The 72089-nt window shown below is 39.1% G+C and overlaps 1 protein-coding gene and 2 long non-coding RNA genes across 3 annotated transcripts; 1 reads left to right on the top strand and 2 right to left on the bottom strand.

The window, feature by feature from the left end:
* Window positions 1-37220: 37220 nt before the first annotated feature.
* On the top strand, window positions 37221-43607 carry LOC106891572. Its single transcript, XR_001412723.1, has 5 exons — window positions 37221-37875; window positions 38709-38887; window positions 38996-39118; window positions 40748-40814; window positions 43555-43607. It is a non-coding gene; the product is annotated as an uncharacterized LOC106891572 (long non-coding RNA).
* A 3330-nt stretch (window positions 43608-46937) lies between these two features.
* On the bottom strand, window positions 46938-47859 carry LOC106890803 (Down syndrome cell adhesion molecule-like protein 1 homolog). The gene is made up of 3 exons (XM_014946843.1): window positions 47612-47859; window positions 47260-47444; window positions 46938-47176 (listed from the first exon to the last, which is right to left on the bottom strand). The coding sequence occupies exons 1-3, from the start codon at window positions 47857-47859 to the stop codon at window positions 46938-46940; spliced, it is 672 nt and encodes a 223-aa protein (XP_014802329.1).
* Window positions 47860-48733: 874 nt separating this feature from the next.
* Window positions 48734-56444, bottom strand: LOC106891497. The gene is made up of 3 exons (XR_001412695.1): window positions 56336-56444; window positions 50107-50298; window positions 48734-48815 (listed from the first exon to the last, which is right to left on the bottom strand). It is a non-coding gene; the product is annotated as an uncharacterized LOC106891497 (long non-coding RNA).
* Between the last annotated feature and the right edge of the window lie 15645 nt (window positions 56445-72089).

Raw genomic sequence — 72089 nt, 5'->3', positions numbered from 1 at the left:
AACCCATACAGAATGTAGTTTTTGTGAGTTTCACCATGAAAAATTTCTGCCATCATTTTTTTAGACTGATGCTGGATGCCACTTCTTTAAATTCTGCAAGACTGTTTCATCAATGTGGCAATCACATTCACACCTATTGGTGCCTCTGTGTTTGTGTGTGTGTGTGTGTGTGTGTGTACTATCTCCAAGTGGTATTTTGTAAACAAAAATAGCTTCCTTTGTAAAAGGAGCAATTTGGCATGGACAAAAGCTACATTTCCCCATACTGTTATCAACAATAAATAGTTATCGCTACCAAGGCTTTCACATTGTCAGCTGTTACACCACCAGTGTACGTATCCAGTACAAGCATTCTGTCAGATTTTTTTATTATATGTATTGTGCTTGGGTGGATCTCAACCATATCTCTCAGTACTCCCTTATTTCCGATATAGATTTATCTTTATCCCCTCAGAACTGTTGTTTTCTCCCTTTTATTACTGTGAATTATTTGTAGGGTGATAACTGAACCATAAAACACAGGTCAGAGAACAGTACCCTGTGTTCACAACATGCAAATCCAGTTCCCCCTCACCCCTCCTTTCCCATCCTTTTCAGCTTTGTGGATTTACAATGTCTCGTTTTCCTTTTTCTGAGTCCTTGTGATATGTGGTGTTTTTCATATTTAGAGCCTGGCAGGCTGAGAAATGGGATCTTGGTTCTAGCAACAGACTATAGTGCCTTCGCATGTTGCCTACAAAGATGCAAATATACTGAAAGTGCTCATTATCTGAGAAACCCTTAGCTCTTCAAAAGCAAACAAACCTCTTTTTTTTCTCCCCTTCTTTCCATCGCATTACACTTTCATTTGAAAACAAGGCAAGAATATAATTTTAGAAATACCTTCCATGCTTTAGAAAAACACAGCAAGCTTACAGTCTTTAATTCCTCTTCTACACATCCCATAAATGTTATGTAATCCCAAAATGCTCTCCCCCACATCCTTTAATGCATCCCATGTCCCCATGCAGTGATGGCCCTCCACCTGTGAGATGACCTGGGGAGCGGTGGCTCTCAGCAGTGGGTACCATCCAGCCCACAGGGCAGGTGGTCTTTCAGTACAGCCAGGTCAGGGACTGGGCTACAGGGGTTCATGCCATCTCACCCTCCCCCACCTTGTGCCCCTGTTCTCCTTAGTGTGTATGGAGACCAGCCTTTTATCATATAACTTAACAATGGTTGAAAGCAATACATAGTTTTGGTGGGTGTTTTTTGTATGTTGTCCTGAAAACGTTACTGAAGGTATTTGTCAGAGTCAACTCTCCATTTCAGAAGAATGCAGAATCCCACTTGGAATAGAAGAGCTGAAAAAAAAAAATTCATTCACTAACCAGAATATAAACAATATCAAGGCTGTCTAGGGGTGAAAGGACTGATGAGATGAGAGATGGCTTATGCTCTTTTCATGGCACTGTGCTCCACTAAACAGAGAAAAGAAGCCACAAACCAAAGAATAGACAGAGCAGGAGCAGAGAACTTAGGAGAGCAAACCAAAACTGCTGTAGATCTTATTTTTACAGTGTAATGAAGACAGGAAACTGAGGCTAAAACGCTCTTAATGTTTCTAGGGCATGATTAAAATCTTTGAATCTACTGTGATTTTTCAAGTGCAAGTTGAACTGAGCTGGAAGGATGAAGCTCAGAACCGGGACCATACATAAAATTTGGTCTGTTGGCAACCTTTGTCATAACTGCTAACACAACCTAAGTCACATCAGCATCTTAGTGATACTAGGGGAAATAGGACATAACGTGAATGTTCTTCTTGTCCTATTTTCTTATTTTGTTCTCCATACAAGATGATCAAAGATGAAAAGGAAACAGCAATTAGGAACTAAAATTAGCATCAGCAACACTAGACTTTCTGCCAGAATATAGCTCTTTGGGAGTAAGACTTCAGGTCTTTAGCCAAACATTTCATTTCAAAGTATCTGAGACATGGAACAAACTCAAAAACAACAACAAAAAAAAATTCTTTGAGAAAAAGTCGTCAACGTGACAGCAGACAGCACCATTGTGCATCCTGGTTCCCAAACAATTTGAGTCTGGGGATGATTCTCCTAACCCTTGGCATGCACAGAAATAAGTGTTTCTTTTGAGAATAAAAGCTGACAGCTGTTTATGATGAAGCAGAAGGCTCTTTCCTTCAAGCTTACCAGGACACTTCCTTGAGTCACATAACTTTTCTACTGGCTCAAGAGTAGATTTATATGCACCAGATGCAGAAAAATGGTAAGCAACCATGTCTTCCCTGCGAGAGTTCTTGCAGAGCTAAACAATCAAGACCAAACAGGGACTCAACACGTGTAGATGCAGTGCTGGTGAAGCTTGACATAATTTTTAAAATTAAATGCATCCAGGCACATACAGGGACTCATTCATAGAAGTGACACTGTGCATGCTGTCATCTGCATGAGTGTAGCTTAACAAATAAGTTGCCACAGGGCCAGGGGAGCAGAGGTCAGTTTATTTTCTAGGTTTTCTTACCCATATCCAAACTCCTGAGGGAACTTCAAAGCCAATAATGGAGTGGAAACTCACGCAGGAGGGACTCCTGAGAAGGTGGCATATTAAAGCTGCTGCAGAGGTGTCTTCTAACACTAATTTTCTAACTACTCTTTTCTTTACTATTTGCAAAACCAGGTAGTATGTTCTAGTACTGACTAGAGGGTAAAAAGCAGAAAGAAGCTGATGAGATCGGGAGACCATAACTAGAATTGTAATGACCCACAGGAGGAGACTGGAAAAGATCAAAGTAGGAGGAGTCTGTCAGACAAAATTCCTGAATGACCTACAAAAAAGTTACCTACAAAAGCCTGCCATGCACCACATAATGCAATCAAGCCAAAAATAAGAATAATAGAAAAAAAATCCCAGCCCAGCAGTCTGACAGAGGCTCAGGGGCAAACTCCTTTTCTTCTCAAGCTTGTTTGATGATTCCAGCATGAGGGCTATCTACATACCACAAGCTTTGTTTTGTTTTCCTTGATTCTGTTATATACTCTTCCACAAAATTTTCAAACTGAGGAGATTTTTTAAAATGATTTCATTAACAAAAAGAAAAGGAAAGGAATAGTATGTAATTAAAAAATAGTAGTTGTTGAACATTGTCAAAACTCAATTGAACTCCCTGGAACAGTGGAGAATTAGCATCATTTTAGGGACTCACCAACTTTAACTTGAAACTCCCATTGTCCACCTGAACATTTGCTTTCAAGAAGATCCATGAAGTCTGTTTAAAGTATCTGTGCAATAGGAATCATTAGTCTTCCCTGCCAAAATTATGAGTACTTCAATTTGTTAGGCAGGATTAGAGGGATTTTTTTTTAGAGATGAGATCACTTTTGGAAATACATCTGGTCACATGTGTTTTGATAGAAATGACTGATCAAAGGGTAACTCTTCCAGAAATTACTACAGTGAATTTCAAAAGGACTTAAGTTCCTGTGTCAATTTTGAAATAAGGACAGTATTTGCAAAGTTGTTCGGGTACTTTCGAGTTTTAACAAGACCTTATTTTATACCTCATTCAAAAGCTAAGAGTCCTAAGTGCAGTCTTCTTGGCAAACAGTTGAAGGGATGCAATCCTGTGAAGTCAGAGCCAATCCTAACAACTTCATTCACTTTGATGGACTTTGCTACTGAATCCGATGATCACTCACAGAATGACAGAATGACAGAATCACAGAATAGTAGAGGTTGGAAGGGACCTTCAGAGATCGTCTAGTCCAACCTCCCTGCCAAAGCAGGGTCACCCAGAGCAGGCTGGACAGGAACACATCCAGGGGAGTTTTGAGCATCTCCAGACAAGGAAATTCCACAACCTCTCCAGGCAGCTTGTTCCAGGGCTCTGCCACCCTCAAAGTAAAGAAGTTTTTTCTTATGTTCAGACGACATTTCCTGTGTTCCAGCTTGTCCAGTCACTGGGCACCACTGAAAAGGGTCTGGCCCCATCCATTTGACACCCACACTTTAGATATTTATAAGCATTGATAAGATTCCCTCTCAGTCCTCTCCAGGCTAAACAAACCCAGGTCTCTCAGGCTTTCCTGAGCGGTGCTCTACTCCTTTGATCATCTTCCTAGCCCTCTGCTGGACTCTCTGCAATAGTTCCCTGTCTATCTTGAACTGGGGCCCCCAGAACTGGACACAAGGGAGAATGACCTCCCTCAGCCGTGTTCTTTTTAATGTATCACAGGATACCAATGACCTTCTTGGCCCCTTTAGAGGAAGGGGTATCTTGGGAAGAAAATCTATGTTTAATTTCCAGAATTTTTACTTTCCTTCTTCAGGAAGAGGATCAGGAGAGCCCAAGGACAAAATCAGAATTTATTCTTCCCTGTTTACTGCAATTAACTGTTAGCTTTGCACTGAATTTGGTGAATATCTGGGTGTCTGCATGATGATGTAGTCATAGGTAATCCCAAAGGGACATTTTCATTGCTGAAAGCTTTTAGTCCTCTTTTTCCCCAGGCTAATGCAGCTTTCTCTGAAGTATAGCTACACTAGTGCATTATGCTGGCATTTCTGCTTAAATGTGTTCCTCTTCCAGCTGTGCTTACTTAGAGAAAGGAGAGTTCTCTCAGCAGAGCATGCCCTCATGAGTCTGTGTGCAGTTTAAGATTAAACCAAGTCATGGTTAATTTTCACCATAGAATGACTGTTTACTGCAATTAAGTCAACTTTTTTTTCCACGTACATTTATTTTCCTTTTAGCCTATATATTGTTCCCATAGCTCAGAAGCAGATGGAAATGCCTCTAGAGATCCCCCTTACCTCCAAATAGGGACAATAACTTTCTGTTTTCCAGTTCTGAAAAAGAAATGTTTAAAATAGTGCATATGTACATGCTTTTGCTGAGGTTGTCACTATGGTAATTTTTGTTACTCCTAAATCATGACTTTTACACTCTAGACAAGGTCATGAAATACAGAATGATCTCCTTTAACCATATAAATCCCACTAACATCATTGTTGCCTTTTCTGCATGACTGGTTCTTTAAAACACACAATTTATATTTCATGCAGAATACTGTATTTCAATAAAATAATGCAAATAGCACAGAAGAATTAAAGCTTGCAGTGGCAAGAACCAGCAGAGGGAAGAGACTTTGAGGAAAGTCTCAGGTGCCCCTGCAGAACTGCTTCACAGCTCTGCAGCGTGAAGAGGAAAGAGGAGTCACAGGAGGAGAGGCAACCTAATCTGGTCCCCATATAACAACCAGTCCAATTAAGAAAAAACAATGATTGGTAGTAGGAGGTGACTGTCTTCTGAGAGGTGCGGGAGCAGCCATTTGCCAACCTGATGCACCCTCTCGAGAGGTGTGCAGCCTACCTGGGGCTCGTATCAGGGATGTCACCGAGAGACTAGCAATCCTCACGCAGTCTGCTGTTATCCACTGCTCTGGTTTCACATGGGCATCAGTGATACAGCCAGGAGCAGTCTGAGGAGTGCCAAGAAGGAATACAGAGCTTTGGGAGCAGCTTGGTAAAAGACTCAGGGACATAGGGAGTTTTTCCATCAGTCTTTCTGGTCAAAGGGAAGGGGTTTGAAAGGGCCACTCAAATCTGTCAGGTCAACAAATGGTTACAGGCCTGGTGCTAGGGGTTTGACTATGGGACTTGCTTTGAGAAACTAGGTCTACTGCAGGCTGATGGGGTCAACATGTCAGAGGAGAAGAACATCTCAGGTCATAGGCTTGCAAAGCTCATGGAGAGAGCTTTAAACTATAATTGCTGGGGGAAGGGAACCTCAATCTATCCCACTCTTACTAGTATGATGCCAATGCCAGCAACAGATGCCCAGAGTCTGGAGAGGGATCACAGGTCAACAGGAGAACACCTGGAGTGCAACACAAATGTATTCCAGCCACTCAAGCCAGTGACTCAGCTTCATCGGGAGCCCAAATTAAATGCCTCTATGCAAACACATATAGAATGCAGAATAAACGAGAAGAGTTAGAGAGGTGTGCATACCTGCATGCTGTGATCTCATTGGCATCACAGAGCCATGGTGAAATGGCTCCTATGACTGGAAGGTTACAATGGAAGGATACAGGTTCTTCAGGAGGGACAGGTAGGGGAGAAAAGGTGGGGGTGTTGCCCTCCATGTTAAAGGATCAGCTGGAGTGTGTGGAGCTCCACCTGGGGATGGATGAGGACCAGGAGGTTATGGCTCAGGATTAAAGGGAGGGCAGGGACAGGTGATGTTACAGTGGAGGTCTGCTACAGGCCACCCAACCAGGATGACAGAGTGGATGAAGTCCTCTATTGACAGATAGGAGAAGCCTCATGTTCACAGATTTAAATCTTCAGAAAGTATGTAATTAATATTATTCCTTTTGCATCACCACATTTCTTGGAGTTAGCTTCTAGAGATTTAGCCAAAAGAAAGTGTTTTGACATTAGATTCTTGAAACCTTAAGACTCAGACTAGAATTTGACATGTGAAAAGCAATTAGAGTGTGATTCATTAATCTTGCACTGAACAGTGGACGGCTCACAGCTGGGTGGAATTAAAAATAGAAAGAAGAAATTAACATGCTTTATGGGTTATCATCATACACAATGTTGCTACTGCTATCATACTTTTCTAGATGAGTTTAATATTTATGTTAAAAAAACTGGAAAGATCCTACAGCAGCATTGGAAAAATTCAATTCATGAAAATTTTCTGATTACAAAATGTTCTTTTTCTTGCTGTTATGGATTTTAGATTTATTTTTTTTAATATTATTCTGCTCTATGGAATATCAAAAGAAAATGAAAAAATTTGTGAAAGAAACAAAATTCCTTCAGAAACTTAGGTTAGCTAGAGTATTTATTTGCTTTCTATCCCTATTTCTAGAGGGTATGTGTCAGAAGAAATCACTAGCTACAAGAAAGCAATGAAAAATTTAGCAAGGTGGAGTAATATTTCACTAATCACAGATGTAGAAAAATTATACTTTGGTTCTAGGAATAGAAGTATTCTTGTTGGGTTTTTTGTTTGTTTTGCTGGTGCTCTTTGAGTATTCTAATGATGTTTATTTTGCTTTGTTAACAAATACTATGGTACATTCTACATTTTATCAGATAAACCTAAACTTCAGATTGATGTCATCATGCTTTGTCATAGCATCATCAAAATATTCTGTCAGCTGGAAAATAAATACACACTGGTAGCTAACATTCATAACAAGAACGGTTCAAAGCATCAAAATTCTCTGCCAGTGTGAATTCTCTGATAAATTTTTTCACCATTTCTCTCTGACTGAGCCCAACTGGGTTAAGTGTGAGCAATGTTTATTCTAAGTAGACTAAGGAGTTACACAACTGAAGTTTTTTTTCAGGCTTGCAATGATACCCTGGATTCAACCTGAGTGCAGTTTATTTTGTTGTTATTACACTAAATGCTTTCCGTGTGGGAGAACTCTTTCTAAGGCTACATAACATACAAAGCAAGATTGCACAAAAGAGCTAAAGTGGGCAAACAAACTGACCAGTAATCATTAATCTTGTAGCAAATTTCTCAAACATAAACAGAGAATAACCTGTGGTCACTGTGATCACTGATTTATTTTGTATGCTAATGAGATCAAAGGGACACTACTTGCAGCCCAGAGAACCAAATTAATGGGTGAAATTCTTCATGTCTCAAATTGCATGAAGCTGTGCAAATTTAAAAAATTACTGTTTAGCTGGAGTAAAGTCAAGAATTAAAGAAAATAAGAGCAGAGAGATGAACAGCACACATTCTTTAAGGATGCACTTGTGAAGGCAACATGCCTTCAGAAAAGTGGCAATATTTTTGGTGTATATTTGCACATTGCAGTAACGCTGCAGCCAAGGTCATAAGAAAGTTCTTAGGAAAACCAGCTCAGAATAATAGCAATAACACTAGCAGAACCAATATTGTTCAGGGCATTCATAATGTATTTTGAAAAATAACCCCCCCCAAAAAAAACAAAACAGGATTCTAAACCACCAAGAAACCCTGAGGGTTAATTGGATTAGAGATTGGAGTGATAGGATTAGTGACTATGCCTTCTGAACAGTGTCACTCTCTATCAACATGGATCATGTTCTGAAACAGAGAATCAAATACAGCTTATTACTAAGTACCAATTCTGAGTCAAAATCTACTATGATTGCAGTCAGTGGGAATTCTCATGCAGCAAGAGAGCCAAAATGAATAAAAGAATTATAATCCAGATGTAATGTACCGGAAAAAATAGCTATTTATTAGACAGCTTTTTGGAAGCATCATAATAATGTTATTGATAACAGACAGATAAATGTCTTTTTCTCTTGCTAGGCTTCAGCAGGATTTCACTTTCATTTCAGACTATACACAGTTCTTTTGTGGTTAGCCATTGTTGCTCAAAAATACATCCCAGTAAACTGCGCGTTGCCTTCACAAGGAATATCACTTGCAAGGAATATGTAAACCTGTAAACCAGAGGAGGTGTGAAACTGCTGTTATTATACAGACTTGAGTTGGAAGAGACATGTTTCTGCTGCAAGATGTCTTGTGTCAGTATAAAATATGGATAAAGAAAGAAAAACCTGTTCTGACTTGGCAGAAATGAGGGGCTTATAGTAGTCCATATTGAATAACAGTATTAAAGTCTTCAGTCTAATCAATAGTCCATTATCAGTTCTAAGTGTACAAAAAGAAATATCTACATCTAATCAAGAAAACTTTAAGGACATCCCACTTATCAGTAAATCTATAAGAAATTACAAGATTTACTACAAAATAAAAAAATTCACTTCCATTTCTGAAAAAAAAGTCATCTTCATTTCACTACAGGTTTCAGTATCTAGACTTTTGCTATCATCATAGGTCCATGATATTATTTGTACAAAGGAAAAAAAAATCTCTTCCCACACCCCAAAAAAATGCCTACAGTTAAAAAAGGGTAGCTCTCATTTTAATATAGATATAATTTTTTTCAGTCACAATCTTGACTGTTATTAAAACAGGAAAAGTTTTTCTTATCTATAGTAGGGTTAGTAAATACTTACAAGATTGTCACATGGCCACAGCATTTACAACAGCATTTACAACATCTCTGTCAGAAATACAGGTACATTCCTTGATTGCTGTGGAAAAATGGAAGAATTTCTAAGTTTTCATATACTTCAGGTCTCAGGAAAAATATTTCTCTGATCATTCATAAACTGCTGACATTTCAACCGAGATACTTACACACCTCTCCCAACATTTCAGTACAATTCTGAAAGGAAGATGATATTTTTCTTTTCTAGATAATTTTGGTTTATCTTTAATATGAAGCTCTCAACATCACAGAAAAAAATGTCTAAATGAAAGACATACTTAACATTTGTTACCATGGTCAGATAAGTGCCCTAATCATATTTTTAGCTATATTTGTTCATAACTCAGAAGTAACCCCCTCTGATTCAATGACTGCATTGAGTTTTCTGGGTTATAAGATGCTATGTCAAAAAGGGTTCTAGTTTGCCTTTCAGCATTTTTTATTCTAGCAGGGCAAGAAATCTGTGTTTCTACACCCCTGGCCACTGCAGTATGATTTTAAATCAGAATTTACTAACATGCCCATTGAATAAGTCATATCAACAAAACTGAAATCCTTCAGTCTATCCGAATTACAGATTTCTAGACATATTTCATCTTCCTGAAGCTGATTCAAAACATGGAAGTTGTAACAACGTCTGCATTAGTAATGGGTATGTTGATGTGATGTGGTTTTGCTTTGTTCACTTCTGATGATACTATATATTTCGGCATTCTTGCACTTGTTTTTAATGCCAGAATATGTTGTTAGGAAGTTCATGATAAATCTTGTATGCACAGGTAATTTATTTGAAGTTGTTGTTGGTGGAGCTGTTTCCAAATACATGAATCAGTTGTAGGTCAAACAAGGACTGCACATTCATATTTCATAGCCTAGGAGTCATAGTTTTTTTATTTAAGACTAAGAGGTCAATACCAAGTAACACCTGAATGTTTGCTGGAAACTCTATCTTGGATTGACAGGTGGCATGAAAGACTGGTTAGCAAGTAGCAACCTCTATTTTGGGAAGACTGGTTACCGCAAGAGCTGCGGTCCCATCAGCCTAAAAGGGGTATGATCTTCCCTGTGTCATCTATCTATTTGGATCTGAAGTGTGTCATTTGGCAGGTGACTGCCTTTCCCCAGTCATTTTTTTGGATCTGACTACTGAATGAGTCAGCCAGCCTTGGAGGATGAGATATATTGCATTGAAATTACAAGGAATTGTTGATGCATTTGATATTTTACCAATGTAGAAAGCCGATTATATTTTATGTTGCTATTAGTTTGATTTTTTCATTGATTTATTGTTGTTTGTTTATAACTGAGTTGCCAACGTGCAGGGTATGACTTGTGCTACTTAGCAGTCTAGTTGAGAAACTGTATACAATTAAGAACTTACATGATTTAATTCTTTCTCTCCTATGTGGAATTCACTGAACCTGAGGACCCCTCAGAGCAGATAAAAGCAGCTGTACAATCTGTGGCTTGATAAGTAACACCTCTTGTTTTCATCCCCTATGATTTGTTCAAACAAAACTGGGCTTCCCTTGAAAAACTTGTTCATTTCCCCGAATTTCCTCCCTCCCATTTTCCAAGTCATCTTTAGAAACAGCGGACCACGATGGTGAAGCTGTGTTAAACGTAATCTCAAATGGCATGTTTGTACTTTGCTGTGAGTTTCTACCAGCAGTCTCCTGCAGGTTTCAAAGGCTTCATTCCCGCTTGAAACATGGACTCTTGACACGACTTCATGGCCTGGGCTGTTTTAACAAGGGTCATTATCATACCACAGAGTATGGGAAATTGCATCATCATCTAACTTACAAAACCCTGAAGTTTCTAGCCTGTCTAAGAAATATGTTCTGATATACTTGCCTGAAAGATGGTGAAGTTAGCAATTCATACTTCATCTACAAGCCTTCCTTGCTGTCTCCTACACAGAATGAAACCAGGAACAAAATAATTAGCTTAATGAAATATGAAGTGTCTTCCTTGCACTGAGCAGTACTAGCCTTTCTGAGTGTTATTCTTTTATAAGAAGCCTTTCCAAAAGACTTTAATGAAGGAAAGATGAAAGCTAATGGGGTAGTAGTTGAATATTGCTTTTTTTTCTGATTTAAAATATACATTCATTTTCTTTTTACTTCTAGCTTATGTCCATATATCATTTTGCCTTACTGCTGTAAAATGGGAATAGAGGCATGCAACTCTGAAAAGTGCTCCCATTATTTTTATCTTACTATCACACAATTCAAGATACATTGTATCAATGATGCTACATAAAATGCAAATTAAAATTGAATTGCAGCAAAGATACTAAAAGAATTCATTGCACTTCAAAGAGTTTATAACTAAATATGTTATGTGGTGGGAATGGACAATTAAGTGTGAAGAATAAATATTAATGTGCTGGTTTGTAATAACTGTTGAATGTGTAGTTATGTATACTTCATTTGATATGTTTAATTGCAAATAATATTGGTAATTCATGTATGTTCAAGGCTGCCTGAGTGTGTGGAAAACACTTTCACTTTCTGCAGTAGTTTTCCCTCTAAAATGACTTACACGAATCTCTTGGCACATTTAGAGAATTCAAAAGTTTTTAGATATAATACTCCATTGATTTTGTTGCTGGGAAAACTGAAATTTTACAGTGCTACTGATATAGCCCATAAAAAAATCATAAAAAAGTTCCTTCTTCTAAGGCCAAGCTTGATTTTGCATTATGAGAAGCAAAATACTCTAATTATTTCACTACTGTACTTCATGCTATAATTTTTAGGAGACGTCTAATGGCCTGATCCTGTGAAGTACTAATCAGCGTTGGCTTCTGATAAAGCTAAAGGGCTCTGAGGTAGCCTTACCAGAAGAGGTGGAAAGGGTATTTTTTTTCCAGAAAGTAATATAAAGCCTTGCAGTATTTCCAGTTCTCCTGAGACTGATGTAGGCAGGGATTGAAGCTTTAGGAGTTATAAAGGAGAGACAGATGAAATATCCAATAGTTTTGATCAATAGGGAAACCCACCCTTGTCCTCACAGCATGTGTGTTCCTCCCCAGAACTGCCTGTTGGTACTTGCCCTTAGCAAACCAACAGCTTTGAGCCTTCCAGTGCTTCCATTATTTCATGACTGAAAAACACTGTGTGTTTGTCTGATGGAGACCAGGTAAAATGTTAATAGCACTAATGGTAGAAGAATCTGGGAAAAAAAAAATATAACAAGAGACAGCATGAGAAAATTACTGTCCCTGTCCTCCTCCTCTTTACGTACCTGCTATCCACAACTAATGTAGCTGGTCTCAGCATCTACTTCTAGACAGAAAGTGTTAAAGAATATTAGCACAATATTTCTGGCCAAAAAAACCCCAAACTTTCATTAACAGGTTAGAGATGGAGATTTAAACTGTAATTAAAAGTTTAATGTCAGGTTCTAATTGTTTTAATTTTCAGTACTTGTTGCTCTCCTGGAACACAAGAGAATGGTCATAGACTACTGATTCTTCCCTCGATTTGTGTGTACTGTTTTTCTCTGGTATAAGAGCTTGAGGACTAACTACTTTTAAACAGTCATTCATTTTAGACAGCTTAATTCTTTAAAGACTGCTATCATTTGGGGAGGGACTCTTTATCATGGAGTGTAGTGACAGAATGAGGGGTAGCAGTTTTAAACTGAAAGAGGGGAGATTTAGATTAGATACTAGGAAAGATACTAGGTTTAGAAATTGTTTCCTGTGAGGGTAGTGAGACACTGGAACAGGTTGCCCAGAGAAGCTGTGGCTGCCCCATCCTTGGAAGTGTTCAAGGCCAGGCTGGATGGGGCTTTGAGCAGCCTGGTCTGGTGGGAGGTGTCCCTGCCCATGGCAGGGGGGTGGGATTTGATATTTTTAATGTCCCTTCCAACTCTAACCATTCTATGATTCTGTGATTTCCTAGACACACTATAATAGGTTTCTCAGACTTTCATAATTGTTTCCTTTTGTTTTTCAGCATGGATTTGAGATTTCCCAGACTGAATTCATAGTATTACTTAATAATGGGCTGCATCAGTCTGGACAAACTGATTAATTATCACGCTGTCCTATAATTAAACCATGTAGGGATGTATTATATAATCTTTGCCAGATTTGAATAGTCAGTTTAGTGTCTGCAAACTTTCAGTTAATTGGCAAAGTAAGTTTCTCAGCATATCTTCACATGATGTCTAGTGAAGTACATTCAAACCATATTAAAATGTAAAATAGACTTAATTGAGAGATGTACATTGATTTATAGTGAAAAATGGCCATACGCATTTACAACTTCAGTATGGGCTTTTTCATGGCAAGCAGAACATCTTGACTTTTCTTGCAACTTTTTGCATATAATAAATGATTTCTGCTTAATTTTTGCTTCAACTTTGTTTTTTAAGCTTCTTGAAAAATCAAATTTTGTATTTACTTCTCTTCTCTTACAGAAAAGAATTTCAAAAAAGACAAACTTCCACTGATGATACCAGTGGAACAATCACAACCTTGATAAAGTTTTGTGGTAAGATGTATATCTGTCACAGGGATCTCAAAGAGAAATATGGTTGGGAGGAAACAATTAGTTATGGAGTTTATTACTGAAATGAATATTCATGTCATAGGGAATCTACTTGATACAGGTATTTACAGCTTTGGGTTGTTTTTTTTGTTTGTTAAATATTTGATCTATTCCAAATAATTGCATACAGGAAACCAAAATTCAGAATTCAAATATTCGTTATAAAGAAATAGTTCTGTAAGTTTGAAAAGTACTACCTTGAATATTACAGTAAATACTTATACTATCCTACTGGTATAATTTTCTTATTTTTTTTCTATGAAGAAAGTGTGATAAGAATACAGTAGGGGAAGGCTAGTTTTAATCTCACATCGTTAAAGCATTGGTTTTGGTCTTTAGAAGAAATAAGTAACAGCCAATATTAATTTAGCATTCAATGGCCCTATGAATATCAATAACTTAAAAATCTACTTACGCATATTCATACTGCTAATGACTGAATACTGATGTATGCACCATTAAAAAAATTAACCCTGAGAAAATACCTTCTCCAATCCGAATTTGCTTTAAAATGATTTTTAAATAATTTGTTTTCCAATGAATGCTATTATTTTACTCTATTGTAATCCTTTTCTTAGTAGTGGAAAATAACACAGTTAAACGTTGTCCAAGAACAAAAAACTGCCACTCCCTGGATTTGGTGATATTTTTTTTAAATCTTCGTTTTTTAAACCTAAGAATAGAGCAATTCTGTGAGTCTACTCAGGCTAAACACTTTATCACACAGGGCTTACAGTAAGGTCCGATAATTTGAAAGGTCCAGGTGGGTAACTGCTGCCTTTCCAGAGGTTACTACCAAAGATAATATCAGCGCAGTAGTAATTATCCTCGGGATTTTTGTGTGGCCTTTCTGAAGCGTACCAATTAGTGACACTTCAGCCTGAAAAGAGGTGAAGCTCTTTTCTGGCAAATTAACATCTTGGTAGACAGTAGGAAACTGTTTGTATTTCCTGCTCAGTTACAGACTTCCTTAGGTAATCAAGATCCTTATAAAATGTCTGAAATCTTCACCCAAAGCTGCCTTGGTGTGCTTGGGACAGGGAAAATATCAATTGTAGCTTCTAAATTTACTCTTTGCTCTGAGATGAAATGTCTCTGATATCAAACTCAGGACATTAAGCATGCATTCAGAGACCATATTCAGGAAGCAATCAAGACAGTCATTTGTGAAGATATCCCTGAAAGTATCTACTCATTTTTCAGCTGTGATTAAAAATCATATACAATGCTCAGCTTCTTAATAAATGGGATGAAAAATGGTATAGATGATATTATTGTAATAATGTTATAAGAAGTATGCCTGCTGTAGGATTAATATATTCAGCTCAAGCTTCTGCGTCTCAAATTAACCCAAGAGATGTAAAAGACATTTAGAGACATGAATCAGGGCTCTGCTTGAAACACCGAGGTGGAACAACATCAGCTGCCTGACAAAGTTATCTTCTCTAACTGTCTGTAGCACTGATGGTGCACGGATGGCTCGGATGCTTGTGAATCAGCTGTTTTACAACACAGCAGCAGTTTAAAGTAAACAATTAGCTTTGCCAAACTGTAACTTCTCTGCTTGTCGGTAAGATCTTTCAAGGAGCATAGGAGAACCCTGTGTGAAGCAAGACTGAAAAGATCATGACTCCTTGCTTGACAAGGGGTGGCACAGGAGACAAATGAAAGAGAACAGGGCACAAATATACACAGTAGCGAAGGCAGAGAAACAAAAGCATTAATATTACCCCTTCCAACCAAAGAAAAACTGAGGATGGTCTGATGACAGGGAAAGGTGGCTGTTGTTGCAGAGAGGAGGGAACACCTTGCCCTGCAAAAGCAAGCACAGAAGATGACACAAAAAGTAGTAGAACTTGTTGATTATCAGTATTTTAGCAGCCCAGGGAGGTTCAGAAAAAAATATTGGAAAATCTGTGTAGAAAACAACAAAAATATCCTCGCTCATTACGTTAATAAGTTAATAAGCTATTTGATTAAGCTAATTAATTATCTTAGAAGAACTGTAATGTGATATAGAGTCTTGGAAGAGGCACGTCATTGCTTTCAGAATACAAGCAAATGATCACTCCCTATGAGAAAGGGAGACGTTCCCCCACCCCCAAGGAGTTAAGTTATGTTGTAATTGGTTGTAAAAGGCATTGTCTGAATGAAGGAAGAGAATACAAAGCAACCATAGTCCTGTTCAGTCTGAAAAATCACAATAAGTAAAGGTCAGTACATGAACAGGTGATTTTCCACTGTTGTTTGTCCTTCTCATTTTGACCTTAAACATTTCTGTTTGTAACTTCTATTTTAAAAAATCCACAAAACCACGAAGCATATACAATGCAAACAGTTTAGTTTGGTTTCTTTAATAACAGAATGAAGAAAAAAATGCATTAATAGAACCAAAGAACCTGTTAGGATATCAAATGTGTAAGTAGAAAGCAGCTGGAAAAGTAGCTTGATGTCAAGAGTAAACATAAAGGAAAAGGAAGAATCAAGAATATATCCCAATTTAACTCCATCTTACACAGTTCCAAAGGCCATTCAAAAGCAGCTCAGGAAGGCTTGTGCTTAATATTAGACTAGAATTCAGATTATCTCATTGCTGAACCTTGTAGAAGGAAAGGTCACCCTGATTCACTGAGGACAATACTTGCATTAGGATTTCAGTCTAGATGGACAGTAAATTCACCATTCTTCTGAACCTTCTGTACTGCTGGGCAATACATGTGTGAAATCTTACCAACGAGGGGACAGCACGAAGGGAAGAAAATCTGCCTCTGGAAGAGAGGTAATAGGGAGCTGCTTTCCTCCCTGGAGTACAGAAGGAACCAGAATTTAGCTCAGTGCAACTACTTCAATGGTGCCCCTGCACAGAATGTGCTTTGTTTCCTGAACTCCACATAAACCAACTAATTTTTTCATTGAATTTTGTCACAGTTATTTGAAGATTACATCCATTCAGGTATCTGTAATTTACGTAACAAGTTCTAATCATGCTGCTGGTGAGATCTATTGCATTCTTTGGAACTTTGTACTTTGAGCTGCCATATTATGAGGATAAACTCTTGCACAACTTCATATGTTTGCATCTAGCCAAGGTATAGAACAAGAAATACAGAGAGAACAAGAGGAAAGGAGAAAAAATAGAACTCCTTACTTGACCTTTTTTGTGTTTTTGCTTTGGAAACTATAGCATTGTGTGGTTCAAAACTGTTCTTCCTCTCTATGAACCTCAGCAAGCATAACAGATAGATGCTATGACAGGGGGATTATTACTTTTCTCCAACAGTATAAGAACCTTTCTAGCCAGAAAAACATAAAAATTAACTTTTAAGTGGTCTCCCTTGAAAAAAAGGCAAGACGTGAACAACTAGACCAACCTTCCAAAGATATTTTGTTGGTCAAATCAACCAATGATTTGCTTGATTTTGTGACTGCTGTGTATCTGCATAATGAAAAGATGTCAGATAAAATTCAGGTTTACTCTATTGATAGAAAAGTTGCATGTGAGCAATATAATTTCTTGTTTTATCTGGGGAACTGGAAAACCTGCAGATTGAGGTGGAGCAGAGTCAACTTTATGTTCAGCTTATACTTGTTGCTGTGGTTGTTTACTCTGTGAAGGGGTTGCACCTGTGGGGAGGAATGGACAGATCAGGTGTCCCAAACTGACCAATAGGGTATTCCATCCCATTGCCATGCTCAGTATAAATGCTGAGGGATCAAAGGGGTCAGGTTGGCTCTTCAGTGAGTCTCTTTCTTCAATGACTGATATCTGAGGAGGACCCTTGTGAGAACCTGACAGAAAAACAAGATGTCTCTGACTGGGACCTAACAACCATGTGAGTTTGTTTACCTTTGATGCCCTTAGTGTGGTCTGGAAACCAGCTCTCATTTGTTACTGACATCACTCTGGAACTTTCTTATTGCCTTCTGGTAACATCTCCCTGGGAGCTTGCTGTGATTTAGTGTATATTTGTAGAAGTTGTATCTATTTTATTATTTCCTTTTTTATTTTATTATTAATATATCATTGAAGTAGTTTAGTTTTCTTTCCTAAACTCATAAATCATTTTGTCTCTATCCTTCTCTCCTTGGAGAGAGGTGGGGGAGAGTGTCTGTCGTCTTGTCATTGGCTAACCTGGAGCAAACCATGACAAAATCAAATTCAGAACAGCTACAGTGTCCCTCAGATATGGATATGTTGTTTTCTTCTGTATTTATTTTTGGGGGTTTTTTTGGTCAATGTTGTTATAAGACCTTGGAGATTTAACTTATTTGTTCCACAGCAAATTTTTTTAGACAATAATGTGATTGGAAGGATGAAGGGAATTATATTAATCAAATACGCTAAGCACAGGAGTCTGCTTCAGTGTATACCTTTTCTTTTATATTTAAAGAGCAGTTTAATGAAGGATTTTAATCAGATTTTGATTTTAAAAAATGAATTTCTAGCTGCAGTACCATACAATGGAACATCAAGCAAAACATATTGACTTCAGAGCTGAAATTTTGGATTCTGTCTCCACATTTTGGATTCTGTCTCCACATTTATTGATCCCTGTTACGTTTCTTCCTTATTTGCTCTTGTCTCACATTCTGTGATATAATTCTGGGAACATTTCTTTTTTAACTTCAAACTGAGAGCAGGCACCATACAGCCTGGTCAGGTGATACTTCTATCTAAATAATTAAAGTGACTGCCCATTAAAGGTTTGCAGCCTTATGACATATTTCCCAGTCGTGACAGTCAATCATTTAGGTCAGCTCAACCTTTCCTGCATTTACTTTTCTGTAAATTAACATCTAGTCATAAAAAAGCTATTGCTGTCAGAACTAAGCTGAGATAGTTTAATATGCTGGTGATGATTGAAAGCACTGCATGTCAATATAAAAAGAAGTTTCAAGGAAAATAGATTTTTCACACGTCTTTATCCCAAATCAGTATCTTTTTAAATTCATTGGCACTGATTTAGCAATAATTAAAAGATAGGGCAATGGTATCTGACTTTTTGAAGTGGTCATGAACGTTCTTTCAATTGCAAAAAAATATATATTTTGAGACTTGAAAAGTGAAATCTATTTTTACTGTTGCAAAAATTAGGTTTAAATTAGTTTGAGGAAGTTCTTGAATCAGAGCATTTTATAAAGTTGTTTTGGAGCAAAAACTAATTTTGAACATTATTTTTGATGTTATCTTCTCTCCATTCTCTGAGATTTTGTTCAAAATGGAAGTTAGAAATACTACCTCTCCCAGAGGAAAGCAGAGAAAATACTCTGCTTTTTTTGGTAATCTATGCAGTGGGATTCTTCAACTTTTTAAAACTCTGTTGCACTGCTGTAATTTTACTGTTTAGCAGTGATACGCATTGAAAAGGGTTTCCCCTCTCTGTCTCTCACCTGGTTTCCTGAGGAGTCCCCTGGTGTCAGGGAAATCTTCCCTACTTATACCTCAGGGGAAAGGGATACCACCATATTTTTTTATAGTTGCAATTACTCAAGGGCCAGAGCCAGACTACGGATGTCCCTCCAAGCCCAGCCTCTCTTTGTTGGGCATGTTCCTCTTCCTAATGACAGCTCTGCTAAATGTGAAATAGTAGCAATCTCCAACAGATGCTGCACTAATAGATATTTAAAGAAGTACCAAGAGAGCAAATTAAACTTGTATAGAGATTAACATCCCTTCTGCAGATGCCCCTCGGTTTGTAGTGTTTTCACCCGTTTCTTCTTAAAAGAGAACAAGTGAAATGAGGGTTTGAGATGGTTCCTGTGGAGGCGTTCTAGCTGCATTACTGAAAAGGTGAATGATTGTGAAAAGGGATTTGAGACACTATTGCAAGCAAAACGAAACCTAAACTACCCAACAACATTTTGTGTGTGTGTTGCATGGCTCATCTTGTAACCCCCAAACCCTTACACTTTTTGTTAAATGTCTCTTGTGAAATACTTTCAGCCTCATCTATTAATAGAGGAGCTTTTTTTTTTTGTAGTTGGTTCATTCTTTAAACTCTCCCAGTGAAACAGCCCCTTTCAGATCAGCAGGCATTCAGAGTGCTGTTAACTGCTTAGATAAAAACCTTTTGCATAACCTGCCAATTTGCTTACGTCTGAATTGCTTCAAACTGCAGCCTTCAAACTCCTTCTTACACCCTAACATATTTTTGTCAATGCCTTTACTAAAGATTGCCCTCCAGAAGGTCAGGCATTACATTACGAATCAATCGTTGCTGCCCTTTCAACTCATTAGCCTCAATTTCCTTTATTAGAACTAAAAAGCTTACAAGAGTTGATCAAAAAGCAGCACAGCAAGGAGCTAATGGAGGAAAAGGAACACTCTGCATGGGTCAGATTTAGTTGTAACTGAACTATTTTGAAAAATTTGTTCGGTGCCACAACAAATACTTTTATCAGACCACATCAGTTTAATCATCTGCCTTTTTCTGGAGGTATCTTAGATATACCAGAAGGAAATTAAGAATGCAAATGAGCAAAAAAACCTTCAAATTTGTAAGTGAGTGTAGACAATGCCATGGTCAGAACAAGAAAGGATTCAGTGAGAAGGTTTGGCAGGAGAAACATGGATCAATTTTAAATGCGTTTTCTCCTGTTTCCATGTATTTTCTTCTGTTTCTGAACTAGAATATAATGAATGTGGTATGAATAAGGCTGTTAAATAATTTGCCTTTTGTTTCTGTTTCTCCATTGATAAAACAGATAGTGTTCATGATGCTTTGCAAATCCTTTTGCAATTTGCTACCAACATATATGCACATATATGTATGGTGATATGCACACGTGTTATGGCTATAAATCAGCATGTCTGTATACTGAATTTTTACATGTTTTCAATTTACTTTCTTTAAATAATTTAACTGTGATAATTATATGATGTGAAAGAGTCTAGTGAATTAATGAGGTCAAACCTACGCAAAATAATTATAAAACACTTCAGTGAATGCATTTGAGTAACTCAAAAATAGTATGACGTTCTAGTAACGCTGCCTTCCTTGCCTGATTCCTTGCACACTGGAGTTGACAGTCCTTGTCCTTTAAGAAAAATGTCTTTAAGTAGCTGCCAGCTATGTTCTGCTCCTTTATCCCTGAGGACAGTTTCCCAGGGGGTCCCATCCACCAGTTCCTGAAGGTTTTAGTGTCTTTACTATACATTTCACCTGGCCTATATCCCTTGAGATCATTAATGCCACTATAGCATGATCATTGCAGCCCAAGCTACCACCAAGCTTGACCTCTCCAATAAGTTCCTCTGTGTTAACGAGCAATAGGACCAGTAATGCATCTCCTCTGGTTGAGGTTTCTATCACCTGTATAAGGATGTTACCCTAATGCACTCCCAGGCTGCTTGCAGCTTGTTGTGCTGCTTTTCCAGCAGAGGTCAGGGCAGTTGAAGTCTGCTAGCAGGATCAAGGCCTGCCAGCATGATGCTTCTTGTAGTTAAAGAACACTAAATTGACATCCTCCCCTTGATCTGTTGGCCTCTAGTAAACACCTTTTCTTGTGTTGGTTTGGTCTCTAATTTCCAGCCATAAGCGTGGATGACCTCTGCTTTGCTGCTTTTCAAGACAGCTCTGGGCAATCAATCATTTTCTTTTTTTTCATCTATTGCAACGCTCCAGTCGTGTGATTCATCCCACCAATTTTAAGTTGCCATCTGATAGCCATCAGTTCATAGCTTTCCAACCACACCGTGGCTTCCAGCTCCTCTTGTTTGTTACCCACGCCGTGTGCACTGATACAGAGACACTTCAGTTGAACTGTTGACTGTCTCACCTTTTTTAGCAGAACATTTTTGGAGGGTATGGGGGCATTCATGATTGCTCTGGTAGGTGTGCTCATCCACCCTGTTGCCTGTGAGTACATAAGTATCATGGTTGTGGAACCCACCCCACTGCCAAATTCCTGAGTTTAAAGGATGATTTACTAAGTCAGCCAATCTGCCAAAGGAACTTCAGGAAGTACCAGAATCTCTAGAAATTTCTGATAGGTGTAGGAAAATCTCCCAGGCTGCATTGAAGGAGTAGTGGAAACAAGTTCCTTACACTCAATAATTTTACTGAATCCACTGCAAGGTTAATATTTCTTTCAGACTGGTGTTGCAAGACCCTTAAACCAAAGGTCTCTGATATCTAATAAGCAGCCTCAGATTGAAAGAGCCTTCACCTCAGACTGAATTTGAAGGTAGAAGCAATAAAGCAAAATACATTACAGTAGTAATAATAATAATAGCCATCTGTTTAATCTTTGTTTAGCCCAGATATGAACACAGACCTGCAGCAACTTTACTGCCTTAATTGAAGGAAAGTTGATTTATACCTTGGAACACTAAAAGCTTAAAACACAGCTAAAATCATTGCTTTGGCACTGGCTCTTAAATCTGTCTGGAGATTTCCACTACAGAGGTAGCCAGCATATTTCTGTTATATCCTAGTTATGATGATACCCAGCTTCTTTCTAGGCTCTATCTGTTGAAGATCCTCAGCTTTCAGGTAACACTAGAACTCCTGAAAACATAAAATGGACATCAGTAGCTAATTAGTAAGTGAGGGAATAAATAATCCAATAGTAATTATGTGAACAACTTCTTGAAGCAGACTTCCTTAAAGCAGAGGTCTTATCTAGCTAATTGGTATTTCTGCTGTCTTTATTTCTTTGACTACTATAAGGTTACATGTCGTAAGTGGCTTGTGGCCATGCTGCTCATATCCCCATCTATTGATATGACCTCATAATGAATGATTTCATTTGGGAAACTAAATGAAAACATGGCCAGGGTTTCTGGCCATGGTGGCTGTAACGGGATCCTGTGGTTGTGTATAATTTCTTTGATTCTCTATGGTGTTTATTTTCCATTCATCTTTATAAACACTCATGTATTCACTCCTCTTTCAAATTTGGGTTTTAATTTAGTTGGTTATTTCTGTGGGTCTCTTAATTCTTCTGTGATCTGTGGCTAAATGTTTCATTGATATTTGGTAAATGAGATTTTTCTTCAAAGGCATTTTTTCTATTCATTCTCATATCTCAGTCATGTTCAACATATATATGTATGCAGTCAGGTGCAAATTTACCTTCTGCTCTGCAGAATACTATTTCTTTACAGTCTATGTTCTTATTCAGCCATTCTCTTGTACTTTGAATTTCTATTGTATCAACCAAGCTTTTTCAGAGCATAGTGTTATCTCCACCACCCCTTTGTATCCCAATTAATTGCTGCATCTATCAGAGACTGTTACATACCCTAGAATTTGTTTCTCTGAATATTGCTTTGCACATTCTTTTGCATGGCATGTTTATCCTAGACTGGGTTGAAATCCAATCAGTTTTTTCCTTAGGTACACTTGAAATGGAAGTATTTATTTCTCGAAAGCATGAGAATATGACAGTGGTTACCAACTTTCTTGGCATATAGAGTATTATGGCTTTTTTAATTTTTCTGGATGTTATTTCTGGCTATTTTCTTAGGAATTTGACGAATATGTGTGAACACAACATGTACATCCCAGCATTTCCAGCACCACTCTTCCTCAGTAACCATCTTTCACAAGTATTTTAAGCCTCTTTTTCAATTTTACCCATGATGTGTGAGATTGCTACTTGTAACTGTTGTGGTTGCATTTCTTTCTCAGTCAATAGCTACTGATGAGAGACACAGAAAAGAATTCTTCCCAGTTCTTAGCTCATTTCCTTTTCTGGACTTAAGATCAACTTGCAATCTATCTTACATCAAAATCACTTTTGATGAAAGTTACATGGAGGCTCTGTCTTCATTCTGGTGTCAGAGGTGCCTCATGTTGCACCAGAGGAGATCTAGTTTGTATATTTGGAAAAACTTCTTCACTGAAAGGGCTGTCAAGCATTGAACAGTCTTGCCCAGGGAAGTGGTGGAGTCACTATCCCTGAAAGGATTTAAAAGATGTGTAGACATGGTGCTTAGGAACATAGTTTAGTGGTGGACTTGACAGTGCTAAGCTAATGATTGGATTTAGTGATCTTAAAGGTCTTTTCCGATGTAAATGATCCTGTGATTCTGTGACTCCCATTTTTTTACATTAAAATATTTTTTTAAGGGTGACCACTACGGTACACCACTTGGGCATATACATCTCTTTAGGCTTTACCACTTTGATGGAGTGCAACACAGAGAGCCAAAGCATAGTTAAGAACACACTCAGAGAATTACATGGGGTTGGAAAGGACCTCTGGAGATCTAGTCCAACACTCACCTCAGAAAACACTATTATCCCATTATTTCTAAAAAGGTAAAATTCAGATGATGCTTGAGAGGTTATTGCGGAAGCACACAAACAGTATTTGACATAAATATGCAATGTTACATTTCTGGAAAAATGCAGAATGTTAAGTGTTATTACTATAAGCAGATTTAATAACCTCTTGAATTAACATTCATGTAAAGCATTAACTTTTTTTTTTCCTGAATTGCTTTTATGAGTGTTGTGTTCAATAAGATTTACTAGGGGAATACGTGTAAAGGTGTGTGTAGATTTTGTGGAAGTGCAGCTCTAAGAGGCCAAATAGTGCTAAATAGGACTGCCAGACTAAAAAGGGAGGAGATACAGGTTGTTACTTGTATAGAGATTATTCAGGACAGCATAGAAAGCATGGTGGGGAAAGAACTTGTCACACATTTCTGACAGGGTGTAGGCTGAAGGCTACAAACAGAACAGTAACTGTTGAATTTATTGGAGGAAGCTTATATGATGAAAAGCTTTAGAGAGGACAAAAGCAAGGGATGATAAGACTAGCTGAGGGGAGAGGAAAAAAAAAAAGCAAATGCAGACATGCCTGCTGGTTATCTTCTTTTCTTTATTTAGAATTTTGGTATGTTCCAATGTATTAAAAAAAGACCAAAAAGCAATCTAATAGGAAAGATAATGTACTGAGCAAAAGAAGACCAGATCTCATGCTTTGCAATGCATATACTCTATTTGTGAAATACAGAGTACACATCCACCTAAATTATGCAGTATTTATGAGACCTGAAGTCAGATCTAGCAACAAATCTTGATGTTTAAATATTGAATTATTCTCAGTACTTCTGCATCCTATTTTATATACTTGTGCTTGTTTAACATAGAAAAGTCTTGTTTTCCTTCTCATGTGTGTTGGGCATGTGGATATATCTGAACATGCGTGTGTATTTGTGCATGTGTACGAATAAATTTTATTTAATGTGTAAGGACCACTCCTTATGTAATTAAAAATCAAGTGATCCAGTGTAAGTCACAGGACCAGATCCATGAATATAGCGATTCCATGAAAGGAACTACATACTATTGAGTTCTATGGTTATGATAAACACATTTTCTGCCTATATATGCATATATGTACGTATATACTTGTACATATTTTATTTATGTATATTTTTATATATAGATTTCTATTTGTATATATGCATATACCTATATATTCCTTACATCTTGCCTGAAATTTGATATATAATTTCTATCCAAACTGTATGCTTGCAAGTAATAAGAGAAGACAGTTTGAAGCAATTTATCAGACTTACTTTTGTAGGAACTGAGTTTGTTGAGTTCAGATAATGACTCTTATTTTTCTAAAGCTAGAAGCTAGTTCTGCCATCCAAGCACTTTAACACTAACAGTTAGAAACTGCTTCTCTCTGTGGTGGATTTAAATGTATTCACTAAATAACTTCTGGAAAATTGTAGACTTTTTTTGCTTAGAAAGCAAATGGAAAGCATCCATTTCTAATTCAGTAGAAGACTGTTGTAAAACAACGCAGCAGCAATAAGGAAGGTAATGCATCTGGTCATAGGAAGTGTTATAATGCAGATCAATTAGCACAGTGTCATTTTTTCAGACCTAGTATTGTGAATCAGGAAAAGGATAGAAACTATAACTGTGGAACTCAACTCTATTATAAAGCATAGATTAATAAAGATATTTGGCCCATCAGCAAAATATTGACTTTGAAATACTCCACACAGTCATAAATTAAGGCAATCTAACAGATTGTGAACAGAATTACCTAGTCGCTGGCTAATATTTTGTGCAAACAAAGGTGTCCTTTGCATAGTTTTGATTTTAGAATATGCCTTAATATTAGATTTCAAAGCATTTCTAATGTACCATAGGGATATATGAGCAGCTGCTAGCATTCAAAGTATGGTGAATTTGCATGCACCTTCTAATCACTTCTGGAAGGGAGGGGCACCTGTGTAAGAGCTCTGCTGACCATCTTACTGCAGCATCAGTAATATTGCAAAGCTGTAAGGTAACAAAAAGTCTGTTTGTACCTTACCAGGATTTTTATGAGTGATAATATTGTTAGTTGGCATTGGATGTGAACTGAACCATTCACTAAAATGGAAGAAATTGTGTCTTCTGTGCTTCTCACTGTGGGATCAAATCTGATGGGCGAAGGCAAATAATGGCCTGGAGCGTCCAAGGGTTAGGCGCCACAGAGAAATTGCAGAAGTTGAGATCACCCACAGTGCAGCATGTGGAGGTGCTAAAGATATGTGCAGCTTCCTACACGAGTGTGTGAGGAACTGTAAATCACTAGACAAAGCAATTACACAAAGGCACTAATTCCAGGAGTTATACAACAATGCAATTTACAGAAATAGGTATTGAAAAATCAACTGAGATCATGGATGCTATTGAGCTGTGCTGTAATGCTAATCTTGTTAATTTGAGCTTATAAAGTGTTAAGGTATGCAGGCAGATGACTTGGCCCTGGCCTGAGGTTTAGCTAAATGAGAAGACCCTGGGAAATGACTGGGCATGACATGAAAAATTGCTGGAGGTAGCGGGTAACAAAGTGAGGTGCTGCAAAAGGTGCAGACAGTGCTGTGAGGGATGGCTCTACCATGCAGGGCTAATTTTAGTCCTGTAAGATTAGACGTCCTCTCTTGTTCAAGGCAGGAGCTTATGCCTTCTGGGAGAAAGTCCATCCTCACATATAACTAAATAAAACTGGTAGAATGTCACTAGGCAGAAGAGCCCTGCTAGCACTACCTACACTGACCCTCCTCCTCTTCAAACCGTGGTGATGGTCTCCAAAATGCTACCATGCTGTTGCCATTGAATAAAAGCTGGCTGGTGTCTGGGACAGTGCTATCTGACATGGGCCAAAGTTATACTAGGGAGTGGTAAGAGTGTTGTGGACAAGTGCTTCAGGTAGTGTCATGACCCAGGTAGTCTAGGCACATGGGTTACTGCTGGCTTTGGAGGACTCCTAGGAAGATCAATTGTGGCTTCCATGAGGTAATTATCCTATCTGCAGCCTTTTTAATCTAGGGTAAAATTGTCACCAGCTTTTTGGGCTTTGACAGAAAAGAATGAGCCCTGTCATTCATCCAGAGGTCAATCTGGAGATTTTACAGTCTTCATATTTCAGTGCAAACGAGGAATAAACTAGGATAGGACCCTGACTTTGCCTTCTAGGCATATGAGAAGAGCGTGGGACAGATGGTGTATCATTTCATTACTCCCATTCATGAAGTGTGGGCACAGCAGAATCTTGGGAGAAAATGTACAGTGTTGCCAAATAAGAGAAGAATCAGCCGCTGCTTTCTCTACAATCTACTCCTGAGGCAGCATTGCTGCAAGTTAACTGCATGTGATGGCTTGTAGAAAAGCTCCAAGCCTGCCAAACAGAAATGCTGAATGAGACCTTTCAGTAAAGCTGTTATGGTTGTGGATCTGATGGAGAGAGATCTTCAAGTATGAAATGGTGAATTGGGAAGTGCTTTAAAGTATAGGCTGATGATGTAGAAAACTCGGACCATCTATGGAGTGAAATGAGAATGGCCTAAAGGGACATCTCAAAATGTTAAACTGACCTCGCTGATATACAGTGGCCTTCAGTGAGAACTGAAAATAATGATGCATCATGTTGTTACTGAAACCAAGGTGGCACTTCAAATACATATAAAATATGTGCAATGGAAAATGTAGTCATTAATGAGAATAAAATAAAAACACAGTTTGAAGCAAGAAGTTAAAGTAGTGAGTGGCAACATAAGCTGGGTGAGATATGGTCTCTCTCTAATGTATTTCTTATACTTGTTTGAGTCTATCAATCCAAAATGGTTTGAACAGGTTTCCAGCTGAACATCACTTAATTTTTCCCTGGGGATGAAACCTCTGCTTTTGGCTATTCTGACTCATTTGATTCTATGCAATACATTTTAGAGTCACTGTTGGGCAAAGGAGGATGAAGAGCAACATATCACTTTTTTTTTTTTTTTTCCTTGCAAGGATGGAAATAGTTGGTGAAGATCTTATGGCTTTTTGAAAAAATATTATCAAAAGTGTAATGACAAATAATGCCACTATATTCTGCATATTCTCAATAGGAAGAGCCCTGCCATTGAAATGGCCCGACTGAATGACACTGGGTGTGCTGGACACAGAAAAAAACATGGCAAAATATAGGTGTGTAGGTGTTTCTGTCTGTGTGTGCATCCAAATAAAACTACCCTCTAACAGGGAAAATTCCATGTGATTAATGCCCACTCACGTCTATGCCAAGTCACTTGTTTCTTACGGGGCTTAATGTTTTGCTTAGATCACTGCTTGAAAACACCCAGGACTGATGGTCTCAGGGAGCACTGGCCGAGGGGAATCGCATATTACGGAAAGTCAACAGCAGGGAAAAGCACCAGGAGCAGGAAGGGCTGCAGGTGGGGGATCCACCTCTCTCTCTCTGAAAAGGCCATCAGATAGATAAAGAACTGCTTTCAGAACAATGAGCTGTCAGGAAAGCACCGTGGTCTAGCAATAATTACTGACTGTTGTCCACACAGACAACTGAGAGCTGTGACAAGTTGTGACAGTACTTTAGGCTGTCAGATACACAAGCTGTGTCCTCTAATCTCCCGCCTGAGACTTCGTGTGTGAGAGACTCTCTGTGATCTAACGTGACTCTCTGTGAGACTCCCTCTGTCTCTGTCCAGTAGTTGCGTGAACAAAGGTTTGGGGTTACTTTTAGTTAGCACTGTTCTCTTTACATTCAATTAAAGTGGAATAAGAAGTACAGAATGGAAATAGCAACTGGTATGTTGGAGGGTCTGGTCACTCTTTTGAAGGCTTCAGATCTACAAAGGATCATTATTTTTACATGCAGTTCTCCTAGTCACACCTCTATGTAAGATTTTTCTGAGTTAAATTTGTGGTTTAGGGAAAATATATTCTGTTCCTGAGTGTATTTTTATTTAGTTTTGTAAAGAAGGCTTGTACTTCTAGAAGACAGGTTAATAGAAATGAAATCAATTATGTAGTCTCCGGGACTTTGGTCTGAGTAATGAGTTCAGGATTTTGCAGTAACAGTAGTAAGGGTGAATATATCATAAAATGGTTTATTTAAACTCCCCCTTAAACACTAGAGTGCTCTGACCCATTCAGTAATGAAAGAATAAATAGAATAAACATTATTTAATCCTAATCACTTCATTGTTGCTGCAATACCTTAGAAACCTATTTATGACAGAGACTGTCATTTAGGCAACATTAAATAAATTATAAATAAAAAAGCCCCAGGGCACTGCTTCACTCCCAAAGTAAGCTTTTGTCTCCTGGGAGCAATTGACACCAGCTGTCTTCATGACCCTGTGAGCCCAGGCAGGAGCAAACAGTGGTACATTCCCTTTGCGAGCCTTTAGCTTTCCAGCCTGAACAACAAATGAAATTATGACACCACCATGAAATATTCAGAGATGTCGATTTCATGAACCAAAACTGGCAACTGGTAAACAAGCTACTCCTGGAATCTGCTAGACAATACACTTTTCTTTACTTCCTCACTGACATTCAGCAGTAAATCTGTCTTGATCACCTCTTGTTTGCCTACCCTTAATCCTACCCTCCAAGACATGAAGCAGCATAAACCCGGAGCATTCCTTACTCTCTCTAAAGAGGGAAAAAAAAAAAAATTTAGTCCCAAGTGATGTCTTAACCCTATTCTCAGCCCTGGAAATGTAAAGAGGAGGTAAGTTGGAGCAGCTTTCTTTCTTCCCACAAAATAACAGGCAACTTCTGCCCAAAATGACACCTGCCAAGCACTTATTTCACAGCATCACATTCTTGCAAAGCTTTTTCTGCATTTTCAACCTTAGCTGAATTTCCTTAAGCAAATCTGATCTAGGGCTGTCACCTCTCAGTGTAAATTTGTATCCGTCCTCAGTATTAGATGGCACTGCTGAGGCCAAAAGCTGCAGTACCTTGAATTTACTGCTGCAGTTTCACCTCTTGAACCTTTTCTTAGACTACCTAACATAGCTAATCTCAAACCCAACCCCAAGCCAATGTCTTCCTGTCCCTTAAACCAGGACTTTTCTCAGGCCACAGCTCCTTTCCTTTTGGTCTAGCTAAAAGCTTGAGACTTCTTCCTAATTCTGTACACTTCTTCAGAAAAAAACTGAGAAACTTTACCCATGTGCTAATTCTTTTCGAAGATAAGCTACAGTGCAATCTCAGGTAGATATAGAGCTATATTTCAATGATTTCTCACCAAATAAAATAGTTCTTTGACATCTAGACCTTCCTCCTCTGGGCTCGAGGAAAGTCTGTAACAGTCTGTAAAGAGTGTTGCACAGGCTGAACCAAACTGTTTCCTCATTGTCATTTTTCCTAAACCTAAACCCAATCCAAGACTACATTTTACCTTTGGGACTACCCTGTTACTGTCCTTGGGACCAAATGATGTCTTTTACTTCTTTAACTCTAGCAACATAGCAATATTAATTTTACCTTATGAACTCTGAACTTTCCTTTCTGAGTACGACTTGGCACATCGAGGACTTTCTGTCTAAGAAGTTCCTTGTGCTTAACCAACATCAGCTCTCTTCCAAATCATCACAGCTCTTTTGACATGAAACACTAAGATTCTTTGTAGAGCCTTTGCTTTTTTATCATGAATAACATATACAACCTCAAATCTAAGCAGTTGCTGTGGAAGACAGCTCCTCCTCTTAAATCAGCAGCTCATTTTCAGGCCCAGATAACACGCAGTCTCTTCCTCAGCCTTCAAATTATTGACATCCTGAAATAAACTCAGCCCTTGATCCTTTAGTTTTCTTGACTCTAACTCAAATCTTATCAGCAGCCATAAATGGAATCTGAGCCAGAGAAAATGCTCTTTCCAACTAGTAACCCTCAAAAGATATGGCAATAAATTCTCCTCTTGAATCTTAAATTTTTCTAATCCTGATCTAAATCTGAACCCTTATCTCAACCTGACATTGTAAAACTACTTATTTTAAAGCTTTCACTGCTAAAGAAAAATGCTTTTAAGTAGCATAATATTTGAATTCACTATCAAAGTAATTTTACAGGGCTTCCTATTGTGTACCAAATGAGTAGGAGAGAGACAGTTATGTTTTATCTTTGGTAGCTCCAATCATCTCTCATCTATTTTCTGGAAAGGTAGATTTTGTAATAACCTGATTAAGCAGAAATATTGTTGGCTATATTTGCTGGTATATTTCTCTTTTTCTGTCTTGATTTTTTTCTTTTTGGCAAGGTTCAGTTTTTACTTCAAAACATCATAAATTTAAGATAAACACAGTGCCAAACATTTATGGATTGTCATAAACAATACTTAAGGATGTTAAAGCCATATTCTGTTTCCTGTTCTGAATCTGTTTTGTCTCTGGTGCCACAATAATCTGTCTCACTCATATGCACAGTGGCACTGCTAATTGCCCTTAATTGAGACTAGTGATACCTAATCTGCTACAGTGATTTTCTGCTGAATTTTGATCATGTGTGTACTGATGAGGGAATCCAGACTCAGACATTATACCGACTTATTGCTGTTTGGACAGTCACAAACAATGCAGCATGAGAGACCTCCTCCCTTTATAGGCAATATTTCCAGGCTCACATAATTGTCAACAGTTATCTAAAGTTTTTAATATTCCCTTACTTCTTTCTGACTGCTGAAATGCAATGTGTGTGAATATAACGATGAGGAGGTAAATTAGTTTCTTTATGCGGAACTAGTTTTCCCCAACATTTGTGCTGGGTATTAAGAAGTAGAGGGATAATAAAAATATTTCTGCCGAGGAAAGTTGATCTTAGCAGAGTTTTACATCCTCCATATTTCCCAGGTGGGCATGTAAAGGAAGGAAAAGACAGCATAATAGATTTAATAGTTTCCACTAACCAACATTAAAGCCTTATAGAAACACAAGTAATTTCGGCCAAGTATGATTTGTATTGATACACCTAGGTTATGATGGGGGCAAATTCCTGTTGCCTTCAGTAGTCTTTGGTTTAAATACCAAGAGCGTTTCTGTTGATAGCAGACTCCTCTTTTCTCCTTCTATATGTTGGCTTCTCAGTGTGGATTTCAGTCATGTTAGGCTGCTGACTGCTCAGATGAGAGACTGTTTGCTGGTCCTCAGCTACAAACAGTAATTGGAGAAGTTTTCTGGCTTCAAAGATGATTCATAAATTAATTCACAAAATAGAAAGTTATCTCACCAGTGGGTTAAGCATTTGGGCTGACCTAAGCAGAGTATCAATCCCTCTGGCTTTAAATAACCTTTCTTTCTCTGACAGACATTAATGGCCTTTCAGATAGTGGCATGTAGTTTTCCCTGCCATTTACTTTCTGAGAAAGATCTCAAATTGTTCGCAGTTATTAAAACTCAATTCTGCTCTGCTCTGTTACAACTTAAAATTCTGCTCCATGCAGGGTAAAGACATATATATCATCAAGTCATAGCTCCATTAGAGAATTAGGTGGTAGAAAACCAGTGCTAAAAGTATATGGCTTTGGTTAATTGCTCATTTGTATTCCACCTTAGTGATGGAAGTTAAATTTTCTGCGGAAGGGTTAATACTTCTATCTGAGAACAAAACCAGAGACTGGGGGAGACAAGTCTTTCTGTATCTATAAAGGGCAAGGCAAGTAATTTATCTCATAGGCATGGCTCTGGATGCAATCTGAAATCAAAGATCTGGAGCCATTTTGGCAAATATAAATGGCACACAATAAGCAGGATATATTACGAGATATTGGTTTAGTGATGGTGTTGTTTTTTGTTTGTTGTGTGGGTGTTTATTTTTGTCAAAATTAGGTTGACGGTTGGACAAGATGATCTTTAAGCTCCCTTCCAACCTAGAAGATTCTGTGATATAGCATTAATAGGCTGCATTAAAAAATAACTTAAAAAAGACCAGTAAAACAAGATGCAGAGGGACTTAATGTCCTAAGGGATTCTCAGTGTTACAGAATTGAGAATTATAACTCTCGCCATCAGTTCTGAACGTGCATTGCTTGTCAGAGTTTGTCAGACTGCTCCTGGCTGTATCACTGATGCCCATGTGAAACCAGAGCAGTGGATAACAGCAGACTGCGTGAGGATTGCTAGTCTCTCGGTGACATCCCTGATACGAGCCCCAGGTAGGCTGCACACCTCTCGAGAGGGTGCATCAGGTTGGCAAATGGCTGCTCCCGCACCTCTCAGAAGACAGTCACCTCCTACTACCAATCATTGTTTTTTCTTAATTGGACTGGTTGTTATATGGGGACCAGATTAGGTTGCCTCTCCTCCTGTGACTCCTCTTTCCTCTTCACGCTGCAGAGCTGTGAAGCAGTTCTGCAGGGGCACCTGAGACTTTCCTCAAAGTCTCTTCCCTCTGCTGGTTCTTGCCACTGCAAGCTTTAATTCTTCTGTGCTATTTGCATTATTTTATTGAAATACAGTATTCTGCATGAAATATAAATTGTGTGTTTTAAAGAACCAGTCATGCAGAAAAGGCAACAATGATGTTAGTGGGATTTATATGGTTAAAGGAGATCACCTAACATTTTACATTAATCACTTCTGTTCAGCAGACAGGCTTCTGGCATTTGATTGCTTAAACTCATTATGTTGGGTCCCTGCATGCACGGTGCCTTGGAGAGCTTTTTTTTTTATGAGGTTGGATTAAATTCAATGGCTTTGCTACTGTTAATCCGAAAAAGTTTCTCCTGCTCCTTCTTCGTACTTATAACAAGCCATGGCAGGAAGGAGAACAGGAGGTCGATGTCTTTATCACACTGATGCTAACATGTGGTTTTGACACTTGGCAGGTGATAGCCAACACTTTAAATCAATCCAGCTTTTTTGGATTCTTGCTCGCTGTATTGTCTAAATGCAAGGCTGAGCTCTCTGCCACATTAGCACGGACCCTTCCCTTTTCTTATGCCTTTTATATTTCTTATCTGGATGTGTACGCAGCTAAAGGCTTTACAGATAGGAAATATGAGGCCAGTAAGGTGGAGGTGTTTTTAAAATGCTTTTTCAGTTTTGCAGATGCAACCGTATAGTGCAGCCACATTCTAGTGGCTACATTTTGTCTTATAGGTAAATGCTGTACAAGTGACATAAATATGAAAAAGTGATTGTTAGGTTGTGGTGCATCAATTCATTTGACCAGAAGGCTTTGGAAAGGGAATTGCACTGCCTACTCATCAAAAATGTACTCTTTCTTTGCTGGAGCCTAGAATCAGACAAGACCCTTAAAGAGCTTGTAATAAATGCAGCTCAGACCTCCAGAGACTCATTCCTGCCCAGGAGTTTGAAAATAACTACCTTCAGCTGAATTAAAAGTTTCTCGAAATACATCACAACATTCCAAAATACCGAGCTATTTCAGATATGCTTCTAGATTTACATGGCCCTGAGTAACTCTTGCTGTCCAAAGGGGTTTTTAAGTTTATACTAGGCTAATAATTTCAGCCTCAGAGTCATTAAAATATTAGCAGTATTTTTTCTATAGAAAAGGAAATGCAGAGGTCCATCCTACTGAAATTTTTGCTGTGGGAAAGGTATGGGTACCTGGCTAGCAAGCATATGCTTTATAATGTTGTTAATAAACAGGTACAGTTCTGTCAGTGCAAACCAGACACAGGAGAGACACAGCAGCAGCCTGATGGGAGCCTTCAGAAATAAGAGTCCATTGTTACTGTTACCCAACTCTATGTTTTCCCCCTTTCAAAGAGCTTCATGTAATCAAATTACATTGAAAATGAGTGAAAATTGGGCAGGTAGTTTCACAACTCCAAGAAACCAAGGGCTTGCACTTCACAGGATGCAGCAGAGAACCATGTGAGCATTACGTCTAGTGTTTGAAGTTCTGCAGTTCAAACATGAAAACATTTTGTCTGAGCTCAGGGTCCCAAATTTTATTTTATTTGGACTTTATAGGGCAATCTTCTAAGTGAAAGGATCAGCTGCTAGGATCTGCAAAATACAATCTTATTCCATCACTGCACAACCTCCCTTTGCGTTTCCCCTTCTCATACTGAGTACGAGAAGGGGCTGTCAGACCAGGGGATGGGTGCAAGATGGGGAGGGACTGTTTATCAGGGTTTGTAATGATAGGGCTAGGGGTAATGGGTTTAGACTGAAAGAGGAAGGATGTAGATTAGATATCAGGAAGAAATTTTTCACTGTGAGGGTGGTGAGGCATGGGAACAGGTTGTCCAGAGAAGCTGTGGAGGCCCCATCCCTGGAGGTGTTCAAGTCTGGGTTGGATGGGGCTTTGAGCAACCTGGTCTGGTGGGAGGTGTCCCTGCCCATGGCGGGGGGGTTGGAACTAGATAATCTTTAAGGTGCCTTCCAACCCAAATCATTCTATGATACTATGATTGTATACCTTTTGGAGATGTACTCAGACAAACAACTTCTCTTATGTGTTTTCCCCTATTGTTTCATATACTTCTGGTTAACTGCAGGCCAACTGAGCCAGTGACACCCTGCCTCCTGCCACCCTGTCCTTGACCAGTAAGAGCAGCGTAGGGAGAATGCCACCCACATTATCCACATAAAGAATGATCCTCTCCAATCACAGTGCCATTGGAGAAGGGAAAGACAGCACAACTCTCAGCTGCATTCAAAAGGATTTTGAACAATTGGACCTGGACACCAGGTGTCCCTGGTAGTCCACTGTAGCTATGGCATCACTTATGATCTTGTGTTTGGTGTTGGTGATCGAGTGAGTTGCCATATAGGCAACACACACAGGGTTTCTGCTCAGAGGAGGCCCATTATTTGGTCTGGGCTTATTGTAGAAAAGCCAAGCTTCCCCTCAGCTCCTTCATCCAGTGACTGGAGCAGAGCTTACTACATATCAGTGCTACTTATTCCGCTCTCACAATGACAAGGCATTATCCCCAGAGGCTTAAATTATATTAAAGTACAGAGATTTCCACGGTTCAGGTCTGAAAAATGAAATTCAGGTGATCTGGCTTCATTTGAGGGGACAATATCAGGAGGAGTCCAATCATGACTTGAGCAGTGAGGTCAAGACTGTCAAAAAGTGCTAACACACTCTGCCAAAGGTAAGTTACGAAGGTGACATGAGAACAGTGAAACTAGTTACTGGTGTGCTAGGAAGCCTTTCTGCTGTGAAAATGATCTTGCCTCATTCTCACCAAACCTCTTCAAGTGCTGCCAGCAACAAGGGGTGTAACTCATTTTCAGTTTTGTACTCGGTGGTCCCTGGGGAAAGCCTAGCTACTAATAGTGTTCATATTGTGTTTTTCACACAGTAATGTTTAGGTGTTACGGGAAATTCTGTATTTATTACTCATAAATTGTAGTAAGAATAGGAAATTAGTATATATGGAGCACACTCAGAAACTGAAATAATGAAGTTCTCCTCTTCCGAATGATATTCGGTGTCAGACACAGCAACTCATTTTTGAGCCTCACAAATGATAGTAGGTTTGAAACCTGAGAAGAAACCATTTTGCTGATTCATTAAATCCACATCTGGATGCTGTGTGTTAACTTTGAAGAAAACTGTTGCACGATGTTCAAGAGCACATGCAGTGATCACAGCAATCACTGGTTCTTTATATCACATCGTTGACTCTAGTACAATTCAGTAATTTATTGCTGAAGCAAAAAGAACCAAGCCATGCTTCTAGATTAATGTCTGACCCAGTATTAAGAAGGCAACATTTTTTATTTTTTTTTTTTTATGGCAATTGCTTTTAGAATCATAAAGGAAAAGGAATGACATTAATTTGGAGGTACCAAGGCTGAAAGGTTCAAAAACCATTTAAAACATGAAACGTTATAAACAAAGTTCATTAGATTAATAAGACCAATATTAATGGATTCATTTTCCTCTGTGGCATTTGATGCCTGGTTGCACAGAAACAACAGTGAAGATTTATGCAGTGAGGGGCAATCCGACTTCTTTTCTGAAATTCTTATTATGAATTCCTAGTGATAATGACATGCTATGATATTCCTGTACTTTCTTTCCCCTTATTATCAAATAAGCATTCAGAAACAATACTTTAACAGCATATGCTGTACCACATATATATATGACATTCATACAATACATATATATTATATGTACATACTTTGTACATATCCCCCATCATTATGGGTCTACGGACCACAATCTGACAACCAGCTTGTGGTTAAATATAAATGGATTTAAATATAAATATGCGAAGACTGATATTATCAAGGAGGATAAGATTTTGGGTTATAACTCAAGCCATTATTTATTAGCAATTATACAAATAATAATTAATTCTTTTTTAAAAGCCCACACTGGAGGTTTCATCACCATTTATTTACAACAGCCCTTTATAAATCATTTATCTGGAAATTTCTCTCCCGTGTGTGGTGAAAACATTTCTGTAAAACTGTCTTAATGGAGTCTATGAATCAATGCACTGTAAGTGTCAGGGGTTGAATTGATGGCTTAAGAACAAAGAAGGCTTTTTTATAGGCAGGTGTCAAAAGCACTCACTGAATTAGAAACTTTAATCTATGGCAGTCAGTGATATTTATGTTCCAAAGAGATAGTTTGAAAGTTCTACCTTTTTCACTGCTATGGCTATGAAGTTGTCTCAGAACCTAAAAGAAGGGCCATAGGAATGAGAATTCTGCAGTCTAGAAGTAGAGAAGACTGAATGGATATATGGCCTCCCTTGGTCTTATCTGTAAACTTACTGATGGTGCATTCGATCTCCTCATCCAGGTTGTTGATAAAGATATTAAAGAGAACTGGCCTCAATACTGCACCCTGGGGAAAACTACTTGTGACCCATCACCAAGTGGATTGGACTCCATTCGCCACCACTCTCTGGGCCTGGCCTTCCAGGCAGTTTTTTTCCCGGCAAAGAGTACTCCTGTCCAAGCCATGGGGAGCCAGTTTCTCCAGGAGAATGCTGTAGGAAATGGAATTGAAGGCTTTACGAAAGTCCAGGTAAGCAACATCCATAGCCTTTCTCTCATCCACTAAGCAGGTCATCTTGTCCTAGAAGGTGGTCGGGTTTGTCAAGCAGGACCTGCCTTTCATGAACCCATTGTGACTGGGCCTGATCACCTGGTTGTCCTGCATGCGCCTCATGATGGCACTCAGGATCTGTTCTATAACCTTCGGTGGCACTGAGGTCAGACTGACAGGCTTGTAGTGCCCCTGATCCTCCTTCCAGCCCTTCTTATAGATGGATGTCACATTTGCTAACCTCCAGTCAACTGGGACCTCCCCAGTTTGCCAGGACTGCTGGTAAATGATAGAAAGTGGCTTGTTAAGCACTTCTGCCACCTCCCTCAGTACTCTTGGGTGGATCCAACCAGCCCCATAGACTTGTGTACACCTAAGTGCTGTAGCAGGTCCGTCACCATTTTCCCTTGGATTATGGGGACTTCATTATGCTCCCTGCCCCTATCTACTAGCTTAGGTGGCTTGGCACTCTGCGGAACAATTAGTCCTACTACTAAAGATTGAGGAAAAGAAGGCATTGAGTATCCTCAGCCTTTTCCTTATCCTTGGTCACCATGTTTCTGCCTCCATCTAATAAAGGATGGAGATTCTCCTTAGTCCTCCTTTTATTGCTCATGTGTGTATAGGAACTTTTTTTATTGTTGTTAACGCCAGAAGCCAGGTTAAGTTCTAGTTGGACTTTGGCCCTTCAAACTTACTCCCTACTTAGCCTCAAAACCTCTCTGTTGTCCACATGAGTGGCCTTCCCCTTCTTCCATAGATCCATAGATCCTCCTTTATTACCTAAGTTGTAACCATATCTCTCTGTTCAGCCAGGCCGGTCTTTTTCCCTAACGGCTCATTTTTTGGCACATGGGGATGGCCTCTCATGCCTTTAAGACTTCCTTCATGAAAAGCATCCAGCCTTCCTTTGCCCTTCAGGACTACCTCACAAGGGACTCCATCAACCAGACTTCTGAACAGACCCAAGTCTGCCCTCTGGAATTCCAAGGTAGCAGTTCTGCTCACCCCACTCCTTGCTTCTCATTTCACGACCCCTATGCCCAAGATGGCCTCTAACCATCACATCCCTCACAAGTCCTTCTCTGTTTGCAAGCAGCAGGTCCAGAAGGGCACCTTCCTTGTCAACTCCCTCACCAGGAGGATTACCCTCAGGAAAGTTACCCTCAACGCCTCCTAGACTGCACCCTCTCAGCTGTATTGTATTCTCAGCAGATATCTGGTAAGCTGAAGTCCCCAACAAGGACAAGGACTAGTGATCTTGAGACTTCTCCCAGCTGATTATCTAATATTTTATAATATTCAAATATACTCATGGTAAAATCCAAGACATAACGTTATTGGCGAAGATCACTCCTCTAAACTAAAATTCAGTTATTAAATAAAAGTGACTTCATAATCAGTTATTCTCATATCATGAGTTGCAGCCCCATTATCTCCTTTGAACAGCAAGGATTCGGTGAAATAAAAGGGACACCATTTTGGTGCTCACTTATTCATGGAGATGCTGCTCAGATTACGGACATAAATGAAAGCAGCTCTCAAACCACTCTGTGGCTCTGCAGATTTATTTTTTTATTGCAGTTGCAATGGTCTCTTAACTGTAGCTGCACTTTCCCATGAAGTTCAGTTTCACGTCACTCTCCGGCTGTAAGAGGCCTGTTAAATATAAGGAGTTGCTTAATATTGGTTTTCGAGGTTTTGGCTACTTCCTTTTCAAATTCCTTCCTAGCCTTGATAATTTCAGCAAACTTTTCATATGCCCTAGTTTACGCTCTTCAAACTGTCTTTATTAATTTTATTATTTCAGTTTTTGAAGTAGTTACAAAATATTAATCGATGAAATATTTCATCACTTGTTTTGCCATTAATTTAGCCTCACTTTCTTACTAAGATTGTGAAAAATTATGGAATTAAATATTATATATAATATATATAATGTAATATATTTCCATATTAATTATATGGAAAAATTATTTATGATGTATAAAAGAGAAATAACCTTTAACTTGCTACAAAACTGGGACTCTTTTTTTTCAGAAGAGTGCAGCATAATTAGCTGACTCGTGAATTAAGAGCTCAATGAAAATGAAGAGTGCCATGTATGCGTGCAAAAAGCTCTCTGAAGAGTTGTAAAAATCTATTGCCATTCAATGCCACTTGATCATGAAAACATTAGAGCAGTTAGATGCCTCTGAGTTGTACAAATATGCATACAGGCGTAATTTAACACACAGTATGTTTAATTCCTCAATAGCTTCTATTAATCCCCTATCATTAAAGGTACTTTCAAGTACGAAAGCAATAACGTTTCAGGAATCTATAAAGTTAGCAGTTGATGACTGTCTAGGAAAATATGCCTAGGACAGCCAAAATTACTCAAAACAGTCTCTTCTTCAGTCTGTGGGTACCTAACAGAGAGGAGAATGAGTCTGGGCTCCCGCAGAGCTGTAGGACATAACTCTGATGATTTTAATAAGCACAGAGTGTCAGATAGAAGGAAGGCCAAGAATTTTTTACGTTGGCTCAGGTTTCTCACATCCTGGGGACTGAAGGGTGAAAAGGAAATTCTTTAAGACCTTGTTAAGGACAAAACATGCAAACTTCTATAACCCAATTCTTCTGTATTTACCCTTCTTTTAGTCATTTCTGTCAAATCAAAAATAGTAAGATAAATAAGCATTATTTCAAAAGCTTCTTAAGAAGGTTTAACATTACACAGTCTGAAATAAAGGCTTACAATTAATCTATAGCGTCAGTTGCCTTAATTTTATTTTTTCAAGAAAGCAGGTATTTTCAAGCAATACTTTATCCTTGGTCATCTTTAACAGTTTGTTATTTCCATCTTTAGGACAGTTGTTTGGATCTATGAAGCCCAGGAAATGAAACAAGTTTGAAGTTGAAGGAAAAAAAAATCAGTAAGTATTTTTGAAGTATTTTTACTTCAGCTTTTTAGAAAGAACATGATATTTTCTCTTTACTATTTTTAACTCATTAATTAAAGCTGACACTTCCAAAACCAGTGTTAAATTTAACTGTGATTTAAGAACTCATCTGTTAATCTCATCTATTTTAAATTAAGGTGACTAAACACCAAACCAGCTGCTGCTTATAATGGAAAATGAAGTTTACAACCACGTATCACAGGCAAAATCTCATCCTTATGCAGAAATGTTCAGATTTGTTGATGTAAAAACCCTTTACCCTCAAAGCAAAATTTTTATATCAAACACCAAGAAATCTTTCTGTCAGCATCTGGGTTTTTGTTTTTTATGTTGTGTGCGATTCAGGTTTTTTTAAGTGTGATTGGGTGCTGGTTTTTTTAATTAAATAAGTATTTTCTACAAGGACACAAAAAATATGTCCACAGAAAATAATTATCCAGCTTTAGACTTGATTATATCATGGAGTAACAACAATCTACAGATACAGGATAATGGAACAAGCATATGGTGATTTTGCCTTTACTTTAGAGAAGTGTTACTGAGCTGGACTCAACACAACAAACTCCCAGCTTGTTCCACACAAATTTTTGAAAATGCAGTTTTCATTATGATCAATTAGTATTTGTACCATGACATATAATATTTTTAGGACTCAAAATATTTAGTTAGGATTTTCGCACAGTAGATATGTTTGACAAAAAATGGAAAGTCTTTGGGGTTTTTTTGTCCTATGGACATGCTTGAAGAAGGGTTGATAGAGGTTTTGAGGTTTTGTGGGTTTGTGTTGGGGTATTTTTGTGTTTTGTTTTGTTATTTTTGTGTGTTTGATCACCTGGGAGGTGATCAAAAGAAACTGGAATTGTTTTCAAGGTTAATAACCCTGTGAAATCTAATACATGGCAATGAAATTGGTATTTGCAGTGGTGCTCATTTTTGGGTAAGCTATAACTTCTATAAAGCTTCTTAGGAAATTAATTTTGTTGTAGTCCATGTCTAATTTTAGCAAACTTGAGAAAAAAAGAAAAATATTCCATCTGGTTTAAAGTCATGCTGGGTGAAAGCAAGAAATCATTTAAGTTGAAATTGTTATATAAGTACCTTTATGGTGAAAAAAACAAATAAAAAAAAATATGACAAAAATATCACTACTTAAAAACTGACTAGTTTGGTTTTTTTAATCAGCCTAGTTTCACATGCATACATTTAGACACAAACGTACGCAAGTTCTACATGGGGGGAAAAAAAAAAAAGGAATGCAAAAGACGGAGTTAGATACTTCTCACTAATTAAGTTTCCAATCAACAATGCAATTAGCACAAGTGCAGAGCTACCACTAGTACTGTTCTGAAAGTGTCCAGAGTCATACTGCAGTAGCTGACATGAGATGTGCCAAGCTGAAAGCCCTATGATAACACACTCCTACACCCCAGTGGTAAAAAGGTACACATCTCCAAGCAAATTTTTTATTCAATCAGAATAAGTAAACAAACAAGCAAAACACTCTGAGCAGATTCAGACCTGGGATTTTTCCTTAACTACTTCATCAAACCAAAGGGGATGTTTGCAAAAGCTCCAGTGTTTCTTTTTCAATACAGGGATGCCAATCAGAATAGAGGCTTATGCAGTGAAAAAGTACGTAAAACCCTTCATTGCAAAGTTCATCTTAAGATGAAAAAGGGTAAGTGCTCCACAGGGTTATAACAGTTCAGTTCCTATCATACTTAATGAGAGTGTCAGGGCTAAATGCCATCGCACCATTTTAGATGTCCTAGGGCCTAATTCAATTCCCACCAAAAAGAGTAGGGATCAGATCATTCAATTAACTTCAGTGGCCTCTGGATTGGACTTCAGATTCTACTCGGAATGAGATGTAGTTCTCCATTGAGAGACTGAGCACTTCCAACTCCTGTTGAGTTTGGCATCTTCTTACTGAAGCTGAATATCCAAAAAGAGAGTAGGAGAGCTTATCTTTTCTATACTTAAAATCGAAGTAGGGACTTATAAAGGAGCCTAGGAGATTTTATCACCTAACTGCAATAATTTCCTTTTAAATTCTTGAGTAAATTGTTTAAGCGAAAAAACCCACACCTTTTTTAAGATTCAAAACATTAAAGATTATTATAGACAGAACTCATAATACAACAGATATGGGTTTGTATTCAAATTTTGTCTTTTTTTTATGTAGCATGCCAGGAAAAATTAACTGAGAGGTTTTTTTCTATGGTAATAGTATTATGCAGGACAATAATAGTATAACTTAATTGTTACAATTAAAGTATGTTTTTCCATACATTTAATGCTTGCTTATAATCGTGTAGTTAGTCCTAAAAAGAACAGAATTCTGCTGTCATTTTCAGAGTATCAGGAAATACATATGTGATACACATTTCCAAAAGACAGCGGTACAGTAATTGACAGACATGATTATTGTGTCCTCTAGAAGCATTCAGAATGACAGATGATAATTTCCTCATAAATCATGTCTAGAACATGAAAAATGCAATGGAACCTCATTTTAATCTTATCATCTTATCAGTACTAATGGAGAAGGTAGAATTTCAGTCTACAATGTTTATCTGACTTACGTTCATGAAAGAATTTTCCAGAATTTGCATATCATGTGTGTATAAAAAAAAAAATCCTAATCAAGATAAGCAGCACTAAATATTTTTCTTCTACTATTTTGCTGTATTACTTTACTGATGATTGACAGGAGAGCAGAGCTGAAGCCTACTATTTCAGAACAACTTACCAAGATAGCAGTGGAGGGTTTTTTTTGTTCATCAGGAAGAGAGGAATAAAAGAAAAGAAGAGAACACTTCAGACTCGGAGAATCCAAGGTAACAATTCTGGATTTTCTCCACGCTTTCAAGCTGGACTGTTTTCATTATTTTTAATATAAAGGAAACTTTTTAATATTTGTGACTGAATCCATTGAATGCGAATAAGGCTAGTCTCTCCCACACTGCATTTTTATTCTGTGAAAAGCTCATAAATTCAAGTTCCAGTAACTTTTTTAAAACATCATTATCTTCTCTATTCCACATACATCCTCTGAGATTTTCTATTCATTACAGAATGTGGTGCCAAGTTGACTCCACAGTTCAGAAGTGTTTGATTTACACGTAACAGTTTGGGGTATCTTGGTGAAGAAGGCGAGACGTTTGAGTAGATGTTCTCCACTTTTGGTGGCACTAGGATTCAAGGGGTTTGTTCGGGGCCATGTTTGCCTTTCACACAGCAGATCTGGTACTCCAGGATGGCTTTACCAGATGCTTTTTTTCAGAAGGAAGGACCATGTCAAAATATATTATTCACTTCCAAAAATTCCACCGAAAATTTTAACATTCTTTCAGTGCCATGCATCTAGATATCTGGAACATTTGTATGGACAGTAATAAAGGTAATTTTAACCCAGAATAAATTATTATAATATCTATTGCAATCTTATAACGTAAGATTGATAACAGTTATGATGTTCTTTAGAGAGGAGTAACAAAATAAATAGAGGCCCAATAACGAGGGAAAATTTCTCTTTTCTTCCTCCCAAAAGATGGCCTGTGAGACACCAAGCAGTGAGAATCATTCAGCTGCCAAGAAGGATTTTACAGCTATTACAACCAGCTTCCCTGGCCCACAAGGAAGACACCATTGTTGGTGTAGCCCTGAGGCCAAGGAGAGACTATAACAACTATGTCAGTTTGAAGAGACATCCATTACATTAACATTAGTAACTACACTTTGTTTAACAGGGGCTCAAATTCCTCATTACTTTACAAACAATTCTTGTGGTCAATTTCAAACCCCTTGCAGATAAAAGAATGGAAAGTTTTATACTGCAGGAAAACTCTCTGACCAACATTCCCAAGAGTATGCCAAGTACTTTTGGGACTATGAAACTCTTCAAGGTAAACACGAGAGAATAATACATGGATTAATACCAAAATGTCCTTAGCAATTGAAGAGCTTCTATAAAGGAACTATTGATCCAACCTGCTCATACAGCATCTTTATTTAAAAATCATTGATTTCATGATGTTACATCACCGTTACCCAACAACCTAAAGAATAAGATGGAGTAACTGATAGTGTTATTCCCCTTACAAGGCAGATTATATCACTGTAATGTCCTCTGTCTTAAATGTGAGCTCCCTACAGAATGCATATCCTTGCAACTGTCCTATTGCTATTGGCAAATAAAATTATTTTGAGCATTATCACAGCTCGCATTTAGGCTGCAAAGTGACTACATTAATATGATATCTGACTACACTGAATTCTGGGGTCTTCTAAAAATCTAGCTGTAAATACTGTTTTGACTGTTGCTCGGTGATGAGCTGTCTTCTAGGGATTTAATAGGAACTAAAATCAGTTGAAAGTAGGAACTGGTTCTGGGCACTGAATAGGTGATAAAATTCTCACAAATTACGTTACATCTAAAATTCCCATACAAGCTAAAAATATTTCTAATTACTGGAATAAGTTATTTGACTGATGCTTTTTCCTAGTCGATTTGCTTTCTGTCATTACAGAGTTAACTCTGAGTCAGGAGAAACTCAAGCAATCTGCAGATATGAAAGACTTAACTCACACAGGTGCAACTATAAATGGCGGGTATAAAGCACAAAAGATATTACTGCAGGCTACAAGACTGTGGAATAAACTTGCCATCTTGTTTTCCTAGGAGAGGAATAAATGCATGAAGACAAGCGCCTTCAAGTCATTAAATCATATGACAGTTTCATTCCCTTTTTTCTCTTCTCCCCTCAGCAGTAATAGCTGCTACTTGCATTTGTGATATCCCTAAAAAATTCAGAGGGTTAAAAACATTTACCTCCCCAGAGCACTGCTGCTGAGGAACACTACCTCCTCTCCTCCAACACCTTCCTCTGTCAGCACCTTCAATGTTGAACACCCCATTTGTCTCCAAGTTATAGCATTGGAGAAAGTAAAGAAAAGTTTTTAAATATGAATTACAACTTTTTCCATTGTTTCTGCAAACCCTAAGTTGGTTGATTTTTAGATATGCTGCAAGAAAAAGCTATTCATAAGGATTTCTGTATGGATCACAAGATTGTTCTTAGGGGTCTGCTGGGGTCTGTAGGGGTTCTTAGGGGTCAGCAGGGGCCTGCAGGGAGTTGCAGGAAATAAACTGGGTTTAAAACTGGCTTCTGTGTTGTTGCTTTGTGAGCTCAAAGGGGAGGGAGGAGGAGCAGGAGCGCGGGAAGGGGCGGGAGCCAGAAAGGGGCCAGTGAGGGAGAAAGGGCACGAGTCCCCAGGAATGAACCCCAGCGCCAAAGGGCACCAATGGCTGCAACTGGCCAGGAAAGAGCAGGAATTACCACGAATTCCTGCGACAGAGCGTGAAAGAGCGCGTATCACTGCAAGTGACAGGAGTGAAGATCACCATGAATTCGTAGACGCGAATTAGTGCGAATTACCGCAAAAGAGCAAGAAAGAGCACGACTCAGCACGAATTAATGGCAAAGACGCACATTAACACCAAAAAGCGCCAGAGAAAGCGAGAGAAAGAAGACTGTGAAAGCCGGCGGGGGGGGGGGTGGGGGGGACCAAGAAAAAGAAGGTCCAGAATCCAGCTCAATTTAACACTGGTTTTGGACAGACTTGTTCTACAATGGTACTACTGCACCTCCCCAGCCGTAAGGAAAAGGATTTAAAAAGGAAAAAAAAAAAAGGGGGGGGGGGGGGGGGGGGGGGGGGGGGGGACACACACGACCCTCTGTGTATCAGCACAAAGCATCTAACTAGGAGACAACCCCCAGAGACCAGTAGAGAAAATCCCAAGGCAGAGCCCAGGGGGACAGACTCTTGCTGGCACGGGGCGGGATGTGTACGGCCATGCTCTTGCCCCACTCGCTGTCCTGGGGTTTCGGGGGGGAGGCTGTGAGCAGCTCTGCTGCCCAGTCCTGTGCCCGAGCCCCATCTCACCTCGAAGCCTCTTCAGCCGCTTCTCCTTCTTCTTCTTGCGGATGATGAAGAGGAGGGCCACTCCCAGCATGGCCAGGAGCACAGGGCAGGCGATGGTGAAGAGCTGGAGCATGGGGCAGGCGATGGATGGTGAAGAGCTTCTTCATGTCATCGCCCTCCCCTCGGGTGGACTCGATGCGGGGGACAGTGCCTAGGGCTGTTGCAGGCCTTCATGCGGAGCTCGTACCAGGTGGCCTCCCGCAGCTCCCTCAGGAAGACCTCGCTGGAGCTGTTGGTGCGGAGGCTCTGCCAGACCCAGTTGCCCTTGGGCCGGTACTCCAGGACGATGGCGGTGATGGGGCAGCCCCCGCTGCTCCAGCCCTGCTGGTCCTTGCTGAAGGAGGGCTCTGCGGGAGAGGAGCCGTCAGGGGGGGTTGTGGCAGGGAGGGACCACCCTAAGCAGGGCAGGGACGCCATGGGGCAGGCTCACCTCTGCCGTGGGTCTTGGCTTCCATGATCTCGCTGACACGGCTGGCCCTCACGCTGGTCTTGGCCACCGGCTTCACCTTGGACAAGGTGCCGCGCTTGAGGCTCTCCACCTTGAAGGAGCACTCCGAGGAGCTGAGGAACACATCCTTCCGCTCCTCGCTGTTGTGCACCGAGTACCGAGCCCTCCTGCCACCTCGGAAGCATCACCCTTCACCTGGAGAGTGCCAGAGAGGGAGAAACTGAGGCACCGAGCAGACGCCTAAGAACACCCGCAGACCCCTGCAGGCCCCTAAGATACCCTAGAGGGCCCTACAGACCCCTAAGACCCCCAGTGGACCCCTACACACCCTCACCCCAGATGCCTGTGGAGTCCTAAGGGATCCCCCAGACCCCGATGGACACACACCCCCGCCCCAAGGGCTCTGGGGCTCTCCACTAATTCCAGAGGGAGAGAATTGACCCCGAGTCCCATTTTCCAGGGGAACAAGATCTCCAGGTGCCCCCTCCAGCCAGGGCTTGGGCCAGGTCTCCAGCCATCCCCCCCCCAGGTCCAGGTGCCACTCATCCCCACTGATGGGGTGATGGCCACCATGGTCACCATGGCCCCAGCAGGAGCCAGGGAGAGGGGGAAGAGGAGGGAAAAGCAGGGAGAGCCCCCGGGGGAAGAGGGAAATTCCAAGTGGTGGGGAGCGGGGCAGGGAGAGGGATAGAAAGGGCAGCGAGAGGGGGGGCAGCGACTCACGGCAGCTCCTGGTGCAGGCAGGAGACCTTCGCTGCCCAGAGGCTTCTCTCTCTGCCCCTTCCCAGCCAGAGACCCTTGGCACAGCCCTGCCCCAGCCCCACTGCCTGCTCCTCAGCCTGCCCCAGCTCCCCCCGCAGCCTCTTTTAAACACCCCTAAAGACCCCTCCAGACCCCTAAGCACCCCTACAGACCCCTAAACACAGCTAACCACACTTAGCACCCCTACAGACCCCTAAGAACCCCTCCAGACCCCTGCAACTTCCTGCAGCCCCCTTCAGACCACAGCAGACCCCTGAGTGCACCTATAGCCCCCTGCAGCGCCATGCAGAGCTGTGCAGACCCCTACAGGAGACCCCTAGAGACCCCTACGGATCCCTACAAACCCCTGCAGCTCCTTGAAGGACCGGCCCCATTGTACAAAGACAAAGCCCTGCAGACAGTCGTCTGCCGAGTCTGCCTTGCTGTCCTCGGAGCAGCCTCGCAGATGCCTGAGGCAAAGGTCCAACGGGACCCACCCTGGAAATCCCGAGGATGGAAAATCACAACTCACACCATCAGCCACAAGCAATGAAGCTGGCGTTACAGATAAAGACTCTCAAGGATTTGCAAAAATGTGAAGTGTGCTCACCTGATTCGTGTCAATACCTTTAACCCTTCTGTGTGTCCTTGTAGAACCGTGGGCTTAGGAGAAGCAGGACGGGATGTCTAGAGTTTCCATTTCTTGCAAAAACCCCCTAACGAGCCCAGTTATTGCTGGCCGCATGGTGCTGAGCGGGAGGGGGCTGTGGGGCACACGCCTGGAGTCGGGGGTCCTCCTGGGGGCGAGCCGAGAAAAACTACTTTACCCACCGACCACCGGGTGGGAGTCAAAGAAGATTCCAGAAGGTGAGGAGGGCATGGCCAAAGAAGACATGCCCATCCCTGGAGATCATTAGCATAGGCCAACCTTTGCTATGAACATGTATTAGCAGAAGAAATATAAACCCAAAACGGGACCTGCCCGTGGTGCGCCTTGGTTGAGCAGAGACTCCCGGTGCATCCAGCGCCGTTTGCTTGTCTTTGCTCGTTTAATAAATTGTAAACTTTAATTGGAATCCTGTTTGAGGCTCACCTCACCAAGCACAGCTCTCACATAACTCACCAAAACAGGAAGGCACTACAAAAGCAATTTCAGCCCCCTGCAGCCCCCTGAATCCCTTTAAAGACCCCTGAAGCCCCCTGCAGACCCCTAGACCCCCTACGGATCCCTGCAGCCCCCTGAACCCCTTCAAAGACGCCTGCAGACCCCTAGAGCCCCCTAGAACACCCTAAAGCCCCCTGCAGCCTGCTGGTGATGGCATCCTGCGAGATTGATACGGTTTTGTATATATTGTATCTATTTTGTTATTTCCTATTAATATTTCATTAAAGTAGTTTTGTTCCTTCTAAACTTTATCTCTTCTCCTTCTCTCCTGGAGCGAGAAGAAGGGGGAGAGCATCTGTGTAGCCCAAACTACACATAGACATCTTAGTAATAAACCACTAATTACAAGAACGCCATTCTCTTCGTCCATTTTGAACTGAACTATCTCTTTTTTCTTCCCTGATGACTAGTAGTAAAATATTTGCAATACTCAGAAAAACTTCTGTGAGACAACAGCCAAGAAAAAAAATCTGTGTATATTTTTTCTCTTATCCAAGTTTAAATCAGAACCTTTAATGTTACTTTAGTTTGCATGTGTTAATCATATCATTAATGCTATGACTGACAGATAGAAATTAGTTTAATGGAGAGTTCATGGTTCTTAAATCAAGACAGGCTTTTGGGTTCTCATGATTAATAGACCAATACCCAAGCCACATATGCTCTAACTGAAAAGCAAGATGGATAATGAGTTCATGCATCCGTTGAAGGAATTTTAAAATATATGGTGGACTACATTACAATGATCGCTGGAATTAATGCATGCAATTTGTCTGTCCTAGTCAATGTTAAAAGAAAAAGTGCAAAGACTAAGCAGGGATATTCACAAGTTAGACTACGGGATATCTAATGAGCTGTAGGATGAATGGGGAGGGGAAAAAAAAAAGAGGAGAATGTACCACAGGATTAATTAAGAGACTTACAGAAAATTCCAATTCCAAAGGGATGTTTCATGTCATGCAAGAGTCTCATGGCTTGTGCAATCTCCACCTAACAAACACCCAGGTCCTCACCAGGCCTCTATTGAAACAAGGATGCCTGCATATTCTCTGCTCACTTCTTGTTTCTTAGGAGGGATTGTATTTCAGACAGACATTGATATGCTGCTTTCATACCTGTGATGGGAACATTTCAATGGAAATAATTGTAAGGTTAAAGTGAAACACAAGTAATTTAAACATATGTTGGCATGTACAAAGCCAAAGATAAGAAGAAAAGACAGTAGTTAATGAAGACCCAAGAGAAGTAATTCAGGGTGATACAAAGCTAGAGTAGGACTCACAGAGTGAAATAACGACAGGAAAGTGTTGGCTGAGTAATCTAAAGACCATAATGAGTTTTAAGTTTCTCTCATTAGCAAATTATGAGTCCTCAGAGATCAAATTTTAATATCTAATTTTATCACAGCAGTCACATAGCCAAAAAAGTTGCTTTTTAATCTCCCAAGTTTTGTCAAGCTGGTACGTTTCATTCATATCCCTCCTCCTCCTCACTTCAAATAAGGAAAAAGATACAGAAAATAAAGATATGGACAGAATTTCCCTAAATTTTATAAGCAAACACCAATGTATAAAACTCATGCCATTAAATTTTATTTTATTTTATTCCTTTCTTATCTACTGAAATACAGTCGATCATTTCTGTTCTTTACTGGTTTCATAATTATTAGGTAACACATTACAAGATAAAGATTTAATCTTGAACTTATAACTTGAGAAAATAACTATAATACTCTGGTTTTTTTGTCTGAATGGGGCCAAAGAGCAACACTGAGGAAATCACTTGAAATGCTCTTAAGCATTTTTTTTGAAATAAGGATGAATTCAAGAAAGAAGAGATTTCTATAATTTCCAAATGCTTAGGATGAAAGCAGTGACAGCACCAATGAGAGAGAAGGTCTTTATGCTCTCCCCATCATATGTGTGGGAATACAGGTCAGACAGAGGGTGCTAATAGACAGAAAGGGAGGGGTACATCTCATTACTATATCTGCACCTGTATGCAGTTAGTGATCATAAGATCACTGACAAAAAATGAAAACACAACTAGGAGGAACAGAAGAAAATTACATATTCCTATCATTAGAAAATAAATCTTGCATATATTGAAGTGTTGTTGCCCAAATAGATGATTCATATTGCCAAGAAATATCAAGTGCATTTCAAACTTCTATCTTTGCAACATACATAGAGAACAATTACTCTTTGTACAAAGCTAGCAAAGTGTATAAACTCATTTACTGCATCAATGCCTGTAATTAATGTTTCCTAACTCAGATCATATATACTACATTACACCTGTGATTTTCCCAGGTCATTGGTAATACTTACTGCGGTGCTGCTAAAAATCCATTCACATGCTGTGTTTTCTTTCTGTAAAGCAAAGATTAGTGCTCATGCTGTCTTACAACCTGTTCCCCTGGAGTATTGCAAGATCATCAAAACCATAAATTATTTAAAGTCTGTGTAGATGTGGTAAAGAATTAAGGAAGTTACAGTAGAAATGTGAGAAACAGTGGTAGAAGAAAAATAGTGCATTATTTTCCTCTGCATATAATACTCTTCCAAATATTCATCTTCTGAACACAGCATGGCACAGGACCTGAAGAGCTGAGAAGAATGTAGGAGGCTGGTTACAATCACCTGAGTGTTGGAAGAAACACAAAAATCCCTTTGACATATGATCAGTGGCAGACTACAGTCAAGAATGTTAATTAGAATTTAATATTCTTCTGGTTCCAGTAAACAGATTTAAAATGTTAAATGTGAATTGGAATCCAGTGTACTGAAACAAGAATAAAATCACATTAAGGCCTACCACGGCTAGTTTTGTTAAACTATTCTAATTTCAGATGTGAGAACAATCACAATTTTTGAGGGAAGATCGTGCAGCATAAGTAGATTCCATGACCACTGCTGCAGAATGACCAAAAGGTAGGATAAGCTCCATAAGAAGCACATCAGGCCAACAGAAACAGTGCAAACTACACTTTAGAAGAATATTGTTGCAGTAGATAAACAGTGTAATGTGCCTAAGAGTGAAGCCAAAATAACAATCAAGCAAAAAAAACTTAACCAGACAAACGGTTAGTGAATGTTGCATGGGGATGGCCAGAAGACAAAAGTGGGGGTACAGAGGTGACCAAAGGACTCCAGTAATATCTCCAATATCTCACACTTCTACGTGATAGTTCAAATGTGTAAAAACTTCTATTGCAAGCTTATTATTGCCAGACTAAAATTTCACGTGGAGATGAAATTACAAGGTGACACTCAGCCATGAAAAATGTAACCTGATCTGAGAAGGACCTTTTCTTATTTGTAAAACGGAACTCCTGCCAGGTAGTTTGTTTGACATGCAATATTGAATATGTACTGAAAAGAGTTAAACAAAATGTTTTAAACTTGAAATAATAATTCATGGTTTTTGGCTTTTTTTGAGAATTCACCTTAATAATGCCTAGTTGATTTAGAAAACAAACAAACAAACAAAGAACACTCCATTAAATGAAATCATTAGCAAAGATTTTTATCTTGAAAAAAGACCACAAGAAGGGAAGGAAAATTTGAGGGGAAGCCAGGTTCTTCTTACACTAACACCAAGAAAAGGAATGCTGTTGGTGCGATTACAGTAACAACGAGCAGGGAAATGTCCCATGAGTTTTCAGCCTGCAGATGTGATGAATTTCGCTCACAGATGATGAAACTTACTGTACAATGAATATCATATTTGGTGATTTTTTCCCATGTAAAGTGAAAGAACATTTCAATATACCCAGTCAACTGCTTAACCTCCGCCCTCATCGTTTGGCTAGTGCTAAACCAGGCTCAGTTGAAAGATGGACTAAACACAGTGATAAAGTTAAAATGAGCCTACTAAGCTTTCCCGATCTATATTAGACAGTTATTCAAGAGATACAGAGCAAAGGGGCATCACTGGCAAAACAAAGTCAGCCCTGGTCACTATTTTAGAAAAAAATTTGGATTTAAAGCTCTTCTTGTACCACCTGGAGTCTTCACCAAAGACATAACTGTCTTGAGCATTCCGCTCTCCTCTATCTGTTGCCTCAACAAAATTCATTTTCTGCATTGGCCTAGGGGAAGCCTCGTGATTTTTTTCATGGAACTAAAAAGAATTAGCACGTTATTGGAATTTTTGTCAGTTGTCCAAAGGAAAAAAAAAAAAAACCAAAACACTCAGAAGGTTTTTTCTCTCTGACAAGTTTTTGAAAACCGAAACCCCCATACTGTTAAGACTTTTGATAGAAAGGGGAGAAGTCATTGACAATTGCTATATGGCAATTATTGGATAACTTACCTTCAGGGAAAGTGGTTTTGTAACTTCTAATTGGAGATTTACTTAAGATATGAATCAAGAGGGTTTATATTCCTTCTGTATATTAATTTTAATTGCTTTTTACAGTCTGGCTGAAAGTGCCACAAGGTATAGAGTTATAATTTGAAGATATTATAAATTTTCCTTTGGGAAGTGTGATAAGTCAGCAGCAGAGGGGAGCAGAGACAAGGCAGTGCTCCAGAGGAACTGCCTCCATCCAGTCAGATGCCTCTGGGAATTAAGTACTTTGCTTCCTTTACCAATTATAAACTTGTCCCTTTGCTGAAACAGCAATTGCATTATTTGAAGGTGCATTTTTCCTTCTTTCTTGATCCTTTCTCTTATTTATGTTTTACATGACCAGCTGAGAGTGCCTTAAGAACCGTTAAGGTGAAAAGTGCACCTTGGGCTTCATACAAATGACAGTCAGGCTCTGCATTTTGATGACTGATGTGTGTAAACTTTGTTTGCTCATTAGCAGAAAAACATGTCAAGTTTAGAACTTCTATGGATACTGACAGTATATGAGTTTCAGGGGATTTAAGTCTACATCTCCTGCTTCCTAACATTTTACCTACATTTTCCAGACTCTGATATGATACAGTAATGATGATACCAGCTGGGTTTTGCAGAAATTACTGTAAAAGCCATAAGTCTTTGTAGTGAATCACAAGTTCTTACTACAGCTAGAGATCACGTCCTTAGCATTTCCATAGCCTGTCATAAAAAAAACCAAACCAAAAACTCTGCATTATCTTACTCTCCATTAAATTGTTAGACAACTGTTTATTAAAACAGTCTGAAACTATTGGAAACGCTAAAATGAAATACTTAGACTACTTTCAACACGGGACTGTCTCTTTGTAAGGTCACTGTTTTGGAGGACAACCTGTTTTACAACCAGATGCATTGCTGAGCGAGGGAACAGGTAATAGTGTTAGTGCTGTACAATCTGGAATGTCTTATAAGAGAGTTTGGTGTGTCTCAGCAAAAATTAATTCCAGAAGAATTCAATCAGTTCTTGGAGAAGTTTCTGATGTGAAAAAATAATTGAGTGCTTGACATCTAACTTTATAGGTCAAACGCAGAAAAGGCAATATCTTGGCAATAAATTGGGATGAAATTGTGGAATTTCAGTTGTGAGGTAAGTTTCTGGTTTTGTGGAATGGATGGTTTGAATGATATAGGTTTCAGAGAGTACTTTGCATTAGGTCAATAGCAAACCAAAAGCAATGTATTTTGGGTTTGGTTTTTTTTCACTACTGGATAGACTTGGAATTAACTCTTTTATACCAAGTTAATTACTCCAGAAGCTAGCTGACCTAGAGCTAGAGCTTGAATCAAGAAAAAACGTACCTGTTTCTGAATCAACTGTCTTGGTCCACAACTTTGTATGGTTTTCTAAAGGGAAATGGTTCTAATAGAAGAGATTATCTTCTTCTCACAGTATGGCCTATTATATACTCATAAATTACTATGGCTATAGCATATACACTAACCTAATTGCAAGTGTTACCTACCTTCTAATTTTGCTGACATACATCTTGATTGATGTGTTGGTAAAAAAAAGTCTTAGTAATCAGGTATTTTATAGAATTACTCTAGTGACTTCTAAGCAAGTGGTGACCTAATGCTATCACAAGACCTTTTCACACAAATAGCAGCTTCAGCATCTTCCTTTGATAGGTGTACATGCTTTAGTGTACTTTGTTCCTTCTTGGGAATGGGATTTCTGTCTATACTGATGCTACCTATTTATATTTCTGGAAGAAAAAAAATAAAAAAGAGGACAGAGTTGCATGGCTGCAAATGAGACCTTGTATTTGTTTTGCTCAGAGTTTGCAGCAGTGATATAAAGAAAAAAGAGGTTTTAAACCACAGCCGCGCTTAAGAAGCGTCTGCAAAATATTGTTTTTAAGGTTAAAAAGGCAACTTGAACTCTAGATCCTCAGGACTTATCATTTGTGTGAAAACCAACTTTCTCTAGTCTTTGCCCAGTGTCCTGTTGCACAAACAAATGGTGGAATATAGCACCTTTATATTAGTGAAATATCACATATCTGCTGTTTATAGGTAGTTCCAGTCTGACTCCATAGAATTCTAGGAGGGTGAAAAGCATGTTTGTATCTGCCTTCTGCCACAAGGGAGACATTTGGACATATTTGACACTACTTAAATTAGTAAGCCAAAAAAAGCAACAGTATGTTGTTATTCATGCATTTCTACATTCAAAAACCCATGAAAGTAAGGCATAAAGGAAGTGATTAAAACCCAGACACCATCATAGATTATGAATGCAGAAGACAGTGATACTTAGATTATGTATTATTCACCTTGACAGTCCCTCTGGAAGGCCATAATCCCACAGATAATGAAAATATTCTAAAAAAATCCATCTAGGATATGAAGAATATTTAATCAATGGAAATTTTGCACAGATCCAGAAAGGTGATCCTGTGCTTTTAGGAAAACTGGTGTTTCTCAGTCTTTTTTGGGTATAATTTTTCTGTTTTCTTTGAACCTTCAGGATGATCTGATGTCAGTGACTTGAATATTTGCTATTTCAGTTTTGCAGTTTTGTTTTCTAGTGAATGTGAGATTATAATTTCACTTTCATTTTTGCCCATTATTGCTTCCAGTGTAGCTATAATGAAGTCGACATTGATCCTTACACAAGTTTAAATGAGAATTTTGACTAGACGGGCAGCATAATACCATGTGTGGATTGTGGGGTTTTTTTCTATTCCACTACTTAAAGCAATTACTTTGCCTTTTCTTGAAAAACATTTGAAACCAATGGAAAAGACCATACATTACCTCTTCTTATCCTTAAACAGAGGAGGTTGATTCTTCTCCTTTGAGATTAGACTAACATTCAGGTTTCACGTGTGACTTCTTTCTTGCAACTCTCACTGCAAAAATAGCCTAGGAGAACAATGCAGAAAATATTTTTTTTAAGAACTCTCAATTATTTTCCATGACAGTTCCAGAATCCTGTTATTTAGCTTTCAAAGCTTTTTGTATAATACAAAACCAGAATCTCTCAGTGCAAATACTAGATCTAATTTTCCTATCACATTCACCCAGTGAAGAAAATCAATCTATCATAAAGTGTAAGAGCTGAAACAAGATGGCAGTGGTAATCACAGAATGGTAAGGGTTGGAAGGGACCTTCAGAGATCATCTAGTCCAACCCCTCTGCCAAAGCAGGGTCACCCAGAGCAGGTCGAAGAGGAACATATCCAGGTGAGTTTTGAGTACCTCCAGAGAAGGAGACTCCACAACCTCTCTGGGCAGCGTGTTTCCAGTGCTCTGTCACTCTCAAAGTAAAAAAGCTTTTCCTTATGCGAGTTCCATTATCCAATAAAGACATAAATAAGCAGGGGGAAATACCCTATATCAGTGTAGAATTTCAGATTTACCAAATATGCAGCACACTTCTATAAACAAACATGCATTTGCATGGCACTGTGTACCTCCAGAGAAGGAGACTCCACAACCTCTCTGGGCAGCGTGTTTCCAGTGCTCTGTCACTCTCAAAGTAAAAAAGCTTTTCCTTATGCGAGTTCCATTATCCAATAAAGACATAAATAAGCAGGGGGAAATACCCTATATCAGTGTAGAATTTCAGATTTACCAAATATGCAGCACACTTCTATAAACAAACATGCATTTGGATGGCACTGTGTTTTACCACAACTTCAGGGTGTTTGCCGCATGTAAATATTCTCCACTGGGGAGAGGTATTTAAGCATCTGATTAGACATATCTAGTTTTACCACAACTTCAGGGTGTTTGCCGCAGGTAAATATTCTCCACTGGGGAGAAGTATTTAGCATCTGATTAGACATATCTGACTCCTGCACCGTGGTTCTACTGCTGTATAGCACACCATATCATGCCACAAACTAAAATTAATATGACGCTACATGAACTTGTTCTAAAAGGCAATTCTCTTGATGTAGAAAAAGAGTATCAAACTATGTAGTCTTGGTTCCAGCAATGAAACAGTTTCTTGAATGGAGAGACCAATACCCACGTTTGCATTCTGGAGATATGAGAGACTGATAGCTACAGGCTCTCATATCTCCAGTCACAGAGAACTACAAAGGTACAGTAGCCCCTTGGAAAGAGTCTGCAAAGATGGCTTTCAATCTCTAGTGCCCGCACAATCGTCGGGGACTAGTTCTGGATGTCCACAGGCAGGAAACAGGAAAAGACAACGTGTTGTTAGATTTAAATTCACAGTACAAAAACCCAAACCAATACAAAACAAAAATACAAAAAGGTGTTGAAAACACTGATCATAATAACCACTGACTTGTTATCAGGCTGGTAAATTTTCAAAACCTAATTACTAAAGCATACTATGGTATCTACAGTTTTAAATGGTTTGTCCAAAGATTTTTTTGGATAGCAGGGATGCTGGGGGCTTACTTTGTTTGTCTATTTCTTTAAAGAAATCCATACTGTACAGAAAAGTCCTCCAAGGATTCAAAATTGCAGGCGGTTTCTGCTCCAAGTACTTCCAGCAATTGTTGGCATCTTTTAAGACTATCTGGATAGAATTTATTAACATATATAGCCAGAGCTCTATCCTCTATTGAAAGGCAATATAACACACAGTCCCTGACAGATTAAAGCAAGCTGTACTATAAATTGTGCAGATTGAGCCCTCTTACATGGCTTATCCTAATCATAGCTCTGCCATTTGCTTCTCATGACAGGATAAAAATAAAAGTCCCATAAAACTAAAATAAAATAGACAGTCTGCCTTTCCTCCCTTAGAAAACATTTGTCAGAATCTCTTCAAAAATAATTGGGAAGAAAATGTGCTGAATTCTACAATCTATTGAGTCATTTTTAAAGCTCGTCCAGGCATGTGAAAAGTCAGCATTCTTTATGATCATCTAGCTTGGGAGAGGATGTATTTCACATTGTCAAAAGCCTTTCATAGTTTGCTTTTTTGCCCCCTTAAGAATAAGTTTTCCTAGACTTTAAACTTAAATATTTATCCAGTGAGCAAGAAACAGTGAAACATTTAGGTTCACTTACTGTTCTACAGTCTTCAGTCATCTAAACCATGCTTTTTCTCATACTTTTTCCTACAGCTTCACAATTTACATTTTTTCCCCTCTCTACCGTGTCTGCTTCTGAACTACTGGTGCTTAATGAAAGCAGTGTGGAAATCTCCTTTTGCTATCTATGAAAAAAACCAGCTTATGGTACACTTTTCAGCCCTTTTCAAACACCACTGCTGAACGAAGCCTGACCTCTTCTAGTGCTGCAGACTGAGGTTGGCATCTTTAGGAAGAAGTTCTTTGCTGTGAGGGTGGTGAGACACTGGAACAGGTTGCCCAGAGAAGCTGTGGATGCTCCGTCCCTGGAGGTGTTCAAGGCCAGGCTGGATGGGACTTTGAGCAACCTGGTCTGGTGGGAGGTGTCCCTGCCCAGGGCAGGGAGCTGGAATTGATGACCTTAAAGTCCCTTCCAACCCAAACCATTCTAAGATCCTATGATCTGCAAGGGCAGTTGTTTCCCTTCCTGGGAAGGAAATGGCCTCTGCAATTTTGGGCGATTCTGCAAAGGATGAATTTTGGAAACTCAGTATTCACCTGGAATTACAAAGATTGACACCAGGGAGGTGTTGTGACATTCCAGTGATGCAGGGAGATAGAAATATTTAAAACAAGGATTGCTTCCCGCTAGAGATGGTGGTGTAGAGAAACAAGCCAGCACCAGAAACTGCCTGCTTTCTGCACAAGTGGAGAAGTTGTAATGCTCTTTCACAGCTCTGAACACACAATGGGAGATAAGATACTTAACATCTACCACCAAGGACTAAATCTTCCCTTCTTTCATCAGGAATTGAGAATTTTATCTTTTCCCTTTTTATACACTTGAAAATACTGAGACTTTCAGGATACACCATTCCTCTTCTACATGACTACCAAAAGCAGCATAATTACAGCATCGTAAAATTGGTTTGCCACTCCATGTACTCCAGCTCCTCTGAGTGCCTAGCATCTGCTTACTGGTCAGGGAGCTCATTCAGCTATGCACAGATTACATATTAATTTCTAATTTTTGTAGGAAGCAAGGGCCTGAGACAGAAAAGATAAACAAAGCATATGCTTTTCTATTAAAAACAACTATACTCAGTGTCCATCTTGGCATATTACCATATCGCAGATTTTTCACCTTAAGAATATGCATTACAAAACCATGTGTCTGATTAGTCTTCTCAATCAGGTTGTCTCAGCAGAGTTTCACTGAGGCAGAAAGAGCTAGATTTGGAAATAGATTTTGGATGTCAAGATGCACCTGACACACAAAGTGAAATCCAATGTCCTGGCACAAGTGTCTAGGCAGAAAAACGTTATTTCCAAATGATTTCCACAAAACAGACTGGGAAGCTGTCTCTGCTAGCCAGCAGAAGAGGGACTTTTGGACAATCTAGCTGGCATGGTTGAAAGCACTCCTTTCAGTTTTCAATATAGAATGATGTCTGCACCTGTGCAGCTCTCTAGGACGAAAGCTGAACAGAAAAAGATGGAGTTTTGCATAGAAAAGAACCAACCTGAGTGGCTAGGGCAAAAGTGTGTAAATAGTGCAGCGACAGAGAGCTGTCATGCATCTTATTACAATAAAAAGTAAGTGAAATCAATGGCTTCGAACGTGCTACAGCTCTAAAGAAGATGTTTTCACATCATGCATAGCTGTGGAATGCATCACTGAAGGCCACTATATATTTATAAATAATTACAAATTATAAATAATTGTTGAAAAGGTTCATTCATGTCTATTAACTATGATAACTGGAACATATTCATGGCTGTTCCTAAATCACAAGGTTATTACCACAAGCTGAGGCTGAAGGTCACTCCACACTCTTCCTGTTCTTGTTGGCTTTGCCTAAGCATCTGTAGACCTAGCAGACCTAGCCCAGTTCTGAAACAAAATGTTACCACAGAGTTTAGAGGAAAGGAAGGAAGGGGGACAGGACTGGGGAACCAAATTGGTTTGGGACACAGATAGATAAAATAAAATTGGGTTGCAGGTTAGAAGTAAGTAGGGATACCAAGAAGACCATCTGTTGGTCATTGATGATACTGGTTTCCAGTTGTGAGGATAGGCCCAGGTATGTCCAGTGAAAAAGTTAAAAGCCTTCCCAGGAATGATAGACCTCAGGATATGGGAATAATATATAAATAGGAGACAAGTGATAAAAAAAGAAGAGGTGAGGATAAAGTACTAAAAATGAGGTAGCTGGAGTGATATAAAAAACTCAAGCCTGTGTTGTTTAGACACTCAACCTGACAGTGAGAATAAACAGTACTTACATCGCTACCAACTTAAAAAACCAAGCTAGAGGCAATACTGCTCCTTTTTCCTCCAGTAAGCTAGTGTTTTACAGTACATATATCCCCAGTGCAGTTTATCTTTGCTACATTCCCTCTTCCCCTGTGAGGAGTCAGAACCAGATACTCCAATCCCTTCAATCGAGTCCACTTCAGAAGATTCCATCTGTTTGGAATTTAACATCTCTCCTTAGGAGCACTTATCCAATCAGGAGTTTAATTTATCCTACATTACTTAGAAATGAGCTCAGAATAAAATATTGATTCTTCTCTAAACTTTATCCCATCATCCTCAATAGGTTTTGGAAGTTTCCATAGAGATGACATTTTCTGCTATTACTTCTGCCATTTTCCAGTTTCAGCTGGGCTGCAGAGCAGCAAAATCAGCATAATGAAATACTTTCTGCAATTTTCTAGAAAAAATTAGGTTCAATTTCTTTAAGATTTGATTGGATGACAAGTCATCCCCAAACTGCTCAGTGTTCACAGAACTACATCTGGATGCATCACGTAAAAAAAATACGATAAAGTATCTATTCCCACAACTCTTGGGAAACAGGGAACTCAAATATAAAGGTCTTTCCCTGAGCCAAAGAAGACAGAGAGACTTCACATATAGCTATAGTCACAGGAGAATTTCCTTATTAAAAAAAGATAGCTGACCCACTAAAAGATGCAGTGTTTTACACATGTAACATGTGGAACACTAAATTTACTATCAGTTGCTATGATGTGAAAATATTGTGGCAATTAGAATGTTTTCCTTCCTCCAAATTTAAGACTTTTATGATTTTCCCCTTCATAGTGTGGAGTAAAATATAGTAAAATAATGACCTGACATTATTTATGAACCAAAGAAAAACTTCTAGACCCGAGCCATTGGAATACAATTTGAAAAATGGTTGAAATGTCCACATAGAGCCAATTTAAACGGGAAAACTTCAAGAAGAAATAGTAGTGAATATTCCAACGAGCTACAAAATACTGTCAAACATATAATATCAGTGTGGAGAAGTCAAGTACATCCTGGTTAGAGAGTTCCAAGGATAACACCTGATGTATATAAGTATGTTAGCACTTTCTCATGGTCAAGGAAGAGAAGGAGATTCTTCTAAAAGAAAATCTTAAGATCGTATAATTATTAAAAATGAAGATTTAATGTGTGCCACCTACAAAGAATGAATATGAATTAGGCTGTGTGTCATATTGTACAGTAGGTATTATTTTAACAATATATTTAAATGATAGTGAATTTACTCACAACCTGACACTTAAGCTTCCTGAAAGTCAGAATGAAAAATGAGTCAGACTTAGCTCTCTAAAAGACTACATATAATTATATTTTATAATTTTCAAATTAAAACCACATCAAAATAAGAGAACTCACTGATGCAAATTAGTAAGAACACAGCAATATCACCTAAAATTTAAAGAAAAAGCAAGGATTCATTGAAGCCATTTGATATTTCCGTCAAGTCAGTCAGATCAGCCGCACATAATGTTTTTAATGCATCAGGCATAGTGTACTAAATGTTAATGATTACATTTTAAGGGTTTAATAGCTTGCTATATTTTTAATGTAAGAAATAGCCATTCTAATGGGAACGTACATACCCTTTACTCGGCAGCTAGCTCCCCAGTTAAAGTTATAAAAAAAGATTCAGTCTTCCTGAGGGGGAACCACAGAGTTGTAAATGTATCAGGGTTAATTGTCTGAATTATTGGGACACTTTTTTCATGAGCTTAAGTTATTAAAATGGGAGGCTTTGTGCAGTGAACTTTAGTTGCATACTTTTGTCTAAAAATACAAGCTGATCTTAAGCTAAAAGCATAATTTTTAAGATGTCTCTGATCACAGGGTTTTATAAGAGAAAAAGCGTGAAAGATTAAATTTTGGATTCTTTAGGAACTCTCTTCTGGAATACAAAATAGCAGGCAAGAATCCTCTGTGTGGTAGGTTAGAGATTTCCCAAATCTTGATTATTTTTCTCCTGTACTCTCAATCGATTTGGGGGAAGCTGAGGGAGTCAGAGGAGAAGAGAAGGAAAGGAGAGGGAAAAGGGTCTGGAGAGAAAAAAACATAAAAATCAAACCACCAACATTTTAGAAGTATCTTCTCCACCCCACCCCAAAATCCTTCCAAAAGAATGCAACATTCAAGTTTAATTTTTCTTACCTGGTACAAAAAATTATAGAATTTTAAGATTCCATAAGAAGAGATGTGTGTAAGTGTATGTGCATGTTTGAGATGCCTTTAGGGCAACAGGAAAGCCTTGAACTGGAAAGGGATTTCTCTTCCTCTGTTCCTGGAAGATCTGGCTGAAAGAGCTGTCCTCCTAGGCAAGCAAGAAAGAATTGAAGTTTACTTTTAATTATGGCAAAAGAAAACAGGGAAAAGCACAGCTGAATTCCTAAAGGAACCATGTGAGAAAGTAGTGCCTAGAAGTAAAAAAATGCTTCCCTGAAAACAAAACCCAGCTCCTCCAGAGAGCATGTAGTGTCTACACAGCTGTAGACAGTATTCATCTGTAATCTTGAAAGAGATCTCTGTTTCTTACACAAAATTGGGAGGTTTGGGGTTCATTATTTAAAGTCAGATAATGCATTAAGTGAATTTTGTTCTTAGCTACCCACTTCTTTAAGGCCTTTCCAAAACAATCAGGAAATACAGTCCTGCTCTAAGGTACAATTAGGAAGCTTTCAAATAGAAAAAGGAATGGTATTAACAAGCAAAAAGAATACAATCACCTATGACTCATTCAAATACACACATTAAAAGGACATTACAGCACTGAAGTCAAGCTTTTTAATGTTAGGAAATGCTAAAGTTAAGACTGGTTCTCAGTCAAGCAAGAAAGGTTAAATTCAGTTCATGTGTGACAACTCTTACTTGCTTCTTCCACTGTACAAATGCGTGCTGCAAAACTTCTTGCTGAAATTGTCCCCTCCAGCTTGAAAAACAGTCTCTTATACTGGTCAGCTGTACAAAGGGACCCACCTCAGGTGGGTGACTGTGACTCTTGGAGGACTTTTTGGCACAGGTGTGTGCGTCAGCAGGGTGTGGGGAGCAGCAGGGATCCACACACAAGACCCTGGAGCACGCGCGTCTCCCACGCAGGGTGTGCAAGGAGGGGAATAGACATAGTGCTCAGAGGTATGGTTTAGTGATGGTTTTTGTCAATGTTAGGTTGATGGTTGGACTAAAAGGTGATCTAAAAGGTCCCTTCCGACCTGGGCAATTCTATGAGGGCCATGAAGATGATCAGAGGGATGGAGCACCTCTGCTGTGAAGACAGGCTGAGAGAGTTAGGACTGTTCATCCTAGAGAAGAGAAGACTCCAGGGAGACCTTATAATAGCCTTCCAGTACCTAAAGGGGGCCTACAGGAGGGGTTGGGAGGGACTCTTTATCAAGGAGTGTAGCAATAGAATGAGGGGTAATGGTTTTAAAGTGAAAGAAGTTATTTAGATTAGGTATTAGGAAGAAGTTCTTTGCTGTGAGGGTGGTGAGGCACTGGAACAGGTTGCCCAGAGAAGCTGTGGATGCCCCATCCATGGGAGTGTTCAAGGCCAGGCTGGATGGGGCTTGGAGCAACCTGGTCTGGTGGGAGGTGTCCCTGCCCAGGGCAGGGGGTTGGAACTAGATGATCTTTAAGGTCCCTTCCAACCCAAACCATTCTTTGATTCTCTGAATGCACACTGCTGCTAACAGAAATAGCCTGTGGTGTGTGGTACATACACACACGTGCAGGCTTAGAATGTTTTGGGATTACAGAATGGCATTTAGGAATTTGTAGGTGCACATTATTGTTTCATAAATGTCTGGTATTGTGGTCTGTCTGTTGTACAGCTAACATTGATCCTGATAATCCATTTACTGCTTGTTAAGAACATGTCATAAAAAACAATAGACATCTTAAATCCTCACTTGATATGGAACCAAGAATTAAGCAATTCTTCCTTGCTGTGATCAGTGCCAGAAAGTGACCTTTTCAGCAGCTACTGCAGAGGTCAGAATAAGGATATTCAGGTTTTTCATTTCTCTACTACCACTAGACAGACTTCATTACTTTCAGGCCAGGGTTGTGGAAACCATGGATTTCTCAATCCTTTTTTCTACTTTGACTTGTTTTTCTTGTTGTTAGTTTTGTTTGTTTGCTTGTTTGTTTTTTTCTCATTCTGTGTCCCATTTATTGCTTTTCAAGACTTCATAGAATTTCTCACAGCTTCTCTTTTCAGTCACTCTCTTCCTTCATATGCAGGCTCAGCCTCTTTGCCAGGCTATCTAAAAAGGTGTTTAGGAACAATTCCACTTTTTCTTGAGGCAAAAACCTGACACTGACCAAAGTACACTCGTAGTTCCCATCTACCTGAGTATATCTGAAGGCTAACAGCAGCATTAATCAGGACAGCTGAACTCTGCTGACCAAAAGGATATCCTGTGCCATATGACATCTTACTCAGCAGTAAAAGCTTGGGGAAGGAAGATAAAAGGGGGATGTTTATCGTTCTACCATTCGTCTTCCCAAGCAAACACTACATGTGCTGAACTCCTGCTTTTCAGGAAGAGGCTGGACATTCAATAGCTGATGGAAAATAGTGAATTAATATCTTTTTTCTTTTTTTTGCCCTCACAGCTTTTGCTTTCCCTATTAAACTGTTATTATCTCTATCCACAAATCTTCTCTCCTTCCTTCTAATTTCTCTCCATGCTGTGCAAACGGAGAGAGAGAGAAAGAGATGTAGGGTGAGTTTTTGGCTGCTGGCCAAGGTCAATCCACCACAGCTGTAAAGATCAGGAGGCACTCTAAGACCCTTGGAGACTTGGTCTAGAAGACCTCCAGGCAGATGAACCCAGCAAGGCTTTGCACTGCAGACAAATGTACAAAGGTTTTGACATCTCAGAAGAGGGCACACAAGAAACCAATGAGAAGGATGACAAAGCTTAAAGGGTTGGTAGCATGGAGGGAATGGGGAAAGATGTTAAGCTAGACAGTGAAAATACCTAGAGAAGGACAGAGCTTCGCTCATTCTTGGACTCAGTGCTATACTGCAGGATAGCACAGAAACCTCTGCCTCTGGCTGTTTCATGTGTATCTTTGCACTTTGGGATAAAGGTGCTTAATTTGAAGTTACAGTGATGTATTGATGTTTCCCATTTCTATCCTTCCTGTCAAAAAATTGGTCCCCCAAAAAAGTTAAGTTGGAAGAAAGAAAATGTTTCATTTGAATTTTTTTTTATGCTGTTGTCTTTTGAGAGGACTGTGTTTTATTGTGCATAGCTCATGTTCCCTCCCTTCCCTAGTACCACATGCGAGTCAAAAGGGAAGATCTGTCTTAACTCTCCTGCCAGCTCTACAGAGACCTGCAGAGTTACACCAGAGCAAACAGTGCTAGAGGAGCTGCTGTCCCAGGAGTTACTTTGGAGTCTGAGCCAAGGCTGTCTGCAATCAAAGCTGTAGTCTCTGAAGGGTACAAGTTAAACCACATAGAGGGTCTGATAAGTCTTACAGTCTGTGGAATGACTCAAACAGATTTCTGCAGTCTTTCAGCCAGGATCACAAAGGTTTTGGAAGGGGAAAAAAAAAAGCAGGGAAAAAAAAGAACATTTCCGGTGTTTTTAGGCTGCAAAGGCAGCCAGTTTACAGAAAACATAGGGAAAAATACACTGAGAATTACACTCTAATTGCTGCTATAACTCTCAGGCCTGAATCCTGTCTTGTTTGTCTTGTACTTCTCTTTACTCGGTATACCTATTTGCTTATTGCATATTAAAATCAATAAATTTAGGTGAATAAGGGGTAAAATAAGAAGAAAAATGGTATAGGAAAAGCATTTGTGAGAATCCCTTGAAAAAAATACTAATGGCATAAGAGGTGGGGTGATTTTCTTTCTCTCTGCAGAAAAGCAGAAATGGAGTGAAGGACATCCAAATTTCCTAATAAAAATCCCCATGTGTGTCTCTTTAACAGAGACTGTAAATCCTGATTCTGAAGAATTGCTCCAATACTTACCATGAGTAGAAATGCAACATAGTCATGTCGACTTGGCGTTTCAGCTCATCCAAGGGGTCCATCCAGGAGACAGGAGAGAGAAGAGAGGAGCAGCATCCTACAGCATTCCTGCAGCAAGACCAAGGGCCCTGGGCTGGCTGAAATGGAGCTCTTTGGGCTCATGGGCGGGCTGGGGAGTGTAAGAAAGGATGGTTAGTGCCACAAATGCCTATTAGTGCATCACAGCCCTTACAGGCTTCACTGGGAACTAGTTATCTGGATATGATACCAGATTGGTAAACCCAAAGCATCACCATTTCTGTGCTATACAGGTTGTCTTTTGGCAAATGCTTCTCTGCCTATAGAGTAATTACCATTTATAGCAACATGAAAGCCAGTAAATGAGGAGGAAGAGGTTTTTGTTTGGTTTCCCCCTCTCCCTGCTGCTGATTTGGGGTCTTAACAGGGTGTTGTTGTTTATAACGTAGCTGCATGTGCAGCACATGGAACTGAGGCTCTGAACTCCTGCAGACAGTCCAGCAGGAGGCTCACTGCCTGTTCATCTCTCTCTAGAATAGAGAGGGAGAGCACAAACCAAGTGGAAAGTAGAGGAAGTGGCCCAATATTTTGTCTGAAAGCTGACTCAGAAGCCATGAATTCAGTGAAATCACTACATTCTACTGATTTCAATTTGTTCTCCTATTTGATCTTCTTCTAGGAGGGAAAAGGGAAAAAAGGAGGCTCCACCCGCCTTTGTGGTTTTGGTTTTGTTCTTTTTTTTAAAGCAGGAATCAAAGAGATGTGAGAGAAATTTGTTACAAAAAATCAAACTGGGGTAAAAATGCTACTGTTCCTCTTTGTCAAATGAAGCTGACATTAGACAATTGTTTTAGAATGTGTCTCAGATCTGAGAAACTGTTCAGAGATAAGTAAATTATAGATGCAATTCAATCCTAGCAAGGTCATATATTAAAATGAAGTAATAGATGATAAAATGGATTCTGTAGGCTATGACTGTATAATATTCAGAGAAAATGTAAAATATTGCTTTTAAAAATAATTTTTAAAGCTTTAAGTAGGCTTGCATATTTATGGGTAGCTATTCTTCAGCCCCCTGTCTTGTAACATATTCTACTGGCATTTCTCACAAATTTTCAACTCTACAAAAAATGCATGTCTCCAGGAGTACACAGTCATCTATCACATTTCTTTTCATAGGCATTGTATTAATCAAAGTTCAGGCAGAAATAATTCCACTGCTTTCATTTATGCCCCTGAGAAATTAGGCTTTTGTGAGGCCCAAAAGTCTCCAAAAAGCTCCCTGACAACCTGTGTCACCTCTGTTGTGCTTTCCTATCCTGCTTTCTTGAGCTTGTAGATTCAGGAATTTATACAGTTTCAAGGTTTAAACCCATCTAGCTCCATTGGGCTTATCAGGCTACATCAACCACCTCCCTCACCTGATAAAATGAGTATCACAAGGTCTAAAGCATTTGAAAGAAGCCTATCACTGCAGCCTATCACTGTCACTAAGACAAAAAGTCCGAATGCCTGTGTAAGCCTGAGGCAAGCAGAACTTCATTAGCAGCAGTTTATGTTGTGTAAATCACTTAAGCAAGTGATGTAAACATGAAATAGGATTATACAACTGCCTTCCAGTAAACCACTTTTTCAATACCATTAAGTACCTGCTTTAAACACAGGAGCAACATCGCTCTTCTGGAGCACTGGAAACACCAGAGTACATAACACATGGGTCAGGCCTCACAAAATTCCAGGACAGCATGCAGAAGCATGATACTTTAATTAAGCAGCACATTTATCTTTTTGCCACTTGCTTTTTTTTTTGTGTGTTCTGAGCCTTTGAAACTTGAAATATGACTGGAGCTTACTTAATTTTGCAACTGTGAGGGGGGGAAATTTACTATTATGTTGCTCTCTTGCCCAGATATTTTTAAGGAAAGAATACTATAAAGCTTATGCCACCATCATATCCAAAAGTTCTATTTTATAACAAAGTATCATAAAACTTACAAAAAAAGCATGTAAATTGGAAACATCATGAAGGAAATATAGAAATGCATCCTGGAAGGCCTGAAAACCCAGTGTTCATCTTTCTAAAAAGCTACCTTATTCTGGCTGTATGTGCACTGGCAGCCAGTTTACAGGAAAGCAAGATGGACATGAGGGAAAAAAGAGCAGAATTTCCCCTTCTTAAGAACACCAACTTTTGTTTAAAAGGAGAATAAAATCAAATCTATTTACCCAATTCTCAGAGTCTTTTCTTTCCTTTTTAAGATATATTTGGTATTTCTATTGCTTATGTTAATAAGGTCTTCACAGCAGGTCCTGTTTACTTATATTTGTACAACACCTAGCACAGCAGAGTCACCTGAGCTCATAACTGGGGTTTGTTAAGAGCAGTGGAAATACACCTAAATAAGTATTTCTAATTGATTCCATTTCAGCAATGCCCCAGCAGCAATCACCATGCAAAACTGATATAAACAATGGGAACATTTTCAGTGAAACTGATTAAGAAGATACTTAATATATATATACATATATATACACACATATATATATAAATATGTTGTGTATATTAGTAGTATATAAATAACTACATAACAAATAAATAACTACACATTTTTCAGTGAAACTGATTAAGAAGATACTTAACATATATATATATACACACACACATATATAAATATGTTGTGTATGTTAGTAGTATATAAATAACTACATAACACATAAATAACTACACACGCACAAATTAAAGTGTTATAAAGCAAGATGAGGCATAAGCAGAGGCCCATTCCCTTTGGTAATTACCTTTTTGTAATTACCCTTTGGTAAGACTGCCAGACATTTTCATGAGGCTGAGAACGGCCACTAAACATGTAGAAGAACATTTGATGTCATGGATTAATGCTGGAAACACAATGCAGCAACTGAAAGCTGGAAAATAGAATGGAAATGTCTTTTGTCTACCATCTTGAAATGAAGCAGACACCAGAAGGCTTCACTTCAAGATACACTTTGTTTGCCAATCTTTACCTTTTGTTTAGTCAACTTGCAAGCTTAATGAAATCCTTTCCAATGTAGAAATGCCTGAGGTAGGTCTGCTTTAAAGAGAAATACCTCCTTTTCTTCTGATTGTGTCCCTGCAGAGCAACCTTCCAGGCTGGCAGAGCTCTGAGACTGTGAGCACCTTAGTGATAAATGGGTGATGCTTTCTGGCCTCTTCCTGCAAAAGGGAGGGCAGAATTCTGATCTTACCAGCTTCCTATTATTCATTCTGTTCATTTTGAAGATTCAAAATGCCTACATATTTACTCTGACAATTTGAAGCCTGGCAGGAGAGTGGGCCATGAATATCTATTCTGATTTGGGAAACTCACAAATTTCTAAATGTTTCTGTTCTGCAGTATTTTTTTTTTTTCTCAGCACAGCTTGTCCCTGGCTTGATGCCCAATATACATATTGCAAAAACATTATGCCAATCAGTCATCTTCCTATACCACTTGGAAGTACTTTCAATTCAATCCAAACAATTTAAACAAATTAGAGAGTTCTACCCTTATAGTTCTGAGTGGAAAAAAAAAAAAAAAAAAAAAAAAGGCTTGTGACAGGAGGAAAAAACGTGTTGGTGTGCAATAACTGAGGACTGTAATACATGCAGACAGAGGGAGAGAATTAAACTTGTAGAGAAAAACATTCACTAAACTCACTTTGGAGCCATAAATACATTCTTCCCAGGCAATTTTGATGCCTGTAACATACAGAGCAAGAAGAGAGAATATTTCGTGTGAGAAAACAAGATAAAGTAAGTTGATATTTTGTTCTTAATGCATATTTTAATAGACACATTAGAATATGTACTTTAAACCAAACCAACCAAGCCAACTTTATATTTTATAAAGAAACACCAATTAAAGGAGTGAACAACAGTATTTTCTTTTATAAACATTAAGCGGGTTAAAGAGAAACACTCTTTTTTCCCCCTCCAGGATTTAATAGTAATATAAGGCTATTAACGCTATCATTATAATAGTAATATAAGGCTATTAATGCTATCATTGTAATAAGGGCTTTACCTGAAAAAAAATTAGAAAGCTCCAGAAGTACTTAGCATCATTTCACAAAAGATTTCCTGCAAACATTTTAGGGTACACTTTAGGAGAAATTCCCCTATTTATGCCTATGCATTGATGATGATTTACAGGTGTGACTAAAAGGAAAAATCATGTTCTAAGGCAGGCCTTGGTACAGAGGCTTTCCCACACAACCCATGGTGAAGGGTCCATGTTAAAACAGGATGGTTCCCCATTCCCAGTCCCTGCACTGTGCCTTTACCTTTCTGCCTATGTCTAAATTAGCCTATATGTAAATCACCAGCTGGTGCTTAGGACTTAAGGTCCACAACAGATGCATTTCAGGGAGTTTTATCTTGGGACAGCTTTGCTCTAGTCCTGTAGACCAAGTACCCCTTAAGGGCTGGAACATTTCAGAGCGTCTCCTTCAGTTTAGTTTAATCCAAAAGGAATGAAATTCACAACTCGATGATGTGCACTAAAGCACAGTATGGAAAAAAAAAATCATAAAAAAAAAAATAGGGGTTTCATTTTCAAAGTGATTATAACTAAAACACTGAAAACACTGGTTTTTTCAGGGATTGTAAAAAATTAGAATTAATTTTTGCAGGTGAGCAGTTGGTGATCTGAATTGCAGAAGCGTGGGCTGTCTTCATTGAGTCCAGGTCCATGGCTAACAGCGGGAACAGCAGGACCTGTGGCCAGTACTGTCACAGCTCGTGTTCAGTTCTCAGCTGCTTTTTCTGCTGCAGGCTTCCCCCATCAGCCTCAGGAAGGCATTTTCTCTCCCTCAGTTCCTCACGCTTAAAGTGCGAATGAGGGGTGGAGAAGGGTAGGATGTATACAGGATGGTGCTAACACATACAGTGAGGGGTCCTGTCTCTCTTATATCAAATATGTTTATCTCACCTAGATGAGCTCACTGGTCAGTACACACAGGTGAAATATATCTAAGGGCAGTACTTTATGCATTTTTTTTAAACCTTGGGCCTCAGTACTTCCTTTTTGCCCCGTCTGAGATGAAACCAACTGTTTTCAGAACCTAGAAGTAATGCCACCAAAAATGAGAAAACAAATTAGGGAGCCCAGTTGGCTATACAGATGAAAATCTGCAATATATT

This window comes from Calidris pugnax, unplaced genomic scaffold (genome assembly GCF_001431845.1).
Source record: "Calidris pugnax isolate Ruff unplaced genomic scaffold, ASM143184v1 scaffold30, whole genome shotgun sequence".
NCBI classification, from domain to species: domain Eukaryota; kingdom Metazoa; phylum Chordata; class Aves; order Charadriiformes; family Scolopacidae; genus Calidris; species Calidris pugnax.
Note: the sequence above shows the minus strand (reverse complement) of the source record. Positions and strands in the feature narration are given on the sequence as shown.

Bases quoted from the DNA above. Each gene is read 5' to 3' on its own strand.
- LOC106890803 (XM_014946843.1), bottom strand. From the start codon at position 47,859: ATGGTGACCATGGTGGCCATCACCCCATCAGTGGGGATGAGTGGCACC. The intron at 47,445-47,611 runs GTGAGGGTGTGT...CCGAGGTGGCAG, and splicing joins GGACTCCACAGGCATCTGGG to GAGGGCTCGGTACTCGGTGC. The intron at 47,177-47,259 runs GTGAGCCTGCCC...CCTCTCCCGCAG, and splicing joins AGCCAAGACCCACGGCAGAG to AGCCCTCCTTCAGCAAGGAC.